The following is a 72,089-nucleotide window of genomic DNA, read 5'->3' on the forward strand; positions in this document are numbered from 1 at the left end:
TTTCTGACTTGTTTAATCAATCAATAAGCCTAATAAACCAACATTGCTTTTTTTCTATACTTTTACATCATGTAACTCATACTAAAAGTAGGCCAAACAAGTCTTTAAACAAAAGACAAATAAATAAAGCAATCTTTTGAACAGGTCTCTTTAATTAACAAATTGATTTACAGTTTAATGTCACAAAAGCAAACAAACTATTACATTTAAAAGAGAATTCAAATTTTTTACTTGCCAATACTGGGGCTTGAACCCACAACCTTGTGGGGACCTGTTAGTCAGTTAACCACCAGCTTAACCCACTGAGCTACCACTTCTGACTTTTGCAAGCAGTCAATAAGCCTAATGAACCAACATAGCTTCTTTTCCATACTTCAACACCATGAAACTCATAATAAAAGTAGGCCAAACAAGTCTTTAAACAAAGACGAAAGAAAAAAAGCAATCTTTTGAACAGGTCTCTTTAATAAACAAATTGATTTACAGTTTAATGTCCCAAAAAGCAAACAAACTATTACATTTCAAAAGAGAAATAAAATGTTTAATTGCCAATACTAGGGCTTAAACCCACAACCTTGTGCGGACCTGTTAGTCAGTTAACCACCAGATTAACCCACTGAGCTACCATTTCTGATTTGTTTAATCAATCAATAAGCCTAATAAACCAACATTGCTTTTTTTCTATACTTTTACATCATGTAACTCATATTAAAAGTAGGCCAAACAAGTTTTTCACAAAAGACAAATAAATAAAGCAATCTTTTGAACAGGTCTCTTTAACAAATAGATTTACAGTTTAATGTCACAAAGCAAACAAACTATTACATTTAAAAAGAGAATTGAAATTTTTTACTTGCCAATACTGGGGCTTGAACCCAAAACCTTGTGGAGACCTGTTAGTCAGTTAACCACCAGCTTAACCCACTGAGCTACCACTTCTGACTTTTGCAAGCAGTCAATAAGCCTAATGAACCAACATAGCTTCTTTTCCATACTTCAACACCATGAAACTCATATTAAAAGTAGGCCAAACAAGTCTTTCAACAAAGACGAAAGAAAAAAAGCAATCTTTTGAACAGGTCTCTTTAATAAACAAATTGATTTACAGTTTAATGTCACAAAAGCAAACAAACTATTAGATTTCAAAAGAGAAATAAAATGTTTAATTGCCAATATTGGGGCTTGCACCCACAACCTTGTGCAGACCTGTTAGTCAGTTAACCACCAGCTTAACCTACTGAGCTACCATTTCTGACTTGTTCAAGCAGTCAATAAGCCTAATAAACCAACATGGCTTTTTTTCTTTACTTCAACACCATGTAACTCATATTAAAAGTAGGCCAAACAAGTTTTTCACAAAAGACAAATAAATAAAGCAATCTTTTGAACAGGTCTCTTTAATTAACAAATAGATTTACAGTGTACTGTCACAAAAGCAAACAAACTATTACATTTAAAACGAGAATTTAACATTTTTACTTGCCTACTGGGGCTTGAACCCACAACCTTGTGGGGACCTGTTAGTCAGTTAACCACCAGGTTAACCTACTAAGCTACCATTTCTGACTTGTTCAAGCAGTCAATAAGCCTAATAAACCAACATGGCTTTTTTTCTATACTTTAACACCATGTAACTCATTAAAAGTAGGCCAAACAAGTCTTTCAACAAAGACAAAGAAAAAAAGCAATCTTTTGAACAGGTCTCTTTAATATACAAATTGATTTACAGTTTAATGTCACAAAAGCAAACAAACTATTCCATTTCAAAAGAGAATTAAAATGTTTTACTTGCCAATACTTGGGCTTGAACCCACAACCTTGTGGGGATCTGTTAGTCAGTTAACCACCAGCTTAACCTACTGGGCTACCATTTCTGACTTGTTTAAGCAGTCAATAAGCCTAATAAACCAACATGGCTTTTTTTCTTTACCTCAACACCATGTAACTCATATTAAAAGTAGGCCAAACAAGTTTTTCACAAAAGACAAATAAATAAAGCAATCTTTTGAACAGGTCTCTTTAATTAACAAATATATTTACAGTTTACTGTCACAAAAGCAAACAAACTATTACATTTAAAAAGAGAATTAAACATTTTTACTTGCCAATACTGTGGCTTGAACCCACAACCTTGTGGGGACCTGTTAGTCAGTTAACCACCAGCTTAACCTACTGAGCTACCATTTCTGACTTGTTCAAGCAGTCAATAAGCCTAATAAACCAACATGGCTTTTTTTCTTCACTTCAACACCATGTAACTCATATTAAAAGTAGGCCAAACAAGTTTTTTACAAAAGACAAATAAATAAAGCAATCTTTTGAACACGTCTATTTAATTAACAAATAGATTTACATTTTAATGTCACAAAAGCAAACAAACTATTACATTTAAAAAGATAATTAAAATTCTTTACTTGCCAATACTGGGGCTTGAACCCACAACCTTGTGGGGACCTGTTAGTCAGTTAACCACCAGCTTAACCCACTGAGCTACCACTTCTGACTTTTGCAAGCGTCAATAAGCCTAATGAACCAACATAGCTTCTTTTCCATACTTCAACACCATGTAACTCATAATAAAAGTAGGCCAAACAAGTCTTTAAAGAAAAGACAAATAAATAAAGCAATCTTTTGAACAGGTCTCTTTAATTAACAAATTGATTTACAGTTTAATGTCACAAAAGCAAACAAACTATTACATTTAAAAGAGAATTCAAATTTTTTACTTGCCAATACTGGGGCTTGAACCCACAACCTTGTGGGGACCTGTTAGTCAGTTAACCACCAGCTTAACCCACTGAGCTACCACTTCTGACTTTTGCAAGCAGTCAATAAGCCTAATGAACCAACATAGCTTCTTTTCCATACTTCAACACCATGAAACTCATAATAAAAGTAGGCCAAACAAGTCTTTAAACAAAGACGAAAGAAAAAAAGCAATCTTTTGAACAGGTCTCTTTAATAAACAAATTGATTTACAGTTTAATGTCCCAAAAAGCAAACAAACTATTACATTTCAAAAGAGAAATAAAATGTTTAATTGCCAATACTAGGGCTTAAACCCACAACCTTGTGCGGACCTGTTAGTCAGTTAACCACCAGATTAACCCACTGAGCTACCATTTCTGACTTGTTCAAACAGTCAATAAGCCTAATAAACCAACATGGCTTTTTTTCTTTACCTCAACACCATGTAACTCATATTAAAAGTAGGCCAAACAAGTTTTTTACAAAAGACAAATAAATAAAGCAATCTTTTGAACACGTCTATTTAATTAACAAATAGATTTACATTTTAATGTCACAAAAGCAAACAAACTATTACATTTAAAAAGATAATTAAAATTCTTTCCTTGCCAATACTGGGGCTTGAACCCACAACCTTGTGGGGACCTGTTAGTCAGTTAACCACCAGCTTAACCCACTGAGCTACCACTTCTGACTTTTGCAAGCAGTCAATAAGCCTAATGAACCAACATAGCTTCTTTTCCATACTTCAACACCATGTAACTCATAATAAAAGTAGGCCAAACAAGTCTTTAAAGAAAAGACAAATAAATAAAGCAATCTTTTGAACAGGTCTCTTTAATTAACAAATTGATTTACAGTTTAATGTCACAAAAGCAAACAAACTATTACATTTAAAAGAGAATTCAAATTTTTTACTTGCCAATACTGGGGCTTGAACCCACAACCTTGTGGGGACCTGTTAGTCAGTTAACCACCAGCTTAATCCACTGAGCTACCACTTCTGACTTTTGCAAGCAGTCAATAAGCCTAATGAACCAACATAGCTTCTTTTCCATACTTCAACACCATGAAACTCATAATAAAAGTAGGCCAAACAAGTCTTTAAACAAAGACGAATGAAAAAAAGCAATCTTTTGAACAGGTCTCTTTAATAAACAAATTGATTTACAGTTTAATGTCCCAAAAAGCAAACAAACTATTACATTTCAAAAGAGAAATAAAATGTTTAATTGCCAATACTAGGGCTTAAACCCACAACCTTGTGCGGACCTGTTAGTCAGTTAACCACCAGATTAACCCACTGAGCTACCATTTCTGACTTGTTCAAACAGTCAATAAGCCTAATAAACCAACATGGCTTTTTTTCTTTACTTCAACACCATGTAACTCATATTAAAAGTAGGCCAAACAAGTTTTTCACAAAAGACAAATAAATAAAGCAATCTTTTGAACAGGTCTCTTTAATTAACAAATAGATTTACAGTTTAATGTTACAAAGCAAACAAACTATTACATTTAAAAAGTGAATTACAATTTTTTACTTGCCAATACTGGGGCTTGAACCCACAACCTTGTGGGGACCTGTTAGTCAGTTAACCAACAGCTTAACCCACTGAGCTAACACTTCTGACTTGTTCAAGCAGTCAATAAGCCTAATGAACCAACATGGTTTCTTTTCCATACTTCAACACCATGAAACTCAAATTAAAAGTAGGCCAAACAAGTTTTTCACAAAAGACAAATAAATAAAGCAATCTTTTGAACAGGTCTCTTTAATTAACAAATAGATTTACAGTTTAATGTCATAAAAGCAAACAAACTATTACATTTAAAAAGAGAATAACATTTTTTTATTTCCAATACTGGGGCTTGAACCCACAACCTTGTGGGGACCTGTTAGTCAGTTAACCAACAGCTTAACCCACTGAGCTAACACTTCTGACTTGTTCCAGCAGTCAATAAGCCTAATGAACCAACATGGCTTCTTTTCCATACTTCAACACCATGAAACTCATATTAAAAGTAGGCCAAACAAGTCTTTCAACAAAGACGAAAGAAAAAAAGCAATCTTTTGAACAGGTCTCTTTAATTAACAAATAGATTTACAGTTTAATGTCACAAAAGCAAACAAACTATTAGATTTCAAAAGAGAAATAAAATGTTTAATTGCCAATACTGGGGCTTGAACCCACAACCTTGTGCAGACCTGTTAGTCAGTTAACCACCAGCTTAACCTAGTGAGCTACCATTTCTGACTTGTTCAAGCAGTCAATAAGCCTAATAAACCAACATGGCTTTTTTTCTTTACTTCAACACCATGTAACTCATATTAAAAGTAGGCCAAACAAGTTTTTCACAAAAAACAAATAAATAAAGCAATCTTTTGAACAGGTCTCTTTAATTAACAAATAGATTTACAGTTTAATGTCATAAAAGCAAACAAACTATTACATTTAAAAAGAGAATAATTTTTTTTTATTTCCAATACTGGGGCTTGAACCCACAACCTTGTGGGGACCTTTTAGTCAGTTAACCACCAGCTTAACCCACTGAGCTACCATTTCTGACTTGTTCAAGCAGTCAATAAGCTTAATGAACCAACATGGCTTTTTTTCTATACTTCAACACCATGTAACATATTAAAAGTAGGCCATACAAGTTTTTCACAAAAGACAAAGAAATAAAGCAATCTTTTGAACAGGTCTCTTTAATTAACAAATAGATTTACAGTTTAATGTCACAAAAGCAAACAAACTATTTCATTTCAAAAGAGAAATAAAATGTTTACCTTGTCTATACTGGGGCTTGAACCCACAACCTTGTGGGGACCTTTTAGTCAGTTAACCACCAGCTTAACCTACTGAGCTACCATTTCTGACTTGTTCAAGCAGTCAATAAACCTAATAAACCAACATGGCTTTTTTTTCTATACTTTAACACCATGTAACTCATAATAAAAGTAGGCCAAACAAGTTTTTCACAAAAGACAAATAAATAAAGCAATCTTTTGAACAGGTCTCTTTAATTAACAAATTGATTTACAGTTTAATGTCACAAAAGCAAACAAACTATTTCATTTCAAAAGAGAAATAAAATGTTTAATTGCCAATACTGGGGCTTGAACCCACAACCTTGTGCAGACCTATTAGTCAGTTAACCACCAGCTTAACCCACTGAGCTACCATTTCTGACTTGTTAAAGCAGTCAATAAGCCTAATAAACCAACATGGCTTTTTTTTCTTCACTTCAACACCATGTAACTCATATTAAAAGTAGGCCAAACAAGTTTTTTACAAAAGACAAATAAATAAAGCAATCTTTTGAACAGGTCTCTTTAATTAACAAATAGATTTACATTTTAATGTCACAAAAGCAAACAAACTATTACATTTAAAAAGATAATAAAAATTCTTTACTTGCCAATACTGGGGCTTGAACCCACAACCTTGTGGGGACCTGTTAGTCAGTTAACCACCAGCTTAACCCACTGAGCTACCACTTCTGACTTTTGCAAGCAGTCAATAAGCCTAATGAACCAACATAGCTTCTTTTCCATACTTCAACACCATGAAACTCATATTAAAAGTAGGCCAAACAAGTCTTTCAACAAAGACGAAAGAAAAAAAGCAATCTTTTGAACAGGTCTCTTTAATAAACAAATTGATTTACAGTTTAATGTCACAAAAGCAAACAAACTATTAGATTTCAAAAGAGAAATAAAATGTTTAATTGCCAATACTGGGGCTTGCACCCACAACCTTGTGCAGACCTGTTAGTCAGTTAACCACCAGCTTAACCTACTGAGCTACCATTTCTGACTTGTACAAGCAGTCAATAAGCCTAATAAACCAACATGGCTTTTTTTCTTTACTTCAACACCATGTAACTCATATTAAAAGTAGGCCAAACAAGTTTTTCACAAAAGACAAATAAATAAAGCAATCTTTTGAACAGGTCTCTTTAATTAACAAATAGATTTACAGTGTACTGTCACAAAAGCAAACAAACTATTACATTTAAAACGAGAATTTAACATTTTTACTTGCCTACTGGGGCTTGAACCCACAACCTTGTGGGGACCTGTTAGTCAGTTAACCACCAGGTTAACCTACTAAGCTACCATTTCTGACTTGTTCAAGCAGTCAATAAGCCTAATAAACCAACATGGCTTTTTTTCTATACTTTAACACCATGTAACTCATTAAAAGTAGGCCAAACAAGTCTTTCAACAAAGACAAAGAATAAAAGCAATCTTTTGAACAGGTCTCTTTAATATACAAATTGATTTACAGTTTAATGTCACAAAAGCAAACAAACTATTCCATTTCAAAAGAGAATTAAAATGTTTTACTTGCCAATACTGGGGCTTGAACCCACAACCTTGTGGGGATCTGTTAGTCAGTTAACCACCAGCTTAACCTACTGGGCTACCATTTCTGACTTGTTTAAGCAGTCAATAAGCCTAATAAACCAACATGGCTTTTTTTCTTTACCTCAACACCATGTAACTCATATTAAAAGTAGGCCAAACAAGTTTTTCACAAAAGACAAATAAATAAAGCAATCTTTTGAACGGGTCTCTTTAATTAACAAATATATTTACAGTTTACTGTCACAAAAGCAAACAAACTATTACATTTAAAAAGAGAATTAAACATTTTTACTTGCCAATACTGTGGCTTGAACCCACAACCTTGTGGGGACCTGTTAGTCAGTTAACCACCAGCTTAACCCACTGAGCTACCATTTCTGACTTGTTCAAGCAGTCAATAAGCCTAATAAACCAACATGGCTTTTTTTCTTCACTTCAACACCATGTAACTCATATTAACAGTAGGCCAAACAAGTTTTTTACAAAAGACAAATAAATAAAGCAATCTTTTGAACAGGTCTATTTAATTAACAAATAGATTTACATTTTAATGTCACAAAAGCAAACAAACTATTACATTTAAAAAGATAATTAAAATTCTTTACTTGCCAATACTGGGGCTTGAACCCACAACCTTGTGGGGACCTGTTAGTCAGTTAACCACCAGCTTAACCCACTGAGCTACCACTTCTGACTTTTGCAAGCAGTCAATAAGCCTAATGAACCAACATAGCTTCTTTTCCATACTTCAACACCATGTAACTCATAATAAAAGTAGGCCAAACAAGTCTTTAAAGAAAAGACAAATAAATAAAGCAATCTTTTGAACAGGTCTCTTTAATTAACAAATTAATTTACAGTTTAATGTCACAAAAGCAAACAAACTATTACATTTAAAAGAGAATTAAAATTTTTTATTTGCCAATACTGGGGCTTGAACCCACAACCTTGTGGGGACCTGTTAGTCAGTTAACCACCAGCTTAACCCACTGAGCTACCACTTCTGACTTTTGCAAGCAGTCAATAAGCCTAATGAACCAACATAGCTTCTTTTCCATACTTCAACACCATGAAACTCATAATAAAAGTAGGCCAAACAAGTCTTTAAACAAAGACGAAAGAAAAAAAGCAATCTTTTGAACAGGTCTCTTTAATAAACAAATTGATTTACAGTTTAATGTCCCAAAAAGCAAACAAACTATTACATTTCAAAAGAGAAATAAAATGTTTAATTGCCAATACTAGGGCTTAAACCCACAACCTTGTGCGGACCTGTTAGTCAGTTAACCACCAGATTAACCCACTGAGCTACCATTTCTGACTTGTTCAAACAGTCAATAAGCCTAATAAACCAACATGGCTTTTTTTCTTTACTTCAACACCATGTAACTCATATTAAAAGTAGGCCAAACAAGTTTTTCACAAAAGACAAATAAATAAAGCAATCTTTTGAACAGGTCTCTTTAATTAACAAATAGATTTACAGTTTAATGTTACAAAGCAAACAAACTATTACATTTAAAAGAGAATAAAAAATTTTTACTTGCCAATACTGGGGCTTGAACCCACAACCTTGTGGGGACCTGTTAGTCAGTTAACCACCAGCTTAATCTACTGAGCTACCATTTCTGACTTGTTTAATCAATCAATAAGCCTAATAAACCAACATTGCTTTTTTTCTATACTTTTACATCATGTAACTCATACTAAAAGTAGGCCAAACAAGTCTTTAAACAAAAGACAAATAAATAAAGCAATCTTTTGAACAGGTCTCTTTAATTAACAAATTGATTTACAGTTTAATGTCACAAAAGCAAACAAACTATTACATTTAAAAGAGAATTCAAATTTTTTACTTGCCAATACTGGGGCTTGAACCCACAACCTTGTGGGGACCTGTTAGTCAGTTAACCACCAGCTTAACCCACTGAGCTACCACTTCTGACTTTTGCAAGCAGTCAATAAGCCTAATGAACCAACATAGCTTCTTTTCCATACTTCAACACCATGAAACTCATAATAAAAGTAGGCCAAACAAGTCTTTAAACAAAGACGAAAGAAAAAAAGCAATCTTTTGAACAGGTCTCTTTAATAAACAAATTGATTTACAGTTTAATGTCCCAAAAAGCAAACAAACTATTACATTTCAAAAGAGAAATAAAATGTTTAATTGCCAATACTAGGGCTTAAACCCACAACCTTGTGCGGACCTGTTAGTCAGTTAACCACCAGATTAACCCACTGAGCTACCATTTCTGATTTGTTTAATCAATCAATAAGCCTAATAAACCAACATTGCTTTTTTTCTATACTTTTACATCATGTAACTCATATTAAAAGTAGGCCAAACAAGTTTTTCACAAAAGACAAATAAATAAAGCAATCTTTTGAACAGGTCTCTTTAACAAATAGATTTACAGTTTAATGTCACAAAAGCAAACAAACTATTCCATTTCAAAAGAGAATTAAAATGTTTTACTTGCCAATACTTGGGCTTGAACCCACAACCTTGTGGGGATCTGTTAGTCAGTTAACCACCAGCTTAACCTACTGGGCTACCATTTCTGACTTGTTTAAGCAGTCAATAAGCCTAATAAACCAACATGGCTTTTTTTCTTTACCTCAACACCATGTAACTCATATTAAAAGTAGGCCAAACAAGTTTTTCACAAAAGACAAATAAATAAAGCAATCTTTTGAACAGGTCTCTTTAATTAACAAATATATTTACAGTTTACTGTCACAAAAGCAAACAAACTATTACATTTAAAAAGAGAATTAAACATTTTTACTTGCCAATACTGTGGCTTGAACCCACAACCTTGTGGGGACCTGTTAGTCAGTTAACCACCAGCTTAACCTACTGAGCTACCATTTCTGACTTGTTCAAGCAGTCAATAAGCCTAATAAACCAACATGGCTTTTTTTCTTCACTTCAACACCATGTAACTCATATTAAAAGTAGGCCAAACAAGTTTTTTACAAAAGACAAATAAATAAAGCAATCTTTTGAACACGTCTATTTAATTAACAAATAGATTTACATTTTAATGTCACAAAAGCAAACAAACTATTACATTTAAAAAGATAATTAAAATTCTTTACTTGCCAATACTGGGGCTTGAACCCACAACCTTGTGGGGACCTGTTAGTCAGTTAACCACCAGCTTAACCCACTGAGCTACCACTTCTGACTTTTGCAAGCAGTCAATAAGCCTAATGAACCAACATAGCTTCTTTTCCATACTTCAACACCATGTAACTCATAATAAAAGTAGGCCAAACAAGTCTTTAAAGAAAATACAAATAAATAAAGCAATCTTTTGAACAGGTCTCTTTAATTAACAAATTGATTTACAGTTTAATGTCACAAAAGCAAACAAACTATTACATTTAAAAGAGAATTCAAATTTTTTACTTGCCAATACTGGGGCTTGAACCCACAACCTTGTGGGGACCTGTTAGTCAGTTAACCACCAGCTTAACCCACTGAGCTACCACTTCTGACGTTTGCAAGCAGTCAATAAGCCTAATGAACCAACATAGCTTCTTTTCCATACTTCAACACCATGAAACTCATAATAAAAGTAGGCCAAACAAGTCTTTAAACAAAGACGAAAGAAAAAAAGCAATCTTTTGAACAGGTCTCTTTAATAAACAAATTGATTTACAGTTTAATGTCCCAAAAAGCAAACAAACTATTACATTTCAAAAGAGAAATAAAATGTTTAATTGCCAATACTAGGGCTTAAACCCACAACCTTGTGCGGACCTGTTAGTCAGTTAACCACCAGATTAACCCACTGAGCTACCATTTCTGACTTGTTCAAACAGTCAATAAGCCTAATAAACCAACATGGCTTGTTTTCTTTACTTCAACACCATGTAACTCATATTAAAAGTAGGCCAAACAAGTTTTTCACAAAAGACAAATAAATAAAGCAATCTTTTGAACAGGTCTCTTTAATTAACAAATAGATTTACAGTTTAATGTTACAAAGCAAACAAACTATTACATTTAAAAGAGAATAAAAAATTTTTACTTGCCAATACTGGGGCTTGAACCCACAACCTTGTGGGGACCTGTTAATCAGTTAACCACCAGCTTAATCTACTGAGCTACCATTTCTGACTTGTTTAATCAATCAATAAGCCTAATAAACCAACATTGCTTTTTTTCTATACTTTTACATCATGTAACTCATATTAAAAGTAGGCCAAACAAGTTTTTCACAAAAGACAAATAAATAAAGCAATCTTTTGAACAGGTCTCTTTAATTAACAAATAGATTTACAGTTTAATGTCACAAAAGCAAACAAACCATTACATTTAAAAAGAGAATTACAATTCTTTACTTGCCAATACTGGGGCTTGAACCCACAACCTTGTGGGGACCTGTTAGTCAGTTAACCACCAGCTTAACCCACTGAGCTACCACTTCTGACTTTTGCAAGCAGTCAATAAGCCTAATGAACCAACATAGCTTCTTTTCCATACTTCAACACCATGTAACTCATAATAAAAGTAGGCCAAACAAGTCTTTAAACAAAAGACAAATAAATAAAGCAATCTTTTGAACAGGTCTCTTTAATTAACAAATTGATTTACAGTTTAATGTCACAAAAGCAAACAAACTATTACATTTAAAAGAGAATTCAAAATTTTTACTTGCCAATACTGGGGCTTGAACCCACAACCTTGTGGGGACCTGTTAGTCAGTTAACCACCAGCTTAACCCACTGAGCTACCACTTCTGACTTTTGCAAGCAGTCAATAAGCCTAATGAACCAACATAGCTTCTTTTCCATACTTCAACACCATGAAACTCATAATAAAAGTAGGCCAAACAAGTCTTTAAACAAAGACGAAAGAAAAAAAGCAATCTTTTGAACAGGTCTCTTTAATAAACAAATTGATTTACAGTTTAATGTCCCAAAAAGCAAACAAACTATTACATTTCAAAAGAGAAATAAAATGTTTAATTGCCAATACTAGGGCTTAAACCCACAACCTTGTGCGGACTTGTTAGTCAGTTAACCACCAGATTAACCCACTGAGCTACCATTTCTGACTTGTTCAAACAGTCAATAAGCCTAATAAACCAACATGGCTTTTTTTCTTTACTTCAACACCATGTAACTCATATTAAAAGTAGGCCAAACAAGTTTTTCACAAAAGACAAATAAATAAAGCAATCTTTTGAACAGGTCTCTTTAATTAACAAATAGATTTACAGTTTAATGTCACAAAGCAAACAAACTATTACATTTAAAAGAGAATAAAAAATTTTTACTTGCCAATACTGGGGCTTGAACCCACAACCTTGTGGGGACCTGTTAGTCAGTTAACCACAAGCTTAACCTACTGAGCTACCATTTCTGACTTGTTTAATCAATCAATAAGCCTAATAAACCAACATTGCTTTTTTTCTATACTTTTACATCATGTAACTCATATTAAAAGTAGGCCAAACAAGTTTTTCACAAAAGACAAATAAATAAAGCAATCTTTTGAACAGGTCTCTTTAACAAATAGATTTACAGTTTAATGTCACAAAGCAAACAAACTATTACATTTAAAAAGAGAATTGAAATTTTTTACTTGCCAATACTGGGGCTTGAACCCAAAACCTTGTGGAGACCTGTTAGTCAGTTAACCACCAGCTTAACCCACTGAGCTACCACTTCTGACTTTTGCAAGCAGTCAATAAGCCTAATGAACCAACATAGCTTCTTTTCCATACTTCAACACCATGAAACTCATATTAAAAGTAGGCCAAACAAGTCTTTCAACAAAGACGAAAGAAAAAAAGCAATCTTTTGAACAGGTCTCTTTAATAAACAAATTGATTTACAGTTTAATGTCACAAAAGCAAACAAACTATTAGATTTCAAAAGAGAAATAAAATGTTTAATTGCCAATACTGGGGCTTGCACCCACAACCTTGTGCAGACCTGTTAGTCAGTTAACCACCAGCTTAACCTACTGAGCTACCATTTCTGACTTGTACAAGCAGTCAATAAGCCTAATAAACCAACATGGCTTTTTTTCTTTACTTCAACACCATGTAACTCATATTAAAAGTAGGCCAAACAAGTTTTTCACAAAAGACAAATAAATAAAGCAATCTTTTGAACAGGTCTCTTTAATTAACAAATAGATTTACAGTGTACTGTCACAAAAGCAAACAAACTATTACATTTAAAACGAGAATTTAACATTTTTACTTGCCTACTGGGGCTTGAACCCACAACCTTGTGGGGACCTGTTAGTCAGTTAACCACCAGGTTAACCTACTAAGCTACCATTTCTGACTTGTTCAAGCAGTCAATAAGCCTAATAAACCAACATGGCTTTTTTTCTATACTTTAACACCATGTAACTCATTAAAAGTAGGCCAAACAAGTCTTTCAACAAAGACAAAGAATAAAAGCAATCTTTTGAACAGGTCTCTTTAATATACAAATTGATTTACAGTTTAATGTCACAAAAGCAAACAAACTATTCCATTTCAAAAGAGAATTAAAATGTTTTACTTGCCAATACTGGGGCTTGAACCCACAACCTTGTGGGGATCTGTTAGTCAGTTAACCACCAGCTTAACCTACTGGGCTACCATTTCTGACTTGTTTAAGCAGTCAATAAGCCTAATAAACCAACATGGCTTTTTTTCTTTACCTCAACACCATGTAACTCATATTAAAAGTAGGCCAAACAAGTTTTTCACAAAAGACAAATAAATAAAGCAATCTTTTGAACGGGTCTCTTTAATTAACAAATATATTTACAGTTTACTGTCACAAAAGCAAACAAACTATTACATTTAAAAAGAGAATTAAACATTTTTACTTGCCAATACTGTGGCTTGAACCCACAACCTTGTGGGGACCTGTTAGTCAGTTAACCACCAGCTTAACCCACTGAGCTACCATTTCTGACTTGTTCAAGCAGTCAATAAGCCTAATAAACCAACATGGCTTTTTTTCTTCACTTCAACACCATGTAACTCATATTAACAGTAGGCCAAACAAGTTTTTTACAAAAGACAAATAAATAAAGCAATCTTTTGAACAGGTCTATTTAATTAACAAATAGATTTACATTTTAATGTCACAAAAGCAAACAAACTATTACATTTAAAAAGATAATTAAAATTCTTTACTTGCCAATACTGGGGCTTGAACCCACAACCTTGTGGGGACCTGTTAGTCAGTTAACCACCAGCTTAACCCACTGAGCTACCACTTCTGACTTTTGCAAGCAGTCAATAAGCCTAATGAACCAACATAGCTTCTTTTCCATACTTCAACACCATGTAACTCATAATAAAAGTAGGCCAAACAAGTCTTTAAAGAAAAGACAAATAAATAAAGCAATCTTTTGAACAGGTCTCTTTAATTAACAAATTAATTTACAGTTTAATGTCACAAAAGCAAACAAACTATTACATTTAAAAGAGAATTAAAATTTTTTATTTGCCAATACTGGGGCTTGAACCCACAACCTTGTGGGGACCTGTTAGTCAGTTAACCACCAGCTTAACCCACTGAGCTACCACTTCTGACTTTTGCAAGCAGTCAATAAGCCTAATGAACCAACATAGCTTCTTTTCCATACTTCAACACCATGAAACTCATAATAAAAGTAGGCCAAACAAGTCTTTAAACAAAGACGAAAGAAAAAAAGCAATCTTTTGAACAGGTCTCTTTAATAAACAAATTGATTTACAGTTTAATGTCCCAAAAAGCAAACAAACTATTACATTTCAAAAGAGAAATAAAATGTTTAATTGCCAATACTAGGGCTTAAACCCACAACCTTGTGCGGACCTGTTAGTCAGTTAACCACCAGATTAACCCACTGAGCTACCATTTCTGATTTGTTTAATCAATCAATAAGCCTAATAAACCAACATTGCTTTTTTTCTATACTTTTACATCATGTAACTCATATTAAAAGTAGGCCAAACAAGTTTTTCACAAAAGACAAATAAATAAAGCAATCTTTTGAACAGGTCTCTTTAACAAATAGATTTACAGTTTAATGTCACAAAGCAAACAAACTATTACATTTAAAAAGAGAATTGAAATTTTTTACTTGCCAATACTGGGGCTTGAACCCAAAACCTTGTGGAGACCTGTTAGTCAGTTAACCACCAGCTTAACCCACTGAGCTACCACTTCTGACTTTTGCAAGCAGTCAATAAGCCTAATGAACCAACATAGCTTCTTTTCCATACTTCAACACCATGAAACTCATATTAAAAGTAGGCCAAACAAGTCTTTCAACAAAGACGAAAGAAAAAAAGCAATCTTTTGAACAGGTCTCTTTAATAAACAAATTGATTTACAGTTTAATGTCACAAAAGCAAACAAACTATTAGATTTCAAAAGAGAAATAAAATGTTTAATTGCCAATATTGGGGCTTGCACCCACAACCTTGTGCAGACCTGTTAGTCAGTTAACCACCAGCTTAACCTACTGAGCTACCATTTCTGACTTGTTCAAGCAGTCAATAAGCCTAATAAACCAACATGGCTTTTTTTCTTTACTTCAACACCATGTAACTCATATTAAAAGTAGGCCAAACAAGTTTTTCACAAAAGACAAATAAATAAAGCAATCTTTTGAACAGGTCTCTTTAATTAACAAATAGATTTACAGTGTACTGTCACAAAAGCAAACAAACTATTACATTTAAAACGAGAATTTAACATTTTTACTTGCCTACTGGGGCTTGAACCCACAACCTTGTGGGGACCTGTTAGTCAGTTAACCACCAGGTTAACCTACTAAGCTACCATTTCTGACTTGTTCAAGCAGTCAATAAGCCTAATAAACCAACATGGCTTTTTTTCTATACTTTAACACCATGTAACTCATTAAAAGTAGGCCAAACAAGTCTTTCAACAAAGACAAAGAAAAAAAGCAATCTTTTGAACAGGTCTCTTTAATATACAAATTGATTTACAGTTTAATGTCACAAAAGCAAACAAACTATTCCATTTCAAAAGAGAATTAAAATGTTTTACTTGCCAATACTTGGGCTTGAACCCACAACCTTGTGGGGATCTGTTAGTCAGTTAACCACCAGCTTAACCTACTGGGCTACCATTTCTGACTTGTTTAAGCAGTCAATAAGCCTAATAAACCAACATGGCTTTTTTTCTTTACCTCAACACCATGTAACTCATATTAAAAGTAGGCCAAACAAGTTTTTCACAAAAGACAAATAAATAAAGCAATCTTTTGAACAGGTCTCTTTAATTAACAAATATATTTACAGTTTACTGTCACAAAAGCAAACAAACTATTACATTTAAAAAGAGAATTAAACATTTTTACTTGCCAATACTGTGGCTTGAACCCACAACCTTGTGGGGACCTGTTAGTCAGTTAACCACCAGCTTAACCTACTGAGCTACCATTTCTGACTTGTTCAAGCAGTCAATAAGCCTAATAAACCAACATGGCTTTTTTTCTTCACTTCAACACCATGTAACTCATATTAAAAGTAGGCCAAACAAGTTTTTTACAAAAGACAAATAAATAAAGCAATCTTTTGAACACGTCTATTTAATTAACAAATAGATTTACATTTTAATGTCACAAAAGCAAACAAACTATTACATTTAAAAAGATAATTAAAATTCTTTACTTGCCAATACTGGGGCTTGAACCCACAACCTTGTGGGGACCTGTTAGTCAGTTAACCACCAGCTTAACCCACTGAGCTACCACTTCTGACTTTTGCAAGCAGTCAATAAGCCTAATGAACCAACATAGCTTCTTTTCCATACTTCAACACCATGTAACTCATAATAAAAGTAGGCCAAACAAGTCTTTAAAGAAAATACAAATAAATAAAGCAATCTTTTGAACAGGTCTCTTTAATTAACAAATTGATTTACAGTTTAATGTCACAAAAGCAAACAAACTATTACATTTAAAAGAGAATTCAAATTTTTTACTTGCCAATACTGGGGCTTGAACCCACAACCTTGTGGGGACCTGTTAGTCAGTTAACCACCAGCTTAACCCACTGAGCTACCACTTCTGACGTTTGCAAGCAGTCAATAAGCCTAATGAACCAACATAGCTTCTTTTCCATACTTCAACACCATGAAACTCATAATAAAAGTAGGCCAAACAAGTCTTTAAACAAAGACGAAAGAAAAAAAGCAATCTTTTGAACAGGTCTCTTTAATAAACAAATTGATTTACAGTTTAATGTCCCAAAAAGCAAACAAACTATTACATTTCAAAAGAGAAATAAAATGTTTAATTGCCAATACTAGGGTTTAAACCCACAACCTTGTGCGGACCTGTTAGTCAGTTAACCACCAGATTAACCCACTGAGCTACCATTTCTGACTTGTTCAAACAGTCAATAAGCCTAATAAACCAACATGGCTTTTTTTCTTTACTTCAACACCATGTAACTCATATTAAAAGTAGGCCAAACAAGTTTTTCACAAAAGACAAATAAATAAAGCAATCTTTTGAACAGGTCTCTTTAATTAACAAATAGATTTACAGTTTAATGTTACAAAGCAAACAAACTATTACATTTAAAAGAGAATAAAAAATTTTTACTTGCCAATACTGGGGCTTGAACCCACAACCTTGTGGGGACCTGTTAATCAGTTAACCACCAGCTTAATCTACTGAGCTACCATTTCTGACTTGTTTAATCAATCAATAAGCCTAATAAACCAACATTGCTTTTTTTCTATACTTTTACATCATGTAACTCATATTAAAAGTAGGCCAAACAAGTTTTTCACAAAAGACAAATAAATAAAGCAATCTTTTGAACAGGTCTCTTTAATTAACAAATAGATTTACAGTTTAATGTCACAAAAGCAAACAAACTATTACATTTAAAAAGAGAATTACAATTCTTTACTTGCCAATACTGGGGCTTGAACCCACAACCTTGTGGGGACCTGTTAGTCAGTTAACCACCAGCTTAACCCACTGAGCTACCACTTCTGACTTTTGCAAGCAGTCAATAAGCCTAATGAACCAACATAGCTTCTTTTCCATACTTCAACACCATGTAACTCATAATAAAAGTAGGCCAAACAAGTCTTTAAACAAAAGACAAATAAATAAAGCAATCTTTTGAACAGGTCTCTTTAATTAACAAATTGATTTACAGTTTAATGTCACAAAAGCAAACAAACTATTACATTTAAAAGAGAATTCAAAATTTTTACTTGCCAATACTGGGGCTTGAACCCACAACCTTGTGGGGACCTGTTAGTCAGTTAACCACCAGCTTAACCCACTGAGCTACCACTTCTGACTTTTGCAAGCAGTCAATAAGCCTAATGAACCAACATAGCTTCTTTTCCATACTTCAACACCATGAAACTCATAATAAAAGTAGGCCAAACAAGTCTTTAAACAAAGACGAAAGAAAAAAAGCAATCTTTTGAACAGGTCTCTTTAATAAACAAATTGATTTACAGTTTAATGTCCCAAAAAGCAAACAAACTATTACATTTCAAAAGAGAAATAAAATGTTTAATTGCCAATACTAGGGCTTAAACCCACAACCTTGTGCGGACTTGTTAGTCAGTTAACCACCAGATTAACCCACTGAGCTACCATTTCTGACTTGTTCAAACAGTCAATAAGCCTAATAAACCAACATGGCTTTTTTTCTTTACTTCAACACCATGTAACTCATATTAAAAGTAGGCCAAACAAGTTTTTCACAAAAGACAAATAAATAAAGCAATCTTTTGAACAGGTCTCTTTAATTAACAAATAGATTTACAGTTTAATGTCACAAAGCAAACAAACTATTACATTTAAAAGAGAATAAAAAATTTTTACTTGCCAATACTGGGGCTTGAACCCACAACCTTGTGGGGACCTGTTAGTCAGTTAACCACAAGCTTAACCTACTGAGCTACCATTTCTGACTTGTTTAATCAATCAATAAGCCTAATAAACCAACATTGCTTTTTTTCTATACTTTTACATCATGTAACTCATATTAAAAGTAGGCCAAACAAGTTTTTCACAAAAGACAAATAAATAAAGCAATCTTTTGAACAGGTCTCTTTAACAAATAGATTTACAGTTTAATGTCACAAAGCAAACAAACTATTACATTTAAAAAGAGAATTGAAATTTTTTACTTGCCAATACTGGGGCTTGAACCCAAAACCTTGTGGAGACCTGTTAGTCAGTTAACCACCAGCTTAACCCACTGAGCTACCACTTCTGACTTTTGCAAGCAGTCAATAAGCCTAATGAACCAACATAGCTTCTTTTCCATACTTCAACACCATGAAACTCATATTAAAAGTAGGCCAAACAAGTCTTTCAACAAAGACGAAAGAAAAAAAGCAATCTTTTGAACAGGTCTCTTTAATAAACAAATTGATTTACAGTTTAATGTCACAAAAGCAAACAAACTATTAGATTTCAAAAGAGAAATAAAATGTTTAATTGCCAATACTGGGGCTTGCACCCACAACCTTGTGCAGACCTGTTAGTCAGTTAACCACCAGCTTAACCTACTGAGCTACCATTTCTGACTTGTTGAAGCAGTCAATAAGCCTAATAAACCAACATGGCTTTTTTTCTTTACTTCAACACCATGTAACTCATATTAAAAGTAGGCCAAACAAGTTTTTCACAAAAGACAAATAAATAAAGCAATCTTTTGAACAGGTCTCTTTAATTAACAAATAGATTTACAGTGTACTGTCACAAAAGCAAACAAACTATTACATTTAAAACGAGAATTTAACATTTTTACTTGCCTACTGGGGCTTGAACCCACAACCTTGTGGGGACCTGTTAGTCAGTTAACCACCAGGTTAACCTACTAAGCTACCATTTCTGACTTGTTCAAGCAGTCAATAAGCCTAATAAACCAACATGGCTTTTTTTCTATACTTTAACACCATGTAACTCATTAAAAGTAGGCCAAACAAGTCTTTCAACAAAGACAAAGAAAAAAAGCAATCTTTTGAACAGGTCTCTTTAATATACAAATTGATTTACAGTTTAATGTCACAAAAGCAAACAAACTATTCCATTTCAAAAGAGAATTAAAATGTTTTACTTGCCAATACTGGGGCTTGAACCCACAACCTTGTGGGGATCTGTTAGTCAGTTAACCACCAGCTTAACCTACTGGGCTACCATTTCTGACTTGTTTAAGCAGTCAATAAGCCTAATAAACCAACATGGCTTTTTTTCTTTACCTCAACACCATGTAACTCATATTAAAAGTAGGCCAAACAAGTTTTTCACAAAAGACAAATAAATAAAGCAATCTTTTAAACAGGTCTCTTTAATTAACAAATATATTTACAGTTTACTGTCACAAAAGCAAACAAACTATTACATTTAAAAAGAGAATTAAACATTTTTACTTGCCAATACTGTGGCTTGAACCCACAACCTTGTGGGGACCTGTTAGTCAGTTAACCACCAGCTTAACCTACTGAGCTACCATTTCTGACTTGTTCAAGCAGTCAATAAGCCTAATAAACCAACATGGCTTTTTTTCTTCACTTCAACACCATGTAACTCATATTAAAAGTAGGCCAAACAAGTTTTTTACAAAAGACAAATAAATAAAGCAATCTTTTGAACACGTCTATTTAATTAACAAATAGATTTACATTTTAATGTCACAAAAGCAAACAAACTATTACATTTAAAAAGATAATTAAAATTCTTTACTTGCCAATACTGGGGCTTGAACCCACAACCTTGTGGGGACCTGTTAGTCAGTTAACCACCAGCTTAGCCCACTGAGCTACCACTTCTGACTTTTGCAAGCAGTCAATAAGCCTAATGAACCAACATAGCTTCTTTTCCATACTTCAACACCATGAAACTCATAATAAAAGTAGGCCAAACAAGTCTTTAAACAAAGACGAAAGAAAAAAAGCAATCTTTTGAACAGGTCTCTTTAATAAACAAATTGATTTACAGTTTAATGTCCCAAAAAGCAAACAAACTATTACATTTCAAAAGAGAAATAAAATGTTTAATTGCCAATACTAGGGTTTAAACCCACAACCTTGTGCGGACCTGTTAGTCAGTTAACCACCAGATTAACCCACTGAGCTACCATTTCTGACTTGTTCAAACAGTCAATAAGCCTAATAAACCAACATGGCTTTTTTTCTTTACTTCAACACCATGTAACTCATATTAAAAGTAGGCCAAACAAGTTTTTCACAAAAGACAAATAAATAAAGCAATCTTTTGAACAGGTCTCTTTAATTAACAAATAGATTTACAGTTTAATGTTACAAAGCAAACAAACTATTACATTTAAAAGAGAATAAAAAATTTTTACTTGCCAATACTGGGGCTTGAACCCACAACCTTGTGGGGACCTGTTAATCAGTTAACCACCAGCTTAATCTACTGAGCTACCATTTCTGACTTGTTTAATCAATCAATAAGCCTAATAAACCAACATTGCTTTTTTTCTATACTTTTACATCATGTAACTCATATTAAAAGTAGGCCAAACAAGTTTTTCACAAAAGACAAATAAATAAAGCAATCTTTTGAACAGGTCTCTTTAATTAACAAATAGATTTACAGTTTAATGTCACAAAAGCAAACAAACTATTACATTTAAAAAGAGAATTACAATTCTTTACTTGCCAATACTGGGGCTTGAACCCACAACCTTGTGGGGACCTGTTAGTCAGTTAACCACCAGCTTAACCCACTGAGCTACCACTTCTGACTTTTGCAAGCAGTCAATAAGCCTAATGAACCAACATAGCTTCTTTTCCATACTTCAACACCATGTAACTCATAATAAAAGTAGGCCAAACAAGTCTTTAAACAAAAGACAAATAAATAAAGCAATCTTTTGAACAGGTCTCTTTAATTAACAAATTGATTTACAGTTTAATGTCACAAAAGCAAACAAACTATTACATTTAAAAGAGAATTCAAAATTTTTACTTGCCAATACTGGGGCTTGAACCCACAACCTTGTGGGGACCTGTTAGTCAGTTAACCACCAGCTTAACCCACTGAGCTACCACTTCTGACTTTTGCAAGCAGTCAATAAGCCTAATGAACCAACATAGCTTCTTTTCCATACTTCAACACCATGAAACTCATAATAAAAGTAGGCCAAACAAGTCTTTAAACAAAGACGAAAGAAAAAAAGCAATCTTTTGAACAGGTCTCTTTAATAAACAAATTGATTTACAGTTTAATGTCCCAAAAAGCAAACAAACTATTACATTTCAAAAGAGAAATAAAATGTTTAATTGCCAATACTAGGGCTTAAACCCACAACCTTGTGCGGACTTGTTAGTCAGTTAACCACCAGATTAACCCACTGAGCTACCATTTCTGACTTGTTCAAACAGTCAATAAGCCTAATAAACCAACATGGCTTTTTTTCTTTACTTCAACACCATGTAACTCATATTAAAAGTAGGCCAAACAAGTTTTTCACAAAAGACAAATAAATAAAGCAATCTTTTGAACAGGTCTCTTTAATTAACAAATAGATTTACAGTTTAATGTCACAAAGCAAACAAACTATTACATTTAAAAGAGAATAAAAAATTTTTACTTGCCAATACTGGGGCTTGAACCCACAACCTTGTGGGGACCTGTTAGTCAGTTAACCACAAGCTTAACCTACTGAGCTACCATTTCTGACTTGTTTAATCAATCAATAAGCCTAATAAACCAACATTGCTTTTTTTCTATACTTTTACATCATGTAACTCATATTAAAAGTAGGCCAAACAAGTTTTTCACAAAAGACAAATAAATAAAGCAATCTTTTGAACAGGTCTCTTTAACAAATAGATTTACAGTTTAATGTCACAAAGCAAACAAACTATTACATTTAAAAAGAGAATTGAAATTTTTTACTTGCCAATACTGGGGCTTGAACCCAAAACCTTGTGGAGACCTGTTAGTCAGTTAACCACCAGCTTAACCCACTGAGCTACCACTTCTGACTTTTGCAAGCAGTCAATAAGCCTAATGAACCAACATAGCTTCTTTTCCATACTTCAACACCATGAAACTCATATTAAAAGTAGGCCAAACAAGTCTTTCAACAAAGACGAAAGAAAAAAAGCAATCTTTTGAACAGGTCTCTTTAATAAACAAATTGATTTACAGTTTAATGTCACAAAAGCAAACAAACTATTAGATTTCAAAAGAGAAATAAAATGTTTAATTGCCAATACTGGGGCTTGCACCCACAACCTTGTGCAGACCTGTTAGTCAGTTAACCACCAGCTTAACCTACTGAGCTACCATTTCTGACTTGTTGAAGCAGTCAATAAGCCTAATAAACCAACATGGCTTTTTTTCTTTACTTCAACACCATGTAACTCATATTAAAAGTAGGCCAAACAAGTTTTTCACAAAAGACAAATAAATAAAGCAATCTTTTGAACAGGTCTCTTTAATTAACAAATAGATTTACAGTGTACTGTCACAAAAGCAAACAAACTATTACATTTAAAACGAGAATTTAACATTTTTACTTGCCTACTGGGGCTTGAACCCACAACCTTGTGGGGACCTGTTAGTCAGTTAACCACCAGGTTAACCTACTAAGCTACCATTTCTGACTTGTTCAAGCAGTCAATAAGCCTAATAAACCAACATGGCTTTTTTTCTATACTTTAACACCATGTAACTCATTAAAAGTAGGCCAAACAAGTCTTTCAACAAAGACAAAGAAAAAAAGCAATCTTTTGAACAGGTCTCTTTAATATACAAATTGATTTACAGTTTAATGTCACAAAAGCAAACAAACTATTCCATTTCAAAAGAGAATTAAAATGTTTTACTTGCCAATACTGGGGCTTGAACCCACAACCTTGTGGGGATCTGTTAGTCAGTTAACCACCAGCTTAACCTACTGGGCTACCATTTCTGACTTGTTTAAGCAGTCAATAAGCCTAATAAACCAACATGGCTTTTTTTCTTTACCTCAACACCATGTAACTCATATTAAAAGTAGGCCAAACAAGTTTTTCACAAAAGACAAATAAATAAAGCAATCTTTTAAACAGGTCTCTTTAATTAACAAATATATTTACAGTTTACTGTCACAAAAGCAAACAAACTATTACATTTAAAAAGAGAATTAAACATTTTTACTTGCCAATACTGTGGCTTGAACCCACAACCTTGTGGGGACCTGTTAGTCAGTTAACCACCAGCTTAACCTACTGAGCTACCATTTCTGACTTGTTCAAGCAGTCAATAAGCCTAATAAACCAACATGGCTTTTTTTCTTCACTTCAACACCATGTAACTCATATTAAAAGTAGGCCAAACAAGTTTTTTACAAAAGACAAATAAATAAAGCAATCTTTTGAACACGTCTATTTAATTAACAAATAGATTTACATTTTAATGTCACAAAAGCAAACAAACTATTACATTTAAAAAGATAATTAAAATTCTTTACTTGCCAATACTGGGGCTTGAACCCACAACCTTGTGGGGACCTGTTAGTCAGTTAACCACCAGCTTAGCCCACTGAGCTACCACTTCTGACTTTTGCAAGCAGTCAATAAGCCTAATGAACCAACATAGCTTCTTTTCCATACTTCAACACCATGTAACTCATAATAAAAGTAGGCCAAACAAGTCTTTAAAGAAAATACAAATAAATAAAGCAATCTTTTGAACAGGTCTCTTTAATTAACAAATTGATTTACAGTTTAATGTCACAAAAGCAAACAAACTATTACATTTAAAAGAGAATTCAAATTTTTTACTTGCCAATACTGGGGCTTGAACCCACAACCTTGTGGGGACCTGTTAGTCAGTTAACCACCAGCTTAACCCACTGAGCTACCACTTCTGACGTTTGCAAGCAGTCAATAAGCCTAATGAACCAACATAGCTTCTTTTCCATACTTCAACACCATGAAACTCATAATAAAAGTAGGCCAAACAAGTCTTTAAACAAAGACGAAAGAAAAAAAGCAATCTTTTGAACAGGTCTCTTTAATAAACAAATTGATTTACAGTTTAATGTCCCAAAAAGCAAACAAACTATTACATTTCAAAAGAGAAATAAAATGTTTAATTGCCAATACTAGGGTTTAAACCCACAACCTTGTGCGGACCTGTTAGTCAGTTAACCACCAGATTAACCCACTGAGCTACCATTTCTGACTTGTTCAAACAGTCAATAAGCCTAATAAACCAACATGGCTTTTTTTCTTTACTTCAACACCATGTAACTCATATTAAAAGTAGGCCAAACAAGTTTTTCACAAAAGACAAATAAATAAAGCAATCTTTTGAACAGGTCTCTTTAATTAACAAATAGATTTACAGTTTAATGTTACAAAGCAAACAAACTATTACATTTAAAAGAGAATAAAAAATTTTTACTTGCCAATACTGGGGCTTGAACCCACAACCTTGTGGGGACCTGTTAATCAGTTAACCACCAGCTTAATCTACTGAGCTACCATTTCTGACTTGTTTAATCAATCAATAAGCCTAATAAACCAACATTGCTTTTTTTCTATACTTTTACATCATGTAACTCATATTAAAAGTAGGCCAAACAAGTTTTTCACAAAAGACAAATAAATAAAGCAATCTTTTGAACAGGTCTCTTTAATTAACAAATAGATTTACAGTTTAATGTCACAAAAGCAAACAAACTATTACATTTAAAAAGAGAATTACAATTCTTTACTTGCCAATACTGGGGCTTGAACCCACAACCTTGTGGGGACCTGTTAGTCAGTTAACCACCAGCTTAACCCACTGAGCTACCACTTCTGACTTTTGCAAGCAGTCAATAAGCCTAATGAACCAACATAGCTTCTTTTCCATACTTCAACACCATGTAACTCATAATAAAAGTAGGCCAAACAAGTCTTTAAACAAAAGACAAATAAATAAAGCAATCTTTTGAACAGGTCTCTTTAATTAACAAATTGATTTACAGTTTAATGTCACAAAAGCAAACAAACTATTACATTTAAAAGAGAATTCAAAATTTTTACTTGCCAATACTGGGGCTTGAACCCACAACCTTGTGGGGACCTGTTAGTCAGTTAACCACCAGCTTAACCCACTGAGCTACCACTTCTGACTTTTGCAAGCAGTCAATAAGCCTAATGAACCAACATAGCTTCTTTTCCATACTTCAACACCATGAAACTCATAATAAAAGTAGGCCAAACAAGTCTTTAAACAAAGACGAAAGAAAAAAAGCAATCTTTTGAACAGGTCTCTTTAATAAACAAATTGATTTACAGTTTAATGTCCCAAAAAGCAAACAAACTATTACATTTCAAAAGAGAAATAAAATGTTTAATTGCCAATACTAGGGCTTAAACCCACAACCTTGTGCGGACTTGTTAGTCAGTTAACCACCAGATTAACCCACTGAGCTACCATTTCTGACTTGTTCAAACAGTCAATAAGCCTAATAAACCAACATGGCTTTTTTTCTTTACTTCAACACCATGTAACTCATATTAAAAGTAGGCCAAACAAGTTTTTCACAAAAGACAAATAAATAAAGCAATCTTTTGAACAGGTCTCTTTAATTAACAAATAGATTTACAGTTTAATGTCACAAAGCAAACAAACTATTACATTTAAAAGAGAATAAAAAATTTTTACTTGCCAATACTGGGGCTTGAACCCACAACCTTGTGGGGACCTGTTAGTCAGTTAACCACAAGCTTAACCTACTGAGCTACCATTTCTGACTTGTTTAATCAATCAATAAGCCTAATAAACCAACATTGCTTTTTTTCTATACTTTTACATCATGTAACTCATATTAAAAGTAGGCCAAACAAGTTTTTCACAAAAGACAAATAAATAAAGCAATCTTTTGAACAGGTCTCTTTAACAAATAGATTTACAGTTTAATGTCACAAAGCAAACAAACTATTACATTTAAAAAGAGAATTGAAATTTTTTACTTGCCAATACTGGGGCTTGAACCCAAAACCTTGTGGAGACCTGTTAGTCAGTTAACCACCAGCTTAACCCACTGAGCTACCACTTCTGACTTTTGCAAGCAGTCAATAAGCCTAATGAACCAACATAGCTTCTTTTCCATACTTCAACACCATGAAACTCATATTAAAAGTAGGCCAAACAAGTCTTTCAACAAAGACGAAAGAAAAAAAGCAATCTTTTGAACAGGTCTCTTTAATAAACAAATTGATTTACAGTTTAATGTCACAAAAGCAAACAAACTATTAGATTTCAAAAGAGAAATAAAATGTTTAATTGCCAATACTGGGGCTTGCACCCACAACCTTGTGCAGACCTGTTAGTCAGTTAACCACCAGCTTAACCTACTGAGCTACCATTTCTGACTTGTTGAAGCAGTCAATAAGCCTAATAAACCAACATGGCTTTTTTTCTTTACTTCAACACCATGTAACTCATATTAAAAGTAGGCCAAACAAGTTTTTCACAAAAGACAAATAAATAAAGCAATCTTTTGAACAGGTCTCTTTAATTAACAAATAGATTTACAGTGTACTGTCACAAAAGCAAACAAACTATTACATTTAAAACGAGAATTTAACATTTTTACTTGCCTACTGGGGCTTGAACCCACAACCTTGTGGGGACCTGTTAGTCAGTTAACCACCAGGTTAACCTACTAAGCTACCATTTCTGACTTGTTCAAGCAGTCAATAAGCCTAATAAACCAACATGGCTTTTTTTCTATACTTTAACACCATGTAACTCATTAAAAGTAGGCCAAACAAGTCTTTCAACAAAGACAAAGAAAAAAAGCAATCTTTTGAACAGGTCTCTTTAATATACAAATTGATTTACAGTTTAATGTCACAAAAGCAAACAAACTATTCCATTTCAAAAGAGAATTAAAATGTTTTACTTGCCAATACTGGGGCTTGAACCCACAACCTTGTGGGGATCTGTTAGTCAGTTAACCACCAGCTTAACCTACTGGGCTACCATTTCTGACTTGTTTAAGCAGTCAATAAGCCTAATAAACCAACATGGCTTTTTTTCTTTACCTCAACACCATGTAACTCATATTAAAAGTAGGCCAAACAAGTTTTTCACAAAAGACAAATAAATAAAGCAATCTTTTGAACAGGTCTCTTTAATTAACAAATATATTTACAGTTTACTGTCACAAAAGCAAACAAACTATTACATTTAAAAAGAGAATTAAACATTTTTACTTGCCAATACTGTGGCTTGAACCCACAACCTTGTGGGGACCTGTTAGTCAGTTAACCACCAGCTTAACCTACTGAGCTACCATTTCTGACTTGTTCAAGCAGTCAATAAGCCTAATAAACCAACATGGCTTTTTTTCTTCACTTCAACACCATGTAACTCATATTAAAAGTAGGCCAAACAAGTTTTTTACAAAAGACAAATAAATAAAGCAATCTTTTGAACACGTCTATTTAATTAACAAATAGATTTACATTTTAATGTCACAAAAGCAAACAAACTATTACATTTAAAAAGATAATTAAAATTCTTTACTTGCCAATACTGGGGCTTGAACCCACAACCTTGTGGGGACCTGTTAGTCAGTTAACCACCAGCTTAACCCACTGAGCTACCACTTCTGACTTTTGCAAGCAGTCAATAAGCCTAATGAACCAACATAGCTTCTTTTCCATACTTCAACACCATGTAACTCATAATAAAAGTAGGCCAAACAAGTCTTTAAAGAAAAGACAAATAAATAAAGCAATCTTTTGAACAGGTCTCTTTAATTAACAAATTGATTTACAGTTTAATGTCACAAAAGCAAACAAACTATTACATTTAAAAGAGAATTCAAATTTTTTACTTGCCAATACTGGGGCTTGAACCCACAACCTTGTGGGGACCTGTTAGTCAGTTAACCACCAGCTTAACCCACTGAGCTACCACTTCTGACTTTTGCAAGCAGTCAATAAGCCTAATGAACCAAAATAGCTTCTTTTCCATACTTCAACACCTTGAAACTCATAATAAAAGTAGGCCAAACAAGTCTTTAAACAAAGACGAAAGAAAAAAAGCAATCTTTTGAACAGGTCTCTTTAATAAACAAATTGATTTACAGTTTAATGTCCCAAAAAGCAAACAAACTATTACATTTCAAAAGAGAAATAAAATGTTTAATTGCCAATACTAGGGCTTAAACCCGCAACCTTGTGCGGACCTGTTAGTCAGTTAACCACCAGATTAACCCACTGAGCTACCATTTCTGACTTGTTCAAACAGTCAATAAGCCTAATAAACCAACATGGCTTTTTTTCTTTACTTCAACACCATGTAACTCATATTAAAAGTAGGCCAAACAAGTTTTTCACAAAAGACAAATAAATAAAGCAATCTTTTGAACAGGTCTCTTTAATTAACAAATAGATTTACAGTTTAATGTTACAAAGCAAACAAACTATTACATTTAAAAGAGAATAAAAATTTTTTACTTGCCAATACTGTGGCTTGAACCCACAACCTTGTGGGGACCTGTTAGTCAGTTAACCACCAGCTTAATCTACTGAGCTACCATTTCTGACTTGTTTAATCAATCAATAAGCCTAATAAACCAATATTGCTTTTTTTCTATACTTTTACATCATGTAACTCATATTAAAAGTAGGCCAAACAAGTTTTTCACAAAAGACAAATAAATAAAGCAATCTTTTGAACAGGTCTCTTTAATTAACAAATAGATTTACAGTTTAATGTCACAAAAGCAAACAAACTATTACATTTAAAAGAGAATTACAATTTTTTACTTGCCAATACTGGGGCTTGAACCCACAACCTTGTGGGGACCTGTTAGTCAGTTAACCACCAGCTTAACCCACTGAGCTACCACTTCTGACTTTTGCAAGCAGTCAATAAGCCTAATGAACCAACATAGCTTCTTTTCCATACTTCAACACCATGAAACTCATAACAAAAGTAGGCCAAACAAGTCTTTAAACAAAGACGAAAGAAAAAAAGCAATCTTTTGAACAGGTCTCTTTAATAAACAAATTGATTTACAGTTTAATGTCCCAAAAAGCAAACAAACTATTACATTTCAAAAGAGAAATAAAATGTTTAATTGCCAATACTAGGGCTTAAACCCACAACCTTGTGCGGACCTGTTAGTCAGTTAACCACCAGATTAACCCACTGAGCTACCATTTCTGATTTGTTTAATCAATCAATAAGCCTAATAAACCAACATTGCTTTTTTTCTATACTTTTACATCATGTAACTCATATTAAAAGTAGGCCAAACAAGTTTTTCACAAAAGACAAATAAATAAAGCAATCTTTTGAACAGGTCTCTTTAACAAATAGATTTACAGTTTAATGTCACAAAGCAAACAAACTATTACATTTAAAAAGAGAATTGAAATTTTTTACTTGGCAATACTGGGGCTTGAACCCAAAACCTTGTGGAGACCTGTTAGTCAGTTAACCACCAGCTTAACCCACTGAGCTACCACTTCTGACTTTTGCAAGCAGTCAATAAGCCTAATGAACCAACATAGCTTCTTTTCCATACTTCAACACCATGAAACTCATATTAAAAGTAGGCCAAACAAGTCTTTCAACAAAGACGAAAGAAAAAAAGCAATCTTTTGAACAGGTCTCTTTAATAAACAAATTGATTTACAGTTTAATGTCACAAAAGCAAACAAACTATTAGATTTCAAAAGAGAAATAAAATGTTTAATTGCCAATATTGGGGCTTGCACCCACAACCTTGTGCAGACCTGTTAGTCAGTTAACCACCAGCTTAACCTACTGAGCTACCATTTCTGACTTGTTCAAGCAGTCAATAAGCCTAATAAACCAACATGGCTTTTTTTCTTTACTTCAACACCATGTAACTCATATTAAAAGTAGGCCAAACAAGTTTTTCACAAAAGACAAATAAATAAAGCAATCTTTTGAACAGGTCTCTTTAATTAACAAATAGATTTACAGTGTACTGTCACAAAAGCAAACAAACTATTACATTTAAAACGAGAATTTAACATTTTTACTTGCCTACTGGGGCTTGAACCCACAACCTTGTGGGGACCTGTTAGTCAGTTAACCACCAGGTTAACCTACTAAGCTACCATTTCTGACTTGTTCAAGCAGTCAATAAGCCTAATAAACCAACATGGCTTTTTTTCTATACTTTAACACCATGTAACTCATTAAAAGTAGGCCAAACAAGTCTTTCAACAAAGACAAAGAAAAAAAGCAATCTTTTGAACAGGTCTCTTTAATATACAAATTGATTTACAGTTTAATGTCACAAAAGCAAACAAACTATTCCATTTCAAAAGAGAATTAAAATGTTTTACTTGCCAATACTTGGGCTTGAACCCACAACCTTGTGGGGATCTGTTAGTCAGTTAACCACCAGCTTAACCTACTGGGCTACCATTTCTGACTTGTTTAAGCAGTCAATAAGCCTAATAAACCAACATGGCTTTTTTTCTTTACCTCAACACCATGTAACTCATATTAAAAGTAGGCCAAACAAGTTTTTCACAAAAGACAAATAAATAAAGCAATCTTTTGAACAGGTCTCTTTAATTAACAAATATATTTACAGTTTACTGTCACAAAAGCAAACAAACTATTACATTTAAAAAGAGAATTAAACATTTTTACTTGCCAATACTGTGGCTTGAACCCACAACCTTGTGGGGACCTGTTAGTCAGTTAACCACCAGCTTAACCTACTGAGCTACCATTTCTGACTTGTTCAAGCAGTCAATAAGCCTAATAAACCAACATGGCTTTTTTTCTTCACTTCAACACCATGTAACTCATATTAAAAGTAGGCCAAACAAGTTTTTTACAAAAGACAAATAAATAAAGCAATCTTTTGAACACGTCTATTTAATTAACAAATAGATTTACATTTTAATGTCACAAAAGCAAACAAACTATTACATTTAAAAAGATAATTAAAATTCTTTACTTGCCAATACTGGGGCTTGAACCCACAACCTTGTGGGGACCTGTTAGTCAGTTAACCACCAGCTTAACCCACTGAGCTACCACTTCTGACTTTTGCAAGCAGTCAATAAGCCTAATGAACCAACATAGCTTCTTTTCCATACTTCAACACCATGTAACTCATAATAAAAGTAGGCCAAACAAGTCTTTAAAGAAAAGACAAATAAATAAAGCAATCTTTTGAACAGGTCTCTTTAATTAACAAATTGATTTACAGTTTAATGTCACAAAAGCAAACAAACTATTACATTTAAAAGAGAATTCAAATTTTTTACTTGCCAATACTGGGGCTTGAACCCACAACCTTGTGGGGACCTGTTAGTCAGTTAACCACCAGCTTAACCCACTGAGCTACCACTTCTGACTTTTGCAAGCAGTCAATAAGCCTAATGAACCAACATAGCTTCTTTTCCATACTTCAACACCATGAAACTCATAATAAAAGTAGGCCAAACAAGTCTTTAAACAAAGACGAAAGAAAAAAAGCAATCTTTTGAACAGGTCTCTTTAATAAACAAATTGATTTACAGTTTAATGTCCCAAAAAGCAAACAAACTATTACATTTCAAAAGAGAAATAAAATGTTTAATTGCCAATACTAGGGCTTAAACCCACAACCTTGTGCGGACCTGTTAGTCAGTTAACCACCAGATTAACCCACTGAGCTACCATTTCTGACTTGTTCAAACAGTCAATAAGCCTAATAAACCAACATGGCTTTTTTTCTTTACTTCAACACCATGTAACTCATATTAAAAGTAGGCCAAACAAGTTTTTCACAAAAGACAAATAAATAAAGCAATCTTTTGAACAGGTCTCTTTAATTAACAAATAGATTTACAGTTTAATGTTACAAAGCAAACAAACTATTACATTTAAAAGAGAATAAAAAATTTTTACTTGCCAATACTGGGGCTTGAACCCACAACCTTGTGGGGACCTGTTAATCAGTTAACCACCAGCTTAATCTACTGAGCTACCATTTCTGACTTGTTTAATCAATCAATAAGCCTAATAAACCAACATTGCTTTTTTTCTATACTTTTACATCATGTAACTCATATTAAAAGTAGGCCAAACAAGTTTTTCACAAAAGACAAATAAATAAAGCAATCTTTTGAACAGGTCTCTTTAATTAACAAATAGATTTACAGTTTAATGTCACAAAAGCAAACAAACTATTACATTTAAAAAGAGAATTACAATTCTTTACTTGCCAATACTGGGGCTTGAACCCACAACCTTGTGGGGACCTCTTAGTCAGTTAACCACCAGCTTAACCCACTGAGCTACCACTTCTGACTTTTGCAAGCAGTCAATAAGCCTAATGAACCAACATAGCTTCTTTTCCATACTTCAACACCATGTAACTCATAATAAAAGTAGGCCAAACAAGTCTTTAAACAAAAGACAAATAAATAAAGCAATCTTTTGAACAGGTCTCTTTAATTAACAAATTGATTTACAGTTTAATGTCACAAAAGCAAACAAACTATTACATTTAAAAGAGAATTCAAATTTTTTACTTGCCAATACTGGGGCTTGAACCCACAACCTTGTGGGGACCTGTTAGTCAGTTAACCACCAGCTTAACCCACTGAGCTACCACTTCTGACTTTTGCAAGCAGTCAATAAGCCTAATGAACCAACATAGCTTCTTTTCCATACTTCAACACCATGAAACTCATAATAAAAGTAGGCCAAACAAGTCTTTAAACAAAGACGAAAGAAAAAAAGCAATCTTTTGAACAGGTCTCTTTAATAAACAAATTGATTTACAGTTTAATGTCCCAAAAAGCAAACAAACTATTACATTTCAAAAGAGAAATAAAATGTTTAATTGCCAATACTAGGGCTTAAACCCACAACCTTGTGCGGACTTGTTAGTCAGTTAACCACCAGATTAACCCACTGAGCTACCATTTCTGACTTGTTCAAACAGTCAATAAGCCTAATAAACCAACATGGCTTTTTTTCTTTACTTCAACACCATGTAACTCATATTAAAAGTAGGCCAAACAAGTTTTTCACAAAAGACAAATAAATAAAGCAATCTTTTGAACAGGTCTCTTTAATTAACAAATAGATTTACAGTTTAATGTCACAAAGCAAACAAACTATTACATTTAAAAGAGAATAAAAATTTTTTACTTGCCAATACTGGGGCTTGAACCCACAACCTTGTGGGGACCTGTTAGTCAGTTAACCACAAGCTTAACCTACTGAGCTACCATTTCTGACTTGTTTAATCAATCAATAAGCCTAATAAACCAACATTGCTTTTTTTCTATACTTTTACATCATGTAACTCATATTAAAAGTAGGCCAAACAAGTTTTTCACAAAAGACAAATAAATAAAGCAATCTTTTGAACAGGTCTCTTTAACAAATAGATTTACAGTTTAATGTCACAAAGCAAACAAACTATTACATTTAAAAAGAGAATTGAAATTTTTTACTTGCCAATACTGGGGCTTGAACCCAAAACCTTGTGGAGACCTGTTAGTCAGTTAACCACCAGCTTAACCCACTGAGCTACCACTTCTGACTTTTGCAAGCAGTCAATAAGCCTAATGAACCAACATAGCTTCTTTTCCATACTTCAACACCATGAAACTCATATTAAAAGTAGGCCAAACAAGTCTTTCAACAAAGACGAAAGAAAAAAAGCAATCTTTTGAACAGGTCTCTTTAATAAACAAATTGATTTACAGTTTAATGTCACAAAAGCAAACAAACTATTAGATTTCAAAAGAGAAATAAAATGTTTAATTGCCAATACTGGGGCTTGCACCCACAACCTTGTGCAGACCTGTTAGTCAGTTAACCACCAGCTTAACCTACTGAGCTACCATTTCTGACTTGTTCAAGCAGTCAATAAGCCTAATAAACCAACATGGCTTTTTTTCTTTACTTCAACACCATGTAACTCATATTAAAAGTAGGCCAAACAAGTTTTTCACAAAAGACAAATAAATAAAGCAATCTTTTGAACAGGTCTCTTTAATTAACAAATAGATTTACAGTGTACTGTCACAAAAGCAAACAAACTATTACATTTAAAACGAGAATTTAACATTTTTACTTGCCTACTGGGGCTTGAACCCACAACCTTGTGGGGACCTGTTAGTCAGTTAACCACCAGGTTAACCTACTAAGCTACCATTTCTGACTTGTTCAAGCAGTCAATAAGCCTAATAAACCAACATGGCTTTTTTTCTATACTTTAACACCATGTAACTCATTAAAAGTAGGCCAAACAAGTCTTTCAACAAAGACAAAGAAAAAAAGCAATCTTTTGAACAGGTCTCTTTAATATACAAATTGATTTACAGTTTAATGTCACAAAAGCAAACAAACTATTCCATTTCAAAAGAGAATTAAAATGTTTTACTTGCCAATACTGGGGCTTGAACCCACAACCTTGTGGGGATCTGTTAGTCAGTTAACCACCAGCTTAACCTACTGGGCTACCATTTCTGACTTGTTTAAGCAGTCAATAAGCCTAATAAACCAACATGGCTTTTTTTCTTTACCTCAACACCATGTAACTCATATTAAAAGTAGGCCAAACAAGTTTTTCACAAAAGACAAATAAATAAAGCAATCTTTTGAACAGGTCTCTTTAATTAACAAATATATTTACAGTTTACTGTCACAAAAGCAAACAAACTATTACATTTAAAAAGAGAATTAAACATTTTTACTTGCCAATACTGTGGCTTGAACCCACAACCTTGTGGGGACCTGTTAGTCAGTTAACCACCAGCTTAACCTACTGAGCTACCATTTCTGACTTGTTCAAGCAGTCAATAAGCCTAATAAACCAACATGGCTTTTTTTCTTCACTTCAACACCATGTAACTCATATTAAAAGTAGGCCAAACAAGTTTTTTACAAAAGACAAATAAATAAAGCAATCTTTTGAACACGTCTATTTAATTAACAAATAGATTTACATTTTAATGTCACAAAAGCAAACAAACTATTACATTTAAAAAGATAATTAAAATTCTTTACTTGCCAATACTGGGGCTTGAACCCACAACCTTGTGGGGACCTGTTAGTCAGTTAACCACCAGCTTAACCCACTGAGCTACCACTTCTGACTTTTGCAAGCAGTCAATAAGCCTAATGAACCAACATAGCTTCTTTTCCATACTTCAACACCATGTAACTCATAATAAAAGTAGGCCAAACAAGTCTTTAAAGAAAAGACAAATAAATAAAGCAATCTTTTGAACAGGTCTCTTTAATTAACAAATTGATTTACAGTTTAATGTCACAAAAGCAAACAAACTATTACATTTAAAAGAGAATTCAAATTTTTTACTTGCCAATACTGGGGCTTGAACCCACAACCTTGTGGGGACCTGTTAGTCAGTTAACCACCAGCTTAACCCACTGAGCTACCACTTCTGACTTTTGCAAGCAGTCAATAAGCCTAATGAACCAAAATAGCTTCTTTTCCATACTTCAACACCATGAAACTCATAATAAAAGTAGGCCAAACAAGTCTTTAAACAAAGACGAAAGAAAAAAAGCAATCTTTTGAACAGGTCTCTTTAATAAACAAATTGATTTACAGTTTAATGTCCCAAAAAGCAAACAAACTATTACATTTCAAAAGAGAAATAAAATGTTTAATTGCCAATACTAGGGCTTAAACCCACAACCTTGTGCGGACCTGTTAGTCAGTTAACCACCAGATTAACCCACTGAGCTACCATTTCTGACTTGTTCAAACAGTCAATAAGCCTAATAAACCAACATGGCTTTTTTTCTTTACTTCAACACCATGTAACTCATATTAAAAGTAGGCCAAACAAGTTTTTCACAAAAGACAAATAAATAAAGCAATCTTTTGAACAGGTCTCTTTAATTAACAAATAGATTTACAGTTTAATGTTACAAAGCAAACAAACTATTACATTTAAAAGAGAATAAAAATTTTTTACTTGCCAATACTGTGGCTTGAACCCACAACCTTGTGGGGACCTGTTAGTCAGTTAACCACCAGCTTAATCTACTGAGCTACCATTTCTGACTTGTTTAATCAATCAATAAGCCTAATAAACCAATATTGCTTTTTTTCTATACTTTTACATCATGTAACTCATATTAAAAGTAGGCCAAACAAGTTTTTCACAAAAGACAAATAAATAAAGCAATCTTTTGAACAGGTCTCTTTAATTAACAAATAGATTTACAGTTTAATGTCACAAAAGCAAACAAACTATTACATTTAAAAAGAGAATTACAATTTTTTACTTGCCAATACTGGGGCTTGAACCCACAACCTTGTGGGGACCTGTTAGTCAGTTAACCACCAGCTTAACCCACTGAGCTACCACTTCTGACTTTTGCAAGCATTCAATAAGCCTAATGAACCAACATAGCTACTTTTCCATACTTCAACACCATGAAACTCATATTAAAAGTAGGCCAAACAAGTCTTTCAACAAAGACGAAAGAAAAAAAGCAATCTTTTGAACAGGTCTCTTTAATAAACAAATTGATTTACAGTTTAATGTCACAAAAGCAAACAAACTATTAGATTTCAAAAGAGAAATAAAATGTTTAATTGCCAATACTGGGGCTTGAACCCACAACCTTGTGCAGACCTGTTAGTCAGTTAACCACCAGCTTAACCTACTGAGCTACCATTTCTGACTTGTTCAAGCAGTCAATAAGCCTAATAAACCAACATGGCTTTTTTTCTTTACTTCAACACCATGTAACTCATATTAAAAGTAGGCCAAACAAGTTTTTCACAAAAGACAAATAAATAAAGCAATCTTTTGAACAGGTCTCTTTAACAAATAGATTTACAGTTTAATGTCACAAAGCAAACAAACTATTACATTTAAAAAGAGAATTGAAATTTTTTACTTGCCAATACTGGGGCTTGAACCCAAAACCTTGTGGAGACCTGTTAGTCAGTTAACCACCAGCTTAACCCACTGAGCTACCATTTCTGACTTTTGCAAGCAGTCAATAAGCCTAATAAACCAACATGGCTTTTTTTCTTTACTTCAACACCATGTAACTCATATTAAAAGTAGGCCAAACAAGTTTTTCACAAAAGACAAATAAATAAAGCAATCTTTTGAACAGGTCTCTTTAATTAACAAATAGATTTACAGTTTAATGTCACAAAAGCAAACAAACTATTACATTTAAAAAGAGAATTTAACATTTTTACGTGCCTACTGGGGCTTGAACCCACAACCTTGTGGGGACCTGTTAGTCAGTTAACCACCAGGTTAACCTACTGAGCTACCATTTCTGACTTGTTCAAGCAGTCAATAAGCCTAATAAACCAACATGCCTTTTTTTCTATACTTTAACACCATGTAACTCATTAAAAGTAGGCCAAACAAGTCTTTCAACAAAGACAAAGAAAAAAAGCAATCTTTTGAACAGGTCTCTTTAATATACAAATTGATTTACAGTTTAATGTCACAAAAGCAAACAAACTATTCCATTTCAAAAGAGAATTAAAATATTTTACTTGCCAATACTGGGGCTTGAACCCACAACCTTGTGGGGACCTATTAGTCAGTTAACCACCAGCTTAACCTACTGGGCTACCATTTCTGACTTGTTTAAGCAGTCAATAAGCCTAATAAACCAACATGGCTTTTTTTCTTTACCTCAACACCATGTAACTCATATTAAATTAGGCCAAACAAGTTTTTCACAAAAGACAAATAAATAAAGCAATCTTTTGAACAGGTCTCTTTAATTAACAAATATATTTACAGTTTACTGTCACAAAAGCAAACAAACTATTACATTTAAAAAGAGAATTAAATTTCTTTATTGCAAATACTGGGGCTTGAACCGACAACCTTGTGGGGACCTGTTAGTTAGTTAACCACCAGCTTAACCCACTGAGCTAACACTTCTGACTTGTTCAAGCAGTCAATAAGCCTAATGAACCAACATGGTTTCTTTTCCATACTTCAACACCATGAAACTCATATTAAAAGTAGGCCAAACAAGTTTTTTACAAAAGACAAATAAATAAAGCAATCTTTTGAACAGGTCTCTTTAATTAACAAATAGATTTACAGTTTAATGTCATAAAAGCAAACAAACTATTACATTTAAAAAGAGAATAAATTTTTTTTATTTCCAATACTGGGGCTTGATCCCACAACCTTGTGGGGACCTGTTAGTCAGTTAACCAACAGCTTAACCCACTGAGCTAACACTTCTGGCTTGTTCAAGCAGTCAATAAGCCTAATGAACCAACATGGTTTCTTTTCCATACTTCAACACAATGAAACTCAAATTAAAAGTAGGCCAAACAAGTTTTTCACAAAAGACAAATAAATAAAGCAATCTTTTGAACAGGTCTCTTTAATTAACAAATAGATTTACAGTTTAATGTCATAAAAGCAAACAAACTATTACATTTATAAAGAGAATAAAATTTTTTTATTTCCAATACTGGGGCTTGAACCCACAACCTTGTGGGGACCTGTTAGTCAGTTAACCAACAGCTTAACCCACTGAGCTAACACTTCTGACTTGTTCCAGCAGTCAATAAGCCTAATGAACCAACATGGCTTCTTTTCCATACTTCAACACCATGAAACTCATATTAAAAGTAGGCCAAACGAGTCTTTCAACAAAGACGAAAGAAAAAAAGCAATCTTTTGAACAGGTCTCTTTAATTAACAAATAGATTTACAGTTTAATGTCACAAAAGCAAACAAACTATTACATTTAAAAAGAGAATTAAATTTCTTTATTGCAAATACTGGGGCTTGAACCGACAACCTTGTGGGGACCTGTTAGTTAGTTAACCACCAGCTTAACCCACTGAGCTAACACTTCTGACTTGTTCAAGCAGTCAATAAGCCTAATGAACCAACATGGCTTCTTTTCCATACTTCAACACCATGAAACTCATATTAAAAGTAGGCCAAACAAGTTTTTCACAAAAAACAAATAAATAAAGCAATCTTTTGAACAGGTCTCTTTAATTAACAAATAGATTTACAGTTTAATGTCATAAAAGGAAACAAACTATTACATTTAAAAAGAGAATAATTTTTTTTTATTTCCAATACTGGGGCTTGAACCCACAACCTTGTGGGGACCTGTTAGTCAGTTAACCACCAGCTTAACCCACTGAGCTACCATTTCTGACTTGTTCAAGCAGTCAATAAACCTAATAAACCAACATGGCTTTTTTTTCTATACTTTAACACCATGTAACTCATAATAAAAGTAGGCCAAACAAGTTTTTCACAAAAGACAAATAAATAAAGCAATCTTTTGAACAGGTCTCTTTAATTAACAAATTGATTTACAGTTTAATGTCACAAAAGCAAACAAACTATTTCATTTCAAAAGAAAAATAAAATGTTTAATTGCCAATACTGGGGCTTGAACCCACAACCTTGTGCAGACCTATTAGTCAGTTAACCACCAGCTTAACCCACTGAGCTACCATTTCTGACTTGTTAAAGCAGTCAATAAGCCTAATAAACCAACATGGCTTTTTTTCTTCACTTCAACACCATGTAACTCATATTAAAAGTAGGCCAAACAAGTTTTTTACAAAAGACAAATAAATAAAGCAATCTTTTGAACAGGTCTCTTTAATTAACAAATAGATTTACATTTTAATGTCACAAAAGCAAACAAACTATTACATTTAAAAAGATAATTAAAATTCTTTACTTGCCAATACTGGGGCTTGAACCCACAACCTTGTGGGGACCTGTTAGTCAGTTAACCACCAGCTTAACCCACTGAGCTACCACTTCTGACTTTTGCAAGCAGTCAATAAGCCTAATGAACCAACATAGCTTCTTTTCCATACTTCAACACCATGTAACTCATAATAAAAGTAGGCCAAACAAGTCTTTAAAGAAAAGACAAATAAATAAAGCAATCTTTTGAACAGGTCTCTTTAATTAACAAATTAATTTACAGTTTAATGTCACAAAAGCAAACAAACTATTACATTTAAAAGAGAATTCAAATTTTTTATTTGCCAATACTGGGGCTTGAACCCACAACCTTGTGGGGACCTGTTAGTCAGTTAACCACCAGCTTAACCCACTGAGCTACCACTTCTGACTTTTGCAAGCAGTCAATAAGCCTAATGAACCAACATAGCTTCTTTTCCATACTTCAACACCATGAAACTCATAATAAAAGTAGGCCAAACAAGTCTTTAAACAAAGACGAAAGAAAAAAAGCAATCTTTTGAACAGGTCTCTTTAATAAACAAATTGATTTACAGTTTAATGTCCCAAAAAGCAAACAAACTATTACATTTCAAAAGAGAAATAAAATGTTTAATTGCCAATACTAGGGCTTAAACCCACAACCTTGTGCGGACCTGTTAGTCAGTTAACCACCAGATTAACCCACTGAGCTACCATTTCTGACTTGTTCAAACAGTCAATAAGCCTAATAAACCAACATGGCTTTTTTTCTTTATTTCAACACCATGTAACTCATATTAAAAGTAGGCCAAACAAGTTTTTCACAAAAGACAAATAAATAAAGCAATCTTTTGAACAGGTCTCTTTAATTAACAAATAGATTTACAGTTTAATGTTACAAAGCAAACAAACTATTACATTTAAAAGAGAATAAAAAATTTTTACTTGCCAATACTGGGGCTTGAACCCACAACCTTGTGGGGACCTGTTAGTCAGTTAACCACCAGCTTAATCTACTGAGCTACCATTTCTGACTTGTTTAATCAATCAATAAGCCTAATAAACCAACATTGCTTTTTTTCTATACTTTTACATCATGTAACTCATATTAAAAGTAGGCCAAACAAGTTTTTCACAAAAGACAAATAAATAAAGCAATCTTTTGAACAGGTCTCTTTAATTAACAAATTGATTTACAGTTTAATGTCACAAAAGCAAACAAACTATTACATTTAAAAGAGAATTCAAATTTTTTACTTGCCAATACTGGGGCTTGAACCCACAACCTTGTGGGGACCTGTTAGTCAGTTAACCACCAGCTTAACCCACTGAGCTACCACTTCTGACTTTTGCAAGCAGTCAATAAGCCTAATGAACCAACATAGCTTCTTTTCCATACTTCAACACCATGAAACTCATAATAAAAGTAGGCCAAACAAGTCTTTAAACAAAGACGAAAGAAAAAAAGCAATCTTTTGAACAGGTCTCTTTAATAAACAAATTGATTTACAGTTTAATGTCCCAAAAAGCAAACAAACTATTACATTTCAAAAGAGAAATAAAATGTTTAATTGCCAATACTAGGGCTTAAACCCACAACCTTGTGCGGACTTGTTAGTCAGTTAACCACCAGATTAACCCACTGAGCTACCATTTCTGACTTGTTCAAACAGTCAATAAGCCTAATAAACCAACATGGCTTTTTTTCTTTACTTCAACACCATGTAACTCATATTAAAAGTAGGCCAAACAAGTTTTTCACAAAAGACAAATAAATAAAGCAATCTTTTGAACAGGTCTCTTTAATTAACAAATAGATTTACAGTTTATTGTCACAAAGCAAACAAACTATTACAATTAAAAGAGAATAAAAATTTTTTACTTGCCAATACTGGGGCTTGAACCCACAACCTTGTGGGGACCTGTTAGTCAGTTAACCACCAGCTTAACCTACTGAGCTACCATTTCTGACTTGTTTAATCAATCAATAAGCCTAATAAACCAACATTGCTTTTTTTCTATACTTTTACATCATGTAACTCATATTAAAAGTAGGCCAAACAAGTTTTTCACAAAAGACAAATAAATAAAGCAATCTTTTGAACAGGTCTCTTTAACAAATAGATTTACAGTTTAATGTCACAAAGCAAACAAACTATTACATTTAAAAAGAGAATTGAAATTTTTTACTTGCCAATACTGGGGCTTGAACCCAAAACCTTGTGGAGACCTGTTAGTCAGTTAACCACCAGCTTAACCCACTGAGCTACCACTTCTGACTTTTGCAAGCAGTCAATAAGCCTAATGAACCAACATAGCTTCTTTTCCATACTTCAACACCATGAAACTCATATTAAAAGTAGGCCAAACAAGTCTTTCAACAAAGACGAAAGAAAAAAAGCAATCTTTTGAACAGGTCTCTTTAATAAACAAATTGATTTACAGTTTAATGTCACAAAAGCAAACAAACTATTAGATTTCAAAAGAGAAATAAAATGTTTAATTGCCAATACTGGGGCTTGAACCCACAACCTTGTGCAGACCTGTTAGTCAGTTAACCACCAGCTTAACCTACTGAGCTACCATTTCTGACTTGTTCAAGCAGTCAATAAGCCTAATAAACCAACATGGCTTTTTTTCTTTACTTCAACACCATGTAACTCATATTAAAAGTAGGCCAAACAAGTTTTTCACAAAAGACAAATAAATAAAGCAATCTTTTGAACAGGTCTCTTTAACAAATAGATTTACAGTTTAATGTCACAAAGCAAACAAACTATTACATTTAAAAAGAGAATTGAAATTTTTTACTTGCCAATACTGGGGCTTGAACCCAAAACCTTGTGGAGACCTGTTAGTCAGTTAACCACCAGCTTAACCCACTGAGCTACCACTTCTGACTTGTTCAAGCAGTCAATAAGCCTAATAAACCAACATGCCTTTTTTTCTATACTTTAACACCATGTAACTCATTAAAAGTAGGCCAAACAAGTCTTTCAACAAAGACAAAGAAAAAAAGCAATCTTTTGAACAGGTCTCTTTAATATACAAATTGATTTACAGTTTAATGTCACAAAAGCAAACAAACTATTCCATTTCAAAAGAGAATTAAAATGTTTTACTTGCCAATACTGGGGCTTGAACCCACAACCTTGTGGGGACCTGTTAGTCAGTTAACCACCAGCTTAACCTACTGGGCTACCATTTCTGACTTGTTTAAGCAGTCAATAAGCCTAATAAACCAACATGGCTTTTTTTCTTTACCTCAACACCATGTAACTCATATTAAAAGTAGGCCAAACAAGTTTTTCACAAAAGACAAATAAATAAAGCAATCTTTTGAACAGGTCTCTTTAATTAACAAATATATTTACAGTTTACTGTCACAAAAGCAAACAAACTATTACATTTAAAAAGAGAATTAAATTTCTTTATTGCAAATACTGGGGCTTGAACCGACAACCTTGTGGGGACCTGTTAGTTAGTTAACCACCAGCTTAACCCACTGAGCTAACACTTCTGACTTGTTCAAGCAGTCAATAAGCCTAATGAACCAACATGGTTTCTTTTCCATACTTCAACACCATGAAACTCATATTAAAAGTAGGCCAAACAAGTTTTTTACAAAAGACAAACAAATAAAGCAATCTTTTGAACAGGTCTCTTTAATTAACAAATAGATTTACAGTTTAATGTCATAAAAGCAAACAAACTATTACATTTAAAAAGAGAATAAATTTTTTTTATTTCCAATACTGGGGCTTGATCCCACAACCTTGTGGGGACCTGTTAGTCAGTTAACCAACAGCTTAACCCACTGAGCTAACACTTCTGACTTGTTCAAGCAGTCAATAAGCCTAATGAACCAACATGGTTTCTTTTCCATACTTCAACACCATGAAACTCAAATTAAAAGTAGGCCAAACAAGTTTTTCACAAAAGACAAATAAATAAAGCAATCTTTTGAACAGGTCTCTTTAATTAACAAATAGATTTACAGTTTAATGTCATAAAAGCAAACAAACTATTACATTTAAAAAGAGAAATAAAATGTTTAATTGCCAATACTGGGGCTTGAACCCACAACCTTGTGCAGACCTATTAGTCAGTTAACCACCAGCTTAACCCACTGAGCTACCATTTCTGACTTGTTCAAGCAGTCAATAAACCTAATAAACCAACATGGCTTTTTTTTCTATACTTTAACACCATGTAACTCATAATAAAAGTAGGCCAAACAAGTTTTTCACAAAAGACAAATAAATAAAGCAATCTTTTGAACAGGTCTCTTTAATTAACAAATTGATTTACAGTTTAATGTCACAAAAGCAAACAAACTATTTCATTTCAAAAGAGAAATAAAATGTTTAATTGCCAATACTGGGGCTTGAACCCACAACCTTGTGCAGACCTATTAGTCAGTTAACCACCAGCTTAACCCACTGAGCTACCATTTCTGACTTGTTCAAGCAGTCGATAAGCCTAATAAACCAACATGGCTTTTTTTCTTCACTTCAACACCATGTAACTCATATTAAAAGTAGGCCAAACAAGTTTTTTACAAAAGACAAATAAATAAAGCAATCTTTTGAACAGGTCTCTTTAATTAACAAATAGATTTACATTTTAATGTCACAAAAGCAAACAAACTATTACATTTAAAAAGATAATTAAAATTCTTTACTTGCCAATACTGGGGCTTGAACCCACAACCTTGTGGGGAGCTGTTAGTCAGTTAACCACCAGCTTAACCCACTGAGCTACCACTTCTGACTTTTGCAAGCAGTCAATAAGCCTAATGAACCAACATAGCTTCTTTTCCATACTTCAACACCATGTAATTCATAATAAAAGTAGGCCAAACAAGTCTTTAAACAAAAGACAAATAAATAAAGCAATCTTTTGAACAGGTCTCTTTAATTAACAAATTGATTTACAGTTTAATGTCACAAAAGCAAACAAACTATTACATTTAAAAGAGAATTCAAATTTTTTACTTGCCAATACTGGGGCTTGAACCCACAACCTTGTGGGGACCTGTTAGTCAGTTAACCACCAGCTTAACCCACTGAGCTACCACTTCTGACTTTTGCAAGCAGTCAATAAGCCTAATGAACCAACATTGCTTTTTTTCTATACTTTTACATCATGTAACTCATATTAAAAGTAGGCCAAACAAGTTTTTCACAAAAGACAAATAAATAAAGCAATCTTTTGAACAGGTCTCTTTAACAAATAGATTTACAGTTTAATGTCACAAAGCAAACAAACTATTACATTTAAAAAGAGAATTTAAATTTTTTACTTGCCAATACTGGGGCTTGAACCCAAAACCTTGTGGAGACCTGTTAGTCAGTTAACCACCAGCTTAACCCACTGAGCTTCCACTTCTGACTTTTGCAAGCAGTCAATAAGCCTAATGAACCAACATAGCTTCTTTTCCATACTTCAACACCATGAAACTCATATTAAAAGTAGGCCAAACAAGTCTTTCAACAAAGACGAAAGAAAAAAAGCAATCTTTTGAACAGGTCTCTTTAATAAACAAATTGATTTACAGTTTAATGTCACAAAAGCAAACAAACTATTAGATTTCAAAAGAGAAATAAAATGTTTAATTGCCAATACTGGGGCTTGCACCCACAACCTTGTGCAGACCTGTTAGTCAGTTAACCACCAGCTTAACCCACTGAGCTACCATTTCTGACTTGTTCAAGCAGTCAATAAGCCTAATAAACCAACATGGCTTTTTTTCTTTACTTCAACACCATGTAACTCATATTAAAAGTAGGCCAAACAAGTTTTTCACAAAAGACAAATAAATAAAGCAATCTTTTGAACAGGTCTCTTTAATTAACAAATAGATTTACAGTGTACTGTCACAAAAGCAAACAAACTATTACATTTAAAACGAGAATTTAACATTTTTACTTGCCTACTGGGGCTTGAACCCACAACCTTGTGGGGACCTGTTAGTCAGTTAACCACCAGGTTAACCTACTAAGCTACCATTTCTGACTTGTTCAAGCAGTCAATAAGCCTAATAAACCAACATGGCTTTTTTTCTATACTTTAACACCATGTAACTCATTAAAAGTAGGCCAAACAAGTCTTTCAACAAAGACAAAGAAAAAAAGCAATCTTTTGAACAGGTCTCTTTAATATACAAATTGATTTACAGTTTAATGTCACAAAAGCAAACAAACTATTCCATTTCAAAAGAGAATTAAAATGTTTTACTTGCCAATACTGGGGCTTGAACCCACAACCTTGTGGGGATCTGTTAGTCAGTTAACCACCAGCTTAACCTACTGGGCTACCATTTCTGACTTGTTTAAGCAGTCAATAAGCCTAATAAACCAACATGGCTTTTTTTCTTTACCTCAACACCATGTAACTCATATTAAAAGTAGGCCAAACAAGTTTTTCACAAAAGACAAATAAATAAAGCAATCTTTTGAACAGGTCTCTTTAATTAACAAATATATTTACAGTTTACTGTCACAAAAGCAAACAAACTATTACATTTAAAAAGAGAATTAAACATTTTTACTTGCCAATACTGTGGCTTGAACCCACAACCTTGTGGGGACCTGTTAGTCAGTTAACCACCAGCTTAACCTACTGAGCTACCATTTCTGACTTGTTCAAGCAGTCAATAAGCCTAATAAACCAACATGGCTTTTTTTCTTCACTTCAACACCATGTAACTCATATTAAAAGTAGGCCAAACAAGTTTTTTACAAAAGACAAATAAATAAAGCAATCTTTTGAACACGTCTATTTAATTAACAAATAGATTTACATTTTAATGTCACAAAAGCAAACAAACTATTACATTTAAAAAGATAATTAAAATTCTTTACTTGCCAATACTGGGGCTTGAACCCACAACCTTGTGGGGACCTGTTAGTCAGTTAACCACCAGCTTAACCCACTGAGCTACCACTTCTGACTTTTGCAAGCAGTCAATAAGCCTAATGAACCAACATAGCTTCTTTTCCATACTTCAACACCATGTAACTCATAATAAAAGTAGGCCAAACAAGTCTTTAAAGAAAAGACAAATAAATAAAGCAATCTTTTGAACAGGTTTTTTTAATTAACAAATAGATTTACAGTTTAATGTCACAAAGCAAACAAACTATTACATTTAAAAAGAGAATTTAAATTTTTTACTTGCCAATACTGGGGCTTGAACCCAAAACCTTGTGGAGACCTGTTAGTCAGTTAACCACCAGCTTAACCCACTGAGCTTCCACTTCTGACTTTTGCAAGCAGTCAATAAGCCTAATGAACCAACATAGCTTCTTTTCCATACTTCAACACCATGAAACTCATATTAAAAGTAGGCCAAACAAGTCTTTCAACAAAGACGAAAGAAAAAAAGCAATCTTTTGAACAGGTCTCTTTAATAAACAAATTGATTTACAGTTTAATGTCACAAAAGCAAACAAACTATTAGATTTCAAAAGAGAAATAAAATGTTTAATTGCCAATACTGGGGCTTGCACCCACAACCTTGTGCAGACCTGTTAGTCAGTTAACCACCAGCTTAACCCACTGAGCTACCATTTCTGACTTGTTCAAGCAGTCAATAAGCCTAATAAACCAACATGGCTTTTTTTCTTTACTTCAACACCATGTAACTCATATTAAAAGTAGGCCAAACAAGTTTTTCACAAAAGACAAATAAATAAAGCAATCTTTTGAACAGGTCTCTTTAATTAACAAATAGATTTACAGTGTACTGTCACAAAAGCAAACAAACTATTACATTTAAAACGAGAATTTAACATTTTTACTTGCCTACTGGGGCTTGAACCCACAACCTTGTGGGGACCTGTTAGTCAGTTAACCACCAGGTTAACCTACTAAGCTACCATTTCTGACTTGTTCAAGCAGTCAATAAGCCTAATAAACCAACATGGCTTTTTTTCTATACTTTAACACCATGTAACTCATTAAAAGTAGGCCAAACAAGTCTTTCAACAAAGACAAAGAAAAAAAGCAATCTTTTGAACAGGTCTCTTTAATATACAAATTGATTTACAGTTTAATGTCACAAAAGCAAACAAACTATTCCATTTCAAAAGAGAATTAAAATGTTTTACTTGCCAATACTGGGGCTTGAACCCACAACCTTGTGGGGATCTGTTAGTCAGTTAACCACCAGCTTAACCTACTGGGCTACCATTTCTGACTTGTTTAAGCAGTCAATAAGCCTAATAAACCAACATGGCTTTTTTTCTTTACCTCAACACCATGTAACTCATATTAAAAGTAGGCCAAACAAGTTTTTCACAAAAGACAAATAAATAAAGCAATCTTTTGAACAGGTCTCTTTAATTAACAAATATATTTACAGTTTACTGTCACAAAAGCAAACAAACTATTACATTTAAAAAGAGAATTAAACATTTTTACTTGCCAATACTGTGGCTTGAACCCACAACCTTGTGGGGACCTGTTAGTCAGTTAACCACCAGCTTAACCTACTGAGCTACCATTTCTGACTTGTTCAAGCAGTCAATAAGCCTAATAAACCAACATGGCTTTTTTTCTTCACTTCAACACCATGTAACTCATATTAAAAGTAGGCCAAACAAGTTTTTTACAAAAGACAAATAAATAAAGCAATCTTTTGAACACGTCTATTTAATTAACAAATAGATTTACATTTTAATGTCACAAAAGCAAACAAACTATTACATTTAAAAAGATAATTAAAATTCTTTACTTGCCAATACTGGGGCTTGAACCCACAACCTTGTGGGGACCTGTTAGTCAGTTAACCACCAGCTTAACCCACTGAGCTACCACTTCTGACTTTTGCAAGCAGTCAATAAGCCTAATGAACCAACATAGCTTCTTTTCCATACTTCAACACCATGTAACTCATAATAAAAGTAGGCCAAACAAGTCTTTAAAGAAAAGACAAATAAATAAAGCAATCTTTTGAACAGGTTTTTTTAATTAACAAATTGATTTACAGTTTAATGTCACAAAAGCAAACAAACTATTACATTTAAAAGAGAATTCAAATTTTTTACTTGCCAATACTGGGGCTTGAACGCACAACCTTGTGGGGACCTGTTAGTCAGTTAACCACCAGCTTAATCTACTGAGCTACCATTTCTGACTTGTTTAATCAATCAATAAGCCTAATAAACCAATATTGCTTTTTTTCTATACTTTTACATCATGTAACTCATATTAAAAGTAGGCCAAACAAGTTTTTCACAAAAGACAAATAAATAAAGCAATCTTTTGAACAGGTCTCTTTAATTAACAAATAGATTTACAGTTTAATGTCACAAAAGCAAACAAACTATTACATTTAAAAAGAGAATTACAATTTTTTACTTGCCAATACTGGGGCTTGAACCCACAACCTTGTGGGGACCTGTTAGTCAGTTAACCACCAGCTTAACCCACTGAGCTACCACTTCTGACTTTTGCAAGCATTCTATAAGCCTAATGAACCAACATAGCTACTTTTCCATACTTCAACACCATGAAACTCATATTAAAAGTAGGCCAAACAAGTCTTTCAACATAGACGAAAGAAAAAAAGCAATCTTTTGAACAGGTCTCTTTAATAAACAAATTGATTTACAGTTTAATGTCACAAAAGCAAACAAACTATTAGATTTCAAAAGAGAAATAAAATGTTTTATTGCCAATACTGGGGCTTGAACCCACAACCTTGTGCAGACCTGTTAGTCAGTTAACCACCAGCTTAACCTACTGAGCTACCATTTCTGACTTGTTCAAGCAGTCAATAAGCCTAATAAACCAACATGGCTTTTTTTCTTTACTTCAACACCATGTAACTCATATTAAAAGTAGGCCAAACAAGTTTTTCACAAAAGACAAATAAATAAAGCAATCTTTTGAACAGGTCTCTTTAACAAATAGATTTACAGTTTAATGTCACAAAGCAAACAAACTATTACATTTAAAAAGAGAATTGAAATTTTTTACTTGCCAATACTGGGGCTTGAACCCAAAACCTTGTGGAGACCTGTTAGTCAGTTAACCACCAGCTTAACCCACTGAGCTACCACTTCTGACTTTTGCAAGCATTCAATAAGCCTAATGAACCAACATAGCTTCTTTTCCATACTTCAACACCATGAAACTCATATTAAAAGTAGGCCAAACAAGTCTTTCAACAAAGACGAAAGAAAAAAAGCAATCTTTTGAACAGGTCTCTTTAATTAACAAATTGATTTACAGTTTAATGTCACAAAAGCAAACAAACTATTAGATTTCAAAAGAGAAATAAAATGTTTAATTGCCAATACTGGGGCTTGAACCCACAACCTTGTGTGGACCTTTTAGTCAGTTAACCACCAGCTTAACCAACTGAGCTACCATTTCTGACTTTTGTAAGCAGTCAATAAGCCTAATGAACCAACATGGCTTCTTTTTCATACTTCAACACCATGGAACACATATTAAAAGTAGGCCAAACAAGTCTTTCAACAAAGACAAAGAAAAAAAGCAATCTTTTTAACAGGTCTCTTTATTGAACAAATTGATTTACAGTTTAATGTCACAAAAGCAAACAAACTATTCCATTTCAAAAGAGAATTAATTTTTTTTACTTGCCAATACTGGGGCTTGAACCCACAACCTTGTGGGGACCTGTTAGGCAGTTAACCACCAGCTTAACCTACTGAGCTACAATTTCTGACTTGTTTAATCAGTCAATAAGCCTAATAAACCAACATTGCTTTTTTTCTATACTTTAACATCATGTAACTCATATTAAAAGTAGGCCAAACACGTTTTTCACAAAAGACAAATGAATAAAGCAATCTTTTGAACAGGTCTCTTTAATTAACAAATAGATTTACAGTTTAATGTCACAAAAGCAAACAAACTATTACATTTAAAAAGAGAATTAAAATTTTTTACTTGCCAATACTGGGGCTTGAACCCACAACCTTGTGGGGACCTGTTAGTCAGTTAACCACCAGCTTAACCCACTGAGCTACCACTTCTGACTTTTGCAAGCATTCAATAAGCCTAATGAACCAACATAGCTTCTTTTCCATACTTCAACACCATGAAACTCATATTAAAAGTAGGCCAAACAAGTCTTTCAACAAAGACGAAAGAAAAAAAGCAATCTTTTGAACAGGTCTCTTTAATAAACAAATTGATTTACAGTTTAATGTCACAAAAGCAAACAAACTATTAGATTTCAAAAGAGAAATAAAATGTTTAATTGCCAATACTGGGGCTTGAACCCACAACCTTGTGCGGACCTGTTAGTCAGTTAACCACCAGCTTAACCTACTGAGCTACCATTTCTGACTTGTTCAAGCAGTCAATAAGCCTAATAAACCAACATGGCTTTTTTTCATTACTTCAACACCATGTAACTCATATTAAAAGTAGGCCAAACAAGTTTTTCACAAAAGACAAATAAATAAAGCAATCTTTTGAACAGGTCTCTTTAACAAATAGATTTACAGTTTAATGTCACAAAGCAAACAAACTATTACATTTAAAAAGAGAATTGAAATTTTTTACTTGCCAATACTGGGGCTTGAACCCAAAACCTTGTGGAGACCTGTTAGTCAGTTAACCACCAGCTTAACCCACTGAGCTACCACTTCTGACTTTTGCAAGCATTCAATAAGCCTAATGAACCAACATAGCTTCTTTTCCATACTTCAACACCATGAAACTCATATTAAAAGTAGGCCAAACAAGTCTTTCAACAAAGACGAAAGAAAAAAAGCAATCTTTTGAACAGGTCTCTTTAATTAACAAATTGATTTACAGTTTAATGTCACAAAAGCAAACAAACTATTAGATTTCAAAAGAGAAATAAAATGTTTAATTGCCAATACTGGGGCTTGAACCCACAACCTTGTGTGGACCTTTTAGTCAGTTAACCACCAGCTTAACCAACTGAGCTACCATTTCTGACTTTTGTAAGCAGTCAATAAGCCTAATGAACCAACATGGCTTCTTTTTCATACTTCAACACCATGGAACACATATTAAAAGTAGGCCAAACAAGTCTTTCAACAAAGACAAAGAAAAAAAGCAATCTTTTTAACAGGTCTCTTTATTGAACAAATTGATTTACAGTTTAATGTCACAAAAGCAAACAAACTATTCCATTTCAAAAGAGAATTAATTTTTTTTACTTGCCAATACTGGGGCTTGAACCCACAACCTTGTGGGGACCTGTTAGGCAGTTAACCACCAGCTTAACCTACTGAGCTACAATTTCTGACTTGTTTAATCAGTCAATAAGCCTAATAAACCAACATTGCTTTTTTTCTATACTTTAACATCATGTAACTCATATTAAAAGTAGGCCAAACACGTTTTTCACAAAAGACAAATGAATAAAGCAATCTTTTGAACAGGTCTCTTTAATTAACAAATAGATTTACAGTTTAATGTCACAAAAGCAAACAAACTATTACATTTAAAAAGAGAATTAAAATTTTTTACTTGCCAATACTGGGGCTTGAACCCACAACCTTGTGGGGACCTGTTAGTCAGTTAACCACCAGCTTAACCCACTGAGCTACCACTTCTGACTTTTGCAAGCATTCAATAAGCCTAATGAACCAACATAGCTTCTTTTCCATACTTCAACACCATGAAACTCATATTAAAAGTAGGCCAAACAAGTCTTTCAACAAAGACGAAAGAAAAAAAGCAATCTTTTGAACAGGTCTCTTTAATAAACAAATTGATTTACAGTTTAATGTCACAAAAGCAAACAAACTATTAGATTTCAAAAGAGAAATAAAATGTTTAATTGCCAATACTGGGGCTTGAACCCACAACCTTGTGCGGACCTGTTAGTCAGTTAACCACCAGCTTAACCTACTGAGCTACCATTTCTGACTTGTTCAAGCAGTCAATAAGCCTAATAAACCAACATGGCTTTTTTTCATTACTTCAACACCATGTAACTCATATTAAAAGTAGGCCAAACAAGTTTTTCACAAAAGACAAATAAATAAAGCAATCTTTTGAACAGGTCTCATTAATTAACAAATAGATTTACAGTTTAATGTCACAAAGCAAACAAACTATTACATTTAAAAAGAGAATTGAAATTTTTTACTTGCCAATACTGGGGCTTGAACCCAAAACCTTGTGGAGACCTGTTAGTCAGTTAACCACCAGCTTAACCCACTGAGCTACCACTTCTGACTTTTGCAAGCAGTCAATAAGCCTAATGAACCAACATAGCTTCTTTTCCATACTTCAACACCATGAAACTCATAATAAAAGTAGGCCAAACAAGTTTTTCACAAAAGACAAATAAATAAAGCAATCTTTTGAACAGGTCTCTTTAATTAACAAATTGATTTACAGTTTAATGTCACAAAAGCAAACAAACTATTTCATTTCAAAAGAGAAATAAAATGTTTAATTGCCAATACTGGGGCTTGAACCCACAACCTTGTGCAGACCTATTAGTCAGTTAACCACCAGCTTAACCCACTGAGCTACCATTTCTGACTTGTTCAAGCAGTCAATAAGCCTAATAAACCAACATGGCTTTTTTTCTTCACTTCAACACCATGTAACTCATATTAAAAGTAGGCCAACCAAGTTTTTTACAAAAGACAAATAAATAAAGCAATCTTTTGAACAGGTCTCTTTAATTAACAAATAGATTTACATTTTAATGTCACAAAAGCAAACAAACTATTACATTTAAAAAGATAATTAAAATTCTTTACTTGCCAATACTGGGGCTTGAACCCACAACCTTGTGGGGACCTGTTAGTCAGTTAACCACCAGCTTAACCCACTGAGCTACCACTTCTGACTTTTGCAAGCAGTCAATAAGCCTAATGAACCAACATAGCTTCTTTTCCATACTTCAACACCATGAAACTCATATTAAAAGTAGGCCAAACAAGTCTTTCAACAAAGACGAAAGAAAAAAAGCAATCTTTTGAACAGGTCTCTTTAATAAACAAATTGATTTACAGTTTAATGTCACAAAAGCAAACAAACTATTACATTTAAAAGAGAATTCAAATTTTTTACTTGCCAATAATGGGGCTTGAACCCACAACCTTGTGGGGACCTGTTAGTCAGTTATCCACCAGCTTAACCCACTGAGCTACCACTTCTGACTTTTGCAAGCAGTCAATAAGCCTAATGAACCAACATAGCTTCTTTTCCATACTTCAACAGCATGAAACTCATAATAAAAGTAGGCCAAACAAGTCTTTAAACAAAGACGAAAGAAAAAAAGCAATCTTTTGAACAGGTCTCTTTAATAAACAAATTGATTTACAGTTTAATGTCCCAAAAAGCAAACAAACTATTACATTTCAAAAGAGAAATAAAATGTTTAATTGCCAATACTGGGGCTTAAACCCACAACCTTGTGCGGACCTGTTAGTCAGTTAACCACCAGATTAACCCACTGAGCTACCATTTCTGACTTGTTCAAGCAGTCAATAAGCCTAATAAACCAACATGGCTTTTTTTCTTTACTTCAACACCATGTAACTCATATTAAAAGTAGGCCAAACAAGTTTTTCACAAAAGACAAATAAATAAAGCAATCTTTTGAACAGGTCTCTTTAACAAATAGATTTACAGTTTATGTCACAAAGCAAACAAACTATTACATTTAAAAAGAGAATTGAAATATTTTACTTGCCAATACTGGGGCTTGAACCCACAACCTTGTGGGGACCTGTTAGTCAGTTAACCACCAGCTTAACCCACTGAGCTACCACTTCTGACTTTTCTAAGCAGTCAATAAGCCTAATGAACCAACATGGCTTCTTTTTCATACTTCAACACCATGGAACACATATTAAAAGTAGGCCAAACAAGTCTTTCAACAAAGACAAAGAAAAAAAGCAATCTTTTGAACAGGTCTCTTTAATTAACAAATAGATTTACAGTTTAATGTCACAAAAGCAAACAAACTATTTCATTTCAAAAGAGAAATAAAATGTTTACCTTGTCTATACTGGGGCTTGAACCCACAACCTTGTGGGGACCTTTCAGTCAGTTAACCACCAGCTTAACCTACTGAGCTACCATTTCTGACTTGTTCAAGCAGTCAATAAACCTAATAAACCAACATGGCTTTTTTTTCTATACTTTAACACCATGTAACTCATAATAAAAGTAGGCCAAACAAGTTTTTCACAAAAGACAAATAAATAAAGCAATCTTTTGAACAGGTCTCTTTAATTAACAAATTGATTTACAGTTTAATGTCACAAAAGCAAACAAACTATTTCATTTCAAAAGAGAAATAAAATGTTTAATTGCCAATACTGGGGCTTGAACCCACAACCTTGTGCAGACCTATTAGTCAGTTAACCACCAGCTTAACCCACTGAGCTACCATTTCTGACTTGTTCAAGCAGTCAATAAGCCTAATAAACCAACATGGCTTTTTTTCTTCACTTCAACACCATGTAACTCATATTAAAAGTAGGCCAAACAAGTTTTTTACAAAAGACAAATAAATAAAGCAATCTTTTGAACAGGTCTCTTTAATTAACAAATAGATTTACATTTTAATGTCACAAAAGCAAACAAACTATTACATTTAAAAAGATAATTAAAATTCTTTACTTGCCAATACTGGGGCTTGAACCCACAACCTTGTGGGGACCTGTTAGTCAGTTAACCACCAGCTTAACCCACTGAGCTACCACTTCTGACTTTTGCAAGCAGTCAATAAGCCTAATGAACCAACATAGCTTCTTTTCCATACTTCAACACCATGAAACTCATATTAAAAGTAGGCCAAACAAGTCTTTCAACAAAGACGAAAGAAAAAAAGCAATCTTTTGAACAGGTCTCTTTAATAAACAAATTGATTTACAGTTTAATGTCACAAAAGCAAACAAACTATTATATTTCAAATGAGAAATAAAATGTTTAATTGCCAATACTGGGGCTTGAACCCACAACCTTGTGCAGACCTGTTAGTCAGTTAACCACCAGCTTAACCTACTGAGCTACCATTTCTGACTTGTTCAAGCAGTCAATAAGCCTAATAAACCAACATGGCTTTTTTTCTTTACTTCAACACCATGTAACTCATATTAAAAGTAGGCCAAACAAGTCTTTCAACAAAGACAAAGAAATAAAGCAATCTTTTGAACAGGTCTCTTTAATTAACAAATAGATTTACAGTTTAATGTCACAAAAGCAAACAAACTATTACATTTAAAAAGAGAATTTTTTTTTTTATCTTGGCTATACTGCGGCTTGAACCCACAACCTTGTGTGGACCTGTTAGTCAGTTAACCACCAGCTTAACCAACTGAGCTACCATTTCTGACTTTTGTAAGCAGTCAATAAGCCTAATGAACCAACATGGCTTCTTTTTCATACTTCAACACCATGGAACACATATTAAAAGTAGGCCAAACAAGTCTTTCAACAAAGACAAAGAAAAAAAACAATCTTTTTAACAGGTCTCTTTAATAAACAAATTGATTTACAGTTTAATGTCACAAAAGTAAACAAACTATTACATTTCAAAAGAGAAATAAAATGTTTAATTGCCAATACTGGGGCTTGAATCCACAACCTTGTGGGGACCTGTTAGTCAGTTAACCACCAGCTTAACCCACTGAGCTACCATTTCTGACTTGTTCAAGCAGTCAATAAGCTTAATGAACCAACATGGCTTTTTTTCTATACTTCAACACCATGTAACTCATATTAAAAGTAGGCCATACAAGTTTTTCACAAAAGACAAAGAAATAAAGCAATCTTTTGAACAGGTCTCTTTAATTAACAAATAGATTTACAGTTTAATGTCACAAAAGCAAACAAACTATTTCATTTCAAAAGAGAAATAAAATGTTTACCTTGTCTATACTGGGGCTTGAACCCACAACCTTGTGGGGACCTTTTAGTCAGTTAACCACCAGCTTAACCTACTGAGCTACCATTTCTGACTTGTTCAAGCAGTCAATAAGCCTAATAAACCAACATGGCTTTTTTTTCTATACTTTAACACCATGTAACTCATAATAAAAGTAGGCCAAACAAGTTTTTCACAAAAGACAAATAAATAAAGCAATCTTTTGAACAGGTCTCTTTAATTAACAAATTGATTTACAGTTTAATGTCACAAAAGCAAACAAACTATTTCATTTCAAAAGAGAAATAAAATGTTTAATTGCCAATACTGGGGCTTGAACCCACAACCTTGTGCAGACCTATTAGTCAGTTAACCACCAGCTTAACCCACTGAGCTACCATTTCTGACTTGTTCAAGCAGTCAATAAGCCTAATAAACCAACATGGCTTTTTTTCTTCACTTCAACACCATGTAACTCATATTAAAAGTAGGCCAAACAAGTTTTTTACAAAAGACAAATAAATAAAGCAATCTTTTGAACAGGTCTCTTTAATTAACAAATAGATTTACATTTTAATGTCACAAAAGCAAACAAACTATTACATTTAAAAAGATAATTAAAATTCTTTACTTGCCAATACTGGGGCTTGAACCCACAACCTTGTGGGGACCTGTTAGTCAGTTAACCACCAGCTTAACCCACTGAGCTACCACTTCTGACTTTTGCAAGCAGTCAATAAGCCTAATGAACCAACATAGCTTCTTTTCCATACTTCAACACCATGAAACTCATATTAAAAGTAGGCCAAACAAGTCTTTCAACAAAGACGAAAGAAAAAAAGCAATCTTTTGAACAGGTCTCTTTAATAAACAAATTGATTTACAGTTTAATGTCACAAAAGCAAACAAACTATTATATTTCAAATGAGAAATAAAATGTTTAATTGCCAATACTGGGGCTTGAACCCACAACCTTGTGCAGACCTGTTAGTCAGTTAACCACCAGCTTAACCAACTGAGCTACCATTTCTGACTTTTGTAAGCAGTCAATAAGCCTAATGAACCAACATGGCTTCTTTTTCATACTTCAACACCATGGAACACATATTAAAAGTAGGCCAAACAAGTCTTTCAACAAAGACAAAGAAAAAAAACAATCTTTTTAACAGGTCTCTTTAATAAACAAATTGATTTACAGTTTAATGTCACAAAAGTAAACAAACTATTCCATTTCAAAAGAGAAATAAAATGTTTAATTGCCAATACTGGGGCTTGAATCCACAACCTTGTGGGGACCTGTTAGTCAGTTAACCACCAGCTTAACCTACTGAGCTACAATTTCTGACTTGTTTAATCAGTCAATAAGCCTAATAAACCAACATTGCTTTTTTTCTATACTTTAACATCATGTAACTCATATTAAAAGTAGGCCAAACAAGTCTTTCAACAAAGACGAAAGAAAAAAAGCAATCTTTTGAACAGGTCTCTTTAATAAACAAATTGATTTACAGTTTAATGTCACAAAAGCAAACAAACTATTAGATTTCAAAAGAGAAATAAAATGTTTAATTGCCAATACTGGGGCTTGAACCCACAACCTTGTGCGGACCTGTTAGTCAGTTAACCACCAGCTTAACCTACTGAGCTACCATTTCTGACTTGTTCAAGCAGTCAATAAGCCTAATAAACCAACATGGCTTTTTTTCTTTACTTCAACAACATGTAACTCATATTAAAAGTAGGCCAAACAAGTTTTTCACAAAAGACAAATAAATAAAGCAATCTTTTGAACAGGTCTCTTTAATTAACAAATAAATTTACAGTTTAATGTCACAAAGCAAACAAACTATTACATTTAAAAAGAGAATTGAAATTTTTTACTTGCCAATACTGGGGCTTGAACCCAAAACCTTGTGGAGACCTGTTAGTCAGTTAACCACCAGCTTAACCCACTGAGCTACCACTTCTGACTTTTGCAAGCAGTCAATAAGCCTAATGAACCAACATAGCTTTTTTTCTTTACTTCAACACCATGTAACTCATATTAAAAGTAGGCCAAACAAGTCTTTCAACAAAGACAAAGAAATAAAGCAATCTTTTGAACAGGTCTCTTTAATTAACAAATAGATTTACAGTTTAATGTCACAAAAGCAAACAAACTATTACATTTAAAAAGAGAATTTTTTTTTTTATCTTGGCTATACTGCGGCTTGAACCCACAACCTTGTGTGGACCTGTTAGTCAGTTAACCACCAGCTTAACCCACTGAGCTACCATTTCTGACTTTTATAAGCAGTCAATAAGCCTAATGAACCAACATGGCTTCTTTTTCATACTTCAACACCATGGAACACATATTAAAAGTAGGCCAAACAAGTCTTTCAACAAAGACAAAGAAAAAAAGCAATCTTTTTAACAGGTCTCTTTATTGAACAAATTGATTTACAGTTTAATGTCACAAAAGCAAACAAACTATTCCATTTCAAAAGAGAATTAAATTTTTTTACTTGCCAATACTGGGGCTTGAACCCACAACCTTGTGGGGACCTGTTAGTCAGTTAACCACCAGCTTAACCTACTGAGCTACCATTTCTGACTTGTTCAAGCAGTCAATAAGCCTAATAAACCAACATGGCTTTTTTTCTTTACTTCAACACCATGTAACTCATATTAAAAGTATGCCAAACAAGTTTTTCACAAAAGACAAATAAATAAAGCAATCTTTTGAACAGGTCTCTTTAATTAACAAATAGATTTACAGTTTAATGTCACAAAGCAAACAAACTATTACATTTAAAAAGAGAATTGAAATTTTTTACTTGCCAATACTGGGGCTTGAACCCAAAACCTTGTGGCAACCTGTTAGTCAGTTAACCACCAGCTTAACCCACTGAGCTACCACTTCTGACTTTTGCAAGCAGTCAATAAGCCTAATGAACCAACATAGCTTCTTTTCCATACTTCAACACCATGAAACTCATATTAAAAGTAGGCCAAACAAGTCTTTCAACAAAGACGAAAGAAAAAAAGCAATCTTTTGAACAGGTCTCTTTAATAAACAAATTGATTTACAGTTTAATGTCACAAAAGCAAACAAACTATTATATTTCAAAAGAGAAATAAAATGTTTAATTGCCAATACTGGGGCTTGAACCCACAACCTTGTGCAGACCTGTTAGTCAGTTAACCACCAGCTTAACCTACTGAGCTACCATTTCTGACTTGTTCAAGCAGTCAATAAGCCTAATAAACCAACATGGCTTTTTTTCTTTACTTCAACACCATGTAACTCATATTAAAAGTAGGCCAAACAAGTCTTTCAACAAAGACAAAGAAATAAAGCAATCTTTTGAACAGGTCTCTTTAATAAACAAATAGATTTACAGTTTAATGTCACAAAAGCAAACAAACTATTTCATTTCAAAAGAGAAATAAAATATTTACCTTGTCTATACTGGGGCTTGAACCCACAACCTTGTGGGGACCTTTTAGTCAGTTAACCACCAGCTTAACCTACTGAGCTACCATTTCTGACTTGTTCAAGCAGTCAATAAGCCTAATAAACCAACATGGCTTTTTTTCTTTACTTCAACACCATGTAACTCATATTAAAAGTAGGCCAAACAAGTCTTTCAACAAAGACAAAGAAATAAAGCAATCTTTTGAACAGGTCTCTTTAATTAACAAATAGATTTACAGTTTAATGTCACAAAAGCAAACAAACTATTACATTTAAAAAGAGAATTTTTTTTTTTATCTTGGCTATACTGCGGCTTGAACCCACAACCTTGTGTGGACCTGTTAGTCAGTTAACCACCAGCTTAACCAACTGAGCTACCATTTCTGACTTTTGTAAGCAGTCAATAAGCCTAATGAACCAACATGGCTTCTTTTTCATACTTCAACACCATGGAACACATATTAAAAGTAGGCCAAACAAGTCTTTCAACAAAGACAAAGAAAAAAAACAATCTTTTTAACAGGTCTCTTTAATAAACAAATTGATTTACAGTTTAATGTCACAAAAGTAAACAAACTATTACATTTCAAAAGAGAAATAAAATGTTTAATTGCCAATACTGGGGCTTGAATCCACAACCTTGTGGGGACCTGTTAGTCAGTTAACCACCAGCTTAACCCACTGAGCTACCATTTCTGACTTGTTCAAGCAGTCAATAAGCTTAATGAACCAACATGGCTTTTTTTCTATACTTCAACACCATGTAACTCATATTAAAAGTAGGCCATACAAGTTTTTCACAAAAGACAAAGAAATAAAGCAATCTTTTGAACAGGTCTCTTTAATTAACAAATAGATTTACAGTTTAATGTCACAAAAGCAAACAAACTATTTCATTTCAAAAGAGAAATAAAATGTTTACCTTGTCTATACTGGGGCTTGAACCCACAACCTTGTGGGGACCTTTTAGTCAGTTAACCACCAGCTTAACCTACTGAGCTACCATTTCTGACTTGTTCAAGCAGTCAATAAGCCTAATAAACCAACATGGCTTTTTTTTCTATACTTTAACACCATGTAACTCATAATAAAAGTAGGCCAAACAAGTTTTTCACAAAAGACAAATAAATAAAGCAATCTTTTGAACAGGTCTCTTTAATTAACAAATTGATTTACAGTTTAATGTCACAAAAGCAAACAAACTATTTCATTTCAAAAGAGAAATAAAATGTTTAATTGCCAATACTGGGGCTTGAACCCACAACCTTGTGCAGACCTATTAGTCAGTTAACCACCAGCTTAACCCACTGAGCTACCATTTCTGACTTGTTCAAGCAGTCAATAAGCCTAATAAACCAACATGGCTTTTTTTCTTCACTTCAACACCATGTAACTCATATTAAAAGTAGGCCAAACAAGTTTTTTACAAAAGACAAATAAATAAAGCAATCTTTTGAACAGGTCTCTTTAATTAACAAATAGATTTACATTTTAATGTCACAAAAGCAAACAAACTATTACATTTAAAAAGATAATTAAAATTCTTTACTTGCCAATACTGGGGCTTGAACCCACAACCTTGTGGGGACCTGTTAGTCAGTTAACCACCAGCTTAACCCACTGAGCTACCACTTCTGACTTTTGCAAGCAGTCAATAAGCCTAATGAACCAACATAGCTTCTTTTCCATACTTCAACACCATGAAACTCATATTAAAAGTAGGCCAAACAAGTCTTTCAACAAAGACGAAAGAAAAAAAGCAATCTTTTGAACAGGTCTCTTTAATAAACAAATTGATTTACAGTTTAATGTCACAAAAGCAAACAAACTATTATATTTCAAATGAGAAATAAAATGTTTAATTGCCAATACTGGGGCTTGAACCCACAACCTTGTGCAGACCTGTTAGTCAGTTAACCACCAGCTTAACCAACTGAGCTACCATTTCTGACTTTTGTAAGCAGTCAATAAGCCTAATGAACCAACATGGCTTCTTTTTCATACTTCAACACCATGGAACACATATTAAAAGTAGGCCAAACAAGTCTTTCAACAAAGACAAAGAAAAAAAACAATCTTTTTAACAGGTCTCTTTAATAAACAAATTGATTTACAGTTTAATGTCACAAAAGTAAACAAACTATTCCATTTCAAAAGAGAAATAAAATGTTTAATTGCCAATACTGGGGCTTGAATCCACAACCTTGTGGGGACCTGTTAGTCAGTTAACCACCAGCTTAACCTACTGAGCTACAATTTCTGACTTGTTTAATCAGTCAATAAGCCTAATAAACCAACATTGCTTTTTTTCTATACTTTAACATCATGTAACTCATATTAAAAGTAGGCCAAACAAGTCTTTCAACAAAGACGAAAGAAAAAAAGCAATCTTTTGAACAGGTCTCTTTAATAAACAAATTGATTTACAGTTTAATGTCACAAAAGCAAACAAACTATTAGATTTCAAAAGAGAAATAAAATGTTTAATTGCCAATACTGGGGCTTGAACCCACAACCTTGTGCGGACCTGTTAGTCAGTTAACCACCAGCTTAACCTACTGAGCTACCATTTCTGACTTGTTCAAGCAGTCAATAAGCCTAATAAACCAACATGGCTTTTTTTCTTTACTTCAACAACATGTAACTCATATTAAAAGTAGGCCAAACAAGTTTTTCACAAAAGACAAATAAATAAAGCAATCTTTTGAACAGGTCTCTTTAATTAACAAATAAATTTACAGTTTAATGTCACAAAGCAAACAAACTATTACATTTAAAAAGAGAATTGAAATTTTTTACTTGCCAATACTGGGGCTTGAACCCAAAACCTTGTGGAGACCTGTTAGTCAGTTAACCACCAGCTTAACCCACTGAGCTACCACTTCTGACTTTTGCAAGCAGTCAATAAGCCTAATGAACCAACATAGCTTTTTTTCTTTACTTCAACACCATGTAACTCATATTAAAAGTAGGCCAAACAAGTCTTTCAACAAAGACAAAGAAATAAAGCAATCTTTTGAACAGGTCTCTTTAATTAACAAATAGATTTACAGTTTAATGTCACAAAAGCAAACAAACTATTACATTTAAAAAGAGAATTTTTTTTTTTATCTTGGCTATACTGCGGCTTGAACCCACAACCTTGTGTGGACCTGTTAGTCAGTTAACCACCAGCTTAACCCACTGAGCTACCATTTCTGACTTTTATAAGCAGTCAATAAGCCTAATGAACCAACATGGCTTCTTTTTCATACTTCAACACCATGGAACACATATTAAAAGTAGGCCAAACAAGTCTTTCAACAAAGACAAAGAAAAAAAGCAATCTTTTTAACAGGTCTCTTTATTGAACAAATTGATTTACAGTTTAATGTCACAAAAGCAAACAAACTATTCCATTTCAAAAGAGAATTAAATTTTTTTACTTGCCAATACTGGGGCTTGAACCCACAACCTTGTGGGGACCTGTTAGTCAGTTAACCACCAGCTTAACCTACTGAGCTACCATTTCTGACTTGTTCAAGCAGTCAATAAGCCTAATAAACCAACATGGCTTTTTTTCTTTACTTCAACACCATGTAACTCATATTAAAAGTATGCCAAACAAGTTTTTCACAAAAGACAAATAAATAAAGCAATCTTTTGAACAGGTCTCTTTAATTAACAAATAGATTTACAGTTTAATGTCACAAAGCAAACAAACTATTACATTTAAAAAGAGAATTGAAATTTTTTACTTGCCAATACTGGGGCTTGAACCCAAAACCTTGTGGCAACCTGTTAGTCAGTTAACCACCAGCTTAACCCACTGAGCTACCACTTCTGACTTTTGCAAGCAGTCAATAAGCCTAATGAACCAACATAGCTTCTTTTCCATACTTCAACACCATGAAACTCATATTAAAAGTAGGCCAAACAAGTCTTTCAACAAAGACGAAAGAAAAAAAGCAATCTTTTGAACAGGTCTCTTTAATAAACAAATTGATTTACAGTTTAATGTCACAAAAGCAAACAAACTATTATATTTCAAAAGAGAAATAAAATGTTTAATTGCCAATACTGGGGCTTGAACCCACAACCTTGTGCAGACCTGTTAGTCAGTTAACCACCAGCTTAACCTACTGAGCTACCATTTCTGACTTGTTCAAGCAGTCAATAAGCCTAATAAACCAACATGGCTTTTTTTCTTTACTTCAACACCATGTAACTCATATTAAAAGTAGGCCAAACAAGTCTTTCAACAAAGACAAAGAAATAAAGCAATCTTTTGAACAGGTCTCTTTAATAAACAAATAGATTTACAGTTTAATGTCACAAAAGCAAACAAACTATTTCATTTCAAAAGAGAAATAAAATATTTACCTTGTCTATACTGGGGCTTGAACCCACAACCTTGTGGGGACCTTTTAGTCAGTTAACCACCAGCTTAACCTACTGAGCTACCATTTCTGACTTGTTCAAGCAGTCAATAAGCCTAATAAACCAACATGGCTTTTTTTTTCTATACTTTAACACCATGTAACTCATAATAAAAGTAAGCCAAACAAGTTTTTCACAAAAGACAAATAAATAAAGCAATCTTTTGAACAGGTCTCTTTAATTAACAAATTGATTTACAGTTTATTGTCACAAAAGCAAACAAACTATTCCATTTCAAAAGAGAATTAATTTTTTTTATCTTGGCTATACTGCGGCTTGAACCCACAACCTTGTGTGGACCTGTTAGTCAGTTAACCACCAGCTTAACCAACTGAGCTACCATTTCTGACTTTTGTAAGCAGTCAATAAGCCTAATGAACCAACATGGCTTCTTTTTCATACTTCAACACCATGGAACACATATTAAAAGTAGGCCAAACAAGTCTTTCAACAAAGACAAAGAAAAAAAACAATCTTTTTAACAGGTCTCTTTAATAAACAAATTGATTTACAGTTTAATGTCACAAAAGTAAACAAACTATTACATTTCAAAAGAGAAATAAAAAGTTTAATTGCCAATACTGGGGCTTGAACCCACAACCTTGTGCAGACCTGTTAGTCAGTTAACCACCAGCTTAACCTACTGAGCTACCATTTCTGACTTGTTCAAGCAGTCAATAAGCCTAATAAACCAACATGGCTTTTTTTCTTTACTTCAACACCATGTAACTCATATTAAAAGTAGGCCAAACAAGTTTTTCACAAAAGACAAAGAAATAAAGCAATCTTTTGAACAGGTCTCTTTAATTAACAAATAGATTTACAGTTTAATGTCACAAAGCAAACAAACTATTACATTTCAAAAGAGAATTGAAATTTTTTACTTGCCAATACTGGGGCTTGAACCCACAACCTTGTGGGGACCTGTTAGTCAGTTAACCACCAGCTTAACCCACTGAGCTACCACTTCTGACTTTTGTAAGCAGTCAATAAGCCTAATGAACCAACATGGCTTCTTTTTCATACTTCAACACCATGAAACTCATATTAAAAGTAGGCCAAACAAGTCTTTCAACAAAGACGAAAGAAAAAAAGCAATATTTTGAACAGGTCTCTTTAATAAACAAATTGATTTACAGTTTAATGTCACAAAAGCAAACAAACTATTATATTTCAAAAGAGAAATAAAATGTTTAATTGCCAATACTGGGGCTTGAATCCACAACCTTGTGGGGACCTGTTAGTCAGTTAACCACCAGCTTAACCCACTGAGCTACCATTTCTGACTTGTTCAAGCAGTCAATAAGCTTAATGAACCAACATGGCTTTTTTTCTATACTTCAACACCATGTAACTCATATTAAAAGTAGGCCATACAAGTTTTTCACAAAAGACAAAGAAATAAAGCAATCTTTTGAACAGGTCTCTTTAATTAACAAATAGATTTACAGTTTAATGTCACAAAAGCAAACAAACTATTTCATTTCAAAAGAGAAATAAAATGTTTAATTGCCAATACTGGGGCTTGAACCCACAACCTTGTGCAGACCTATTAGTCAGTTAACCACCAGCTTAACCCACTGAGCTACCACTTCTGACTTTTGTAAGCAGTCAATAAGCCTAATGAACCAACATGGCTTCTTTTTCATACTTCAACACCATGGAACACATATTAAAAGTAGGCCAAACAAGTCTTTCAACAAAGACAAAGAAAAAAAGCAATCTTTTGAACAGGTCTCTTTAATTAACAAATAGATTTACAGTTTAATGTCACAAAAGCAAACAAACTATTTCATTTCAAAAGAGAAATAAAATGTTTACCTTGTCTATACTGGGGCTTGAACCCACAACCTTGTGGGGACCTTTTAGTCAGTTAACCACCAGCTTAACCTACTGAGCTACCATTTCTGACTTGTTCAAGCAGTCAATAAACCTAATAAACCAACATGGCTTTTTTTTCTATACTTTAACACCATGTAACTCATAATAAAAGTAGGCCAAACAAGTTTTTCACAAAAGACAAATAAATAAAGCAATCTTTTGAACAGGTCTCTTTAATTAACAAATTGATTTACAGTTTAATGTCACAAAAGCAAACAAACTATTTCATTTCAAAAGAGAAATAAAATGTTTAATTGCCAATACTGGGGCTTGAACCCACAACCTTGTGCAGACCTATTAGTCAGTTAACCACCAGCTTAACCCACTGAGCTACCATTTCTGACTTGTTCAAGCAGTCAATAAGCCTAATAAACCAACATGGCTTTTTTTCTTCACTTCAACACCATGTAACTCATATTAAAAGTAGGCCAAACAAGTTTTTTACAAAAGACAAATAAATAAAGCAATCTTTTGAACAGGTCTCTTTAATTAACAAATAGATTTACATTTTAATGTCACAAAAGCAAACAAACTATTACATTTAAAAAGATAATTAAAATCCTTTACTTGCCAATACTGGGGCTTGAACCCACAACCTTGTGGGGACCTGTTAGTCAGTTAACCACCAGCTTAACCCACTGAGCTACCACTTCTGACTTTTGCAAGCAGTCAATAAGCCTAATGAACCAACATAGCTTCTTTTCCATACTTCAACACCATGAAACTCATATTAAAAGTAGGCCAAACAAGTCTTTCAACAAAGACGAAAGAAAAAAAGCAATCTTTTGAACAGGTCTCTTTAATAAACAAATTGATTTACAGTTTAATGTCACAAAAGCAAACAAACTATTACATTTAAAAGAGAATTCAAATTTTTTACTTGCCAATAATGGGGCTTGAACCCACAACCTTGTGGGGACCTGTTAGTCAGTTATCCACCAGCTTAACCCACTGAGCTACCACTTCTGACTTTTGCAAGCAGTCAATAAGCCTAATGAACCAACATAGCTTCTTTTCCATACTTCAACAGCATGAAACTCATAATAAAAGTAGGCCAAACAAGTCTTTAAACAAAGACGAAAGAAAAAAAGCAATCTTTTGAACAGGTCTCTTTAATAAACAAATTGATTTACAGTTTAATGTCCCAAAAAGCAAACAAACTATTACATTTCAAAAGAGAAATAAAATGTTTAATTGCCAATACTGGGGCTTAAACCCACAACCTTGTGCGGACCTGTTAGTCAGTTAACCACCAGATTAACCCACTGAGCTACCATTTCTGACTTGTTCAAGCAGTCAATAAGCCTAATAAACCAACATGGCTTTTTTTCTTTACTTCAACACCATGTAACTCATATTAAAAGTAGGCCAAACAAGTTTTTCACAAAAGACAAATAAATAAAGCAATCTTTTGAACAGGTCTCTTTAACAAATAGATTTACAGTTTATGTCACAAAGCAAACAAACTATTACATTTAAAAAGAGAATTGAAATATTTTACTTGCCAATACTGGGGCTTGAACCCACAACCTTGTGGGGACCTGTTAGTCAGTTAACCACCAGCTTAACCCACTGAGCTACCACTTCTGACTTTTCTAAGCAGTCAATAAGCCTAATGAACCAACATGGCTTCTTTTTCATACTTCAACACCATGGAACACATATTAAAAGTAGGCCAAACAAGTCTTTCAACAAAGACAAAGAAAAAAAGCAATCTTTTGAACAGGTCTCTTTAATTAACAAATAGATTTACAGTTTAATGTCACAAAAGCAAACAAACTATTTCATTTCAAAAGAGAAATAAAATGTTTACCTTGTCTATACTGGGGCTTGAACCCACAACCTTGTGGGGACCTTTTAGTCAGTTAACCACCAGCTTAACCTACTGAGCTACCATTTCTGACTTGTTCAAGCAGTCAATAAGCCTAATAAACCAACATGGCTTTTTTTTCTATACTTTAACACCATGTAACTCATAATAAAAGTAGGCCAAACAAGTTTTTCACAAAAGACAAATAAATAAAGCAATCTTTTGAACAGGTCTCTTTAATTAACAAATTGATTTACAGTTTAATGTCACAAAAGCAAACAAACTATTTCATTTCAAAAGAGAAATAAAATGTTTAATTGCCAATACTGGGGCTTGAACCCACAACCTTGTGCAGACCTATTAGTCAGTTAACCACCAGCTTAACCCACTGAGCTACCATTTCTGACTTGTTCAAGCAGTCAATAAGCCTAATAAACCAACATGGCTTTTTTTCTTCACTTCAACACCATGTAACTCATATTAAAAGTAGGCCAAACAAGTTTTTTACAAAAGACAAATAAATAAAGCAATCTTTTGAACAGGTCTCTTTAATTAACAAATAGATTTACATTTTAATGTCACAAAAGCAAACAAACTATTACATTTAAAAAGATAATTAAAATTCTTTACTTGCCAATACTGGGGCTTGAACCCACAACCTTGTGGGGACCTGTTAGTCAGTTAACCACCAGCTTAACCCACTGAGCTACCACTTCTGACTTTTGCAAGCAGTCAATAAGCCTAATGAACCAACATAGCTTCTTTTCCATACTTCAACACCATGAAACTCATATTAAAAGTAGGCCAAACAAGTCTTTCAACAAAGACGAAAGAAAAAAAGCAATCTTTTGAACAGGTCTCTTTAATAAACAAATTGATTTACAGTTTAATGTCACAAAAGCAAACAAACTATTATATTTCAAATGAGAAATAAAATGTTTAATTGCCAATACTGGGGCTTGAACCCACAACCTTGTGCAGACCTGTTAGTCAGTTAACCACCAGCTTAACCAACTGAGCTACCATTTCTGACTTTTGTAAGCAGTCAATAAGCCTAATGAACCAACATGGCTTCTTTTTCATACTTCAACACCATGGAACACATATTAAAAGTAGGCCAAACAAGTCTTTCAACAAAGACAAAGAAAAAAAACAATCTTTTTAACAGGTCTCTTTAATAAACAAATTGATTTACAGTTTAATGTCACAAAAGTAAACAAACTATTCCATTTCAAAAGAGAAATAAAATGTTTAATTGCCAATACTGGGGCTTGAATCCACAACCTTGTGGGGACCTGTTAGTCAGTTAACCACCAGCTTAACCTACTGAGCTACAATTTCTGACTTGTTTAATCAGTCAATAAGCCTAATAAACCAACATTGCTTTTTTTCTATACTTTAACATCATGTAACTCATATTAAAAGTAGGCCAAACAAGTCTTTCAACAAAGACGAAAGAAAAAAAGCAATCTTTTGAACAGGTCTCTTTAATAAACAAATTGATTTACAGTTTAATGTCACAAAAGCAAACAAACTATTAGATTTCAAAAGAGAAATAAAATGTTTAATTGCCAATACTGGGGCTTGAACCCACAACCTTGTGCGGACCTGTTAGTCAGTTAACCACCAGCTTAACCTACTGAGCTACCATTTCTGACTTGTTCAAGCAGTCAATAAGCCTAATAAACCAACATGGCTTTTTTTCTTTACTTCAACAACATGTAACTCATATTAAAAGTAGGCCAAACAAGTTTTTCACAAAAGACAAATAAATAAAGCAATCTTTTGAACAGGTCTCTTTAATTAACAAATAAATTTACAGTTTAATGTCACAAAGCAAACAAACTATTACATTTAAAAAGAGAATTGAAATTTTTTACTTGCCAATACTGGGGCTTGAACCCAAAACCTTGTGGAGACCTGTTAGTCAGTTAACCACCAGCTTAACCCACTGAGCTACCACTTCTGACTTTTGCAAGCAGTCAATAAGCCTAATGAACCAACATAGCTTTTTTTCTTTACTTCAACACCATGTAACTCATATTAAAAGTAGGCCAAACAAGTCTTTCAACAAAGACAAAGAAATAAAGCAATCTTTTGAACAGGTCTCTTTAATTAACAAATAGATTTACAGTTTAATGTCACAAAAGCAAACAAACTATTACATTTAAAAAGAGAATTTTTTTTTTTATCTTGGCTATACTGCGGCTTGAACCCACAACCTTGTGTGGACCTGTTAGTCAGTTAACCACCAGCTTAACCCACTGAGCTACCATTTCTGACTTTTATAAGCAGTCAATAAGCCTAATGAACCAACATGGCTTCTTTTTCATACTTCAACACCATGGAACACATATTAAAAGTAGGCCAAACAAGTCTTTCAACAAAGACAAAGAAAAAAAGCAATCTTTTTAACAGGTCTCTTTATTGAACAAATTGATTTACAGTTTAATGTCACAAAAGCAAACAAACTATTCCATTTCAAAAGAGAATTAAATTTTTTTACTTGCCAATACTGGGGCTTGAACCCACAACCTTGTGGGGACCTGTTAGTCAGTTAACCACCAGCTTAACCTACTGAGCTACCATTTCTGACTTGTTCAAGCAGTCAATAAGCCTAATAAACCAACATGGCTTTTTTTCTTTACTTCAACACCATGTAACTCATATTAAAAGTATGCCAAACAAGTTTTTCACAAAAGACAAATAAATAAAGCAATCTTTTGAACAGGTCTCTTTAATTAACAAATAGATTTACAGTTTAATGTCACAAAGCAAACAAACTATTACATTTAAAAAGAGAATTGAAATTTTTTACTTGCCAATACTGGGGCTTGAACCCAAAACCTTGTGGCAA

This window comes from Silurus aristotelis (assembly GCF_946808225.1).
Source record: "Silurus aristotelis genome assembly, chromosome: 1".
NCBI lineage: Eukaryota > Metazoa > Chordata > Actinopteri > Siluriformes > Siluridae > Silurus > Silurus aristotelis.